The sequence below is a fragment of the Triticum dicoccoides genome, chromosome 4B (genome assembly GCF_002162155.2).
Source record: "Triticum dicoccoides isolate Atlit2015 ecotype Zavitan chromosome 4B, WEW_v2.0, whole genome shotgun sequence".
In the NCBI taxonomy this organism is placed as follows: domain Eukaryota; kingdom Viridiplantae; phylum Streptophyta; class Magnoliopsida; order Poales; family Poaceae; genus Triticum; species Triticum dicoccoides.
Window position 1 is genome coordinate 576,457,949 of NC_041387.1, and position 70,689 is coordinate 576,528,637.

The 70,689-nt window shown below is 44.2% G+C and overlaps 1 protein-coding gene across 1 annotated transcript; it reads right to left on the reverse strand.

The window, feature by feature from the left end:
- Positions 1-10,216: 10,216 nt before the first annotated feature.
- On the reverse strand, positions 10,217-58,134 carry LOC119292829. The gene is made up of 5 exons (XM_037571524.1): positions 57,299-58,134; positions 56,275-56,375; positions 11,202-11,215; positions 10,732-10,825; positions 10,217-10,654 (listed from the first exon to the last, which is right to left on the reverse strand). The coding sequence occupies exons 1-5, from the start codon at positions 58,119-58,121 to the stop codon at positions 10,217-10,219; spliced, it is 1,470 nt and encodes a 489-aa protein (XP_037427421.1). The 5' UTR covers positions 58,122-58,134.
- Positions 58,135-70,689: the final 12,555 nt, after the last annotated feature.

Below are 70,689 nucleotides of genomic sequence, written 5' to 3' on the forward strand. Positions count from 1 at the left end.
TGTGATCACTCCAAAAATTTAACAACCCCCTCTGAGATCACTACGAGACGAAGAGAAGACAGTTACCAGCTGGAGTTGCCACCTGAGTTACCTGATGTGCACAATGCTTCCATGCATCACAACCCCGGAAGTGTTTCCAACTTCCTAACTTGCCCGATCTCTACGAGGGCATTAACCACCGAGCCATCGACCCCTAGCCCAACCTAACCTACCGCGAGCTACCCATTAGCAACCTGGATCAAGAAGAGCTTCATACACGAAGCCACACCATCAAGTACTTCAAGCTCAATGGAGCACTACACGGAAGCAGAAGCAACATGAGGACTTGAAGACTACCCCAGATCCAAGTTTTTGTATTCCTTTCCACGCCTAGTTTGGGAATCTCGGGGACGAGATTCTTGTAAGGGGGGTAGGTTTGTCACACCCTGATTTTCATGGCACTACAGTTAAGCTAACAATCATGATAAAGTTTGGTTTGACAAAAACTTTTGAGTGTGTTGGACCTTGCCTTGATTGGTTTTTGTCTGTTGTTTGCAAGTGCTCTAAAAATAAATTCTCCAACTCTTATACTCCTTCTACTTGATCCAAAAACCTTTCCCAATGATCATGCCATGTGTATAGGACATAAAAATAATTTTTTGCAAAAATAATTTGGCCAAATAGTATTTTCAGAAATTTAGTTTTTCCAAAAACCCCTCAATTGAGGTTTGCACTACAAGTACTTGATTTGGGGTATGAAAAATATTTCAAAGAGTATATTTGAAACCTATTATATATAGGAATCCCAGAAACCACAAAAATATAATTTAAAAGTTATTTTCCTATTTTATTTAAAAGCTTTTTCTTAAGGCCATAAATGGTCTTTAATAGGTTAAAATTATTTTATTGCTTTAAAAATATTTGTGAAAATTTAGGGAAACTCAGTGGGAATATATTTCCCATATATAATAGTTTCATCACATTGACATGTTCAAAATATTGGACAAAACCTCCCAAAACCATTTCTGCCAATTTCAAGGATTTGAAATATTTCTACAGGAAATATTTTCATAAAAATCCAAGAAAATTCCATCATCTCACAAATGCCCTATTTGGTGATCTTGCCAAGCTTCATGTCTTGGAGAACAAGATAACATCATCAAATCCCCTCAAAACCATTTCTGTCCATTTTGAAGTTTGAGCAACTTTGCATTGCCAAACATTCCCAAATGTTCTCAAACCTTGTGGACATGCTCAAATGTTCTAATTATACATCTAGACCAAGTGGCACAAGTTGGAGAACAAGTTAACTTGATCAAAGTGCCCCAAAACCCTTCCTGTCCAGAATCAAATCTGAACAACTTTGTACTACCAACTTTCTCTCCTTGACCCCAACTTTTGTGAGCATGTTTACATGACCAAATTAAGCTACTACACCAAGTGGTGCATCAAGGGGAAGTGATTTTCTCAACTAGATCTACACAAGTTCATTTCTGCTAATTTCTAGGGTTTACAAAAGTTGCATAAGCAACTTTGCCCAAATAAGCTCCAAATTGGTGGAAGGCCCTAATTATATGTGTCATTTCACCCTGTGGAGTCTCATGGCTGTTGGAAATCATCTGCTGGCCCAAACCATTATCAAACACCTTCTGCCACTTTTCAAAAATCACCATTTTAACCACTAACACTATTCTCCTTGAGCTCAACTTTTTACCACATCCCCTCAGAGTCCCCTTGCACCTCCAGTAACTCTTCCCTGGCCTCAACTCAATGATTGAAGGGTGAAACATCCCCATTTACCCTCCTGGACAGCAGCATTCTTCTCCTTTCTCACCTCCGTCCTCACTCCAGTGGATCTCCAGGGCATCCAATGCCCCTCCCTACTTGTTTACTTCTCCCTAGCGCTACCAGACATGAGTGGGCATGCCCCTGCCCCTTAAACAATGCCATGGCAGCCAAAGGCACGCTCTGGAGCATGCTACAGTGCGCTCCCGCACTGTAGCCGCCCCCTACCAAGCACCTCAGGCCACCTCGGGCCTCCCCAGCACGCCCGACGATGCTCCTCGACGTTCGCAACACGCCATAGCCTGGCCCCCCTCCTCCTTCTCGCTCCTGCTGCCTCTGCTCACACGTGCGTCGGCCGCCCGAGAGCTCCAATGGGCAACCTCACACGCGCGACACCTCTGAACCTTCCCCGCTCCCTCTATTCTCTCCCTGGTCATAGACCACGTCCACAAGCACCCCGGACATGACCCAGTGTGCCAATTCGGCCCCTGATGTTGCCTAGGCCGCGACCGTGGTCGCCGTCCACGGTGCTCCGTGGCCTCGCCATATAAGGCCACCCCGAGCCCTCTTTGTTCTCCGTTTGCTCTCTCCCCCTCCCATGCATCCCCTAGACCAACCTACCTCTCCCTCTCGTGCCCTCCGCCCACCTCCATGCCCGGAGACATGTCGTCAGCCTCCTACTAAATTCGTGCTCTATGGCCTCTCCCTTCCCCTTTAGATTCCACCAGAGCATCACAAACCTCCCCAAGGACATCTCCCGAGCTCCATTTCTTCCTCTCCGCGGCTGCAGCGTCGTGTCCCACCCTCACCATCGCCGCCGTCCGCCGCGGGCGATGCGCTATTCGTGTACGACCACCCCAGCGATCGTGGCGCACCTCGACAAATGTGTCACGCTCTCTTGAGCATGCCGGTGTGCTGGGCATCGACGGAGGTGGCCGGTGCCGACGGGGAGAGCGCCGGCGCCGCTCGGCCTCGCCTCCTCTGTTTCCCGTCGCGCCGCGTGGGAGGTTGAAGGCGACCTGCCGCTGGGGCCCGCGCGTCAGCGACCCAGTGGGCGGGCCCGCCCGTTTAAGTGGAGACGACTTCCGCCGTTACTACCTCTCCCGCGTGAAGGTGTATTTCCGGGAAGCCGCCTCTGACGTGGCCCCTGCGTGCGTGCGGACGAGCCGCTGGGCCGGCCCTGTGGCGTCCTGCTACTAAACCTCGCCCTGTGCGCCTCTTAAGGGTAAAGCCCTTGTCTGTTTCTTCCCTTTTTCTTTTTCCAGAAACTTGTAAAATCTCTCAAATATTCATATTACCTCCAAATTTGAAGATTCAAATTTCCAGATACTTCTAAGTCCATAACTTAGTTTATGAACATTTTTCTTAATACTTTCTATGCCACACAATATAATGAGCCATTTCTTCATATTTGTCAACTTTGCAAATTCATAGGAGATTCATTTGAACTCCAAATCCAGTGAAACCAACTCCTAGATGCTTCTAAAATCATGGTTTGTTAAATGGGTGCCTTTCCTCATTTTTCAAAAATATATTTCTGTACACTTCTTGCAAATCCATAAACCCCTTGATTCCGTCATATTGAAATGTTCAGAAATATCCACTAATCCAATTCCAATAAAACCACGTTGGTAATTTTTCATAGGACCAAAGGTATCCTACAAAAGTCCAACTCACAATTTTTGGAGCACTTTTATTTTCTGCCTTGTTGTGTTGCTTATTGTGTTGTTTCCGACGTTAGTTGACAAAGTAAACGAAATACTCGGAGATGGACCAGAAGGATTGAAGACTCTGAGGAGCCAGGCAAGTAGCCCTTTGATCATGTCTATGAAACCCCTTTTTATGCATGTCATATAGCACCATATTGTTATTGCAATGGAATCATGATGAGGTGGTAACCACTTTGATGGTTTGCCACCGTACTTCCTCATTGATACTTGCATTGTGCTTGACCCTACCTTCTTATGAGGATTATGCCGGTGGGAGTAGATAGGATGCTAAAGTAGTGCTACGCAAAAAGGGACGGGAATATGCATGGTGATGGAGACAAAGTATTTTCAAAAGACTTTTCGAGAACCCCATCGGGTGCCACTTATGCCCGGGGGAGATGATGAGTTGGGTAACCACTTGATGACGAAGTGGTGTACCAAGGCAAGAGTGTGTTTGTTTTCAAAATGGATTGGTTTAAGTTGCGACCGTTATTCCAACCTTACATGCGCAACCACTCTACCCTTGTATGGGAAAGGGCATTATTGATTACCTAGGCCGATACTAGCTTGGAGCCCGCATTACTAGTGACGGGGGAGAGTTGGTGCTCTCTCTCGGGACGGGGTCGTGCCAGGTAGGGTGGCCATGACTGTTTTCACAGGGCACCGGATACACCATTGTGTCCCCTCTCGGATGTTACGATCTCAACTGAGTCTCGTATGATGTACATCGTGAGGATATGGAACAACGACTGGACTCCTTGTTAGTGTCGTCTAGGGAAAGATAGTGATCGGGTGCTTACCCCAGGTACTTGAGGTATAGCGGGTCGTGGATGACACAGAAGTTCCCCGGATCTTGTGGGTAAAGTGTGCAACCTCTGTAGAGTGTAAAACTATTCGAATAGCCGTGTCCACGGTCAAGGATAGTTGGGTAACTGCTCTTGGGCTACGTCCATATGTTTCTGAAAAACAACACAGTTTGGTGATATTGATGATGCGACTCGTGAGGAAGTCACGATGAGCTTGAGCATGAGTTGTTTATAACTCTTTCTCGATGTTGATGTCTGTAACCTCCTGATACTTGTTGCAGACACATTCATGTCCTTGATAGATGTTGATCATACTTGCATGAGAAAAACTAGCTTTCCGCAAAAATGCCAATTCAGTAGCAGAGCCTTGCATAATTATTTTGTTCTCACTCTTGGGTTGCTTGCGAGTACATTCAAATGTACTCACTGGCTTGTCCCTGGCTATTTACTTGGCCAGGCTTGAAAGAGCAGGTATATGAAGAAGAGATTTTGGTGACGATCGTGTGAGCTAGGACGCTTCCCAGTCAGAATGCCTGTAGGGTTAAGGCAGATGGCGTGGGTCCAAGTTGTTATTGAAGATTTCCGCTGCGATGATACACTCAAGACTTGACCATAATGGTCCTACTTGTGTAAAACGGTATGTATGGATGTAAGACTCTTGTTATTTAGCTTCTGTGTGTTCAGTGAGCATTGATCTCTGGGATCACTGTACATGTGCATTCGGTGATCTCGACTTATGAGTCGGGGTCCCCGCATAGTTTATTCCTTTTTCCAGCATACTTTCACTTTCCCTGGCTAACTGTATCCATGGGTGCCCTCCATACCAACACTTTCCAAGGAATTTATTATTTGACAACATAAAGTAAATTCATTTTTCATTTTGGGACTGGGCATCCCTAATACCTTTGTCGTACTCTCGTGCAATGACAAGTGAATAAACACTCATCATGAGAATAACACATCTAGCATGGAAAATATCGGCCACCCCTCACTGCCTCGCGAGTGGTACGAGCGCACAAAAGAGAAATTTATTTTGAAAATTAGATATGACACGTGCAAATTTGCTTAGAACGGCATGGAAATACCACATATAGGTAGATATAATGGACTCATATGGCAAAACTGGTTTAAAGGGTTTTGGATGCACAAGTAGTGATCATACTTAGTGCAAAATGAAGGCTAGAAAAAAGATTGAGAAGCATCCAACCAAGAAACAAAAATCCTCATAAGCGAGCATTAACAGAACTAACACCGAATAATGCACCACAAGTAGGATGTAATTTCATTGCATAACTATTGACTTTCATGCTTGCATAGGGAATCAAAAATCTTAACACCAATATTCTTACTAAAGCATAATTACTCATCAACATGACTCACATATCATATCGTCATATCTCAAAACCATTACAAAGAACCAAGTTTATTTTGTCCAATGATCTTCATGAAAGTTTTTATTATATCCTCCTTGGATATCTATCACTTTGGGACTAGTTTCATATGTTGCTTTTAATGAGCTCAAACAAATATAAGTGAAGCAAGAGAGAATTTATTAAAAAAACTACTAACTCTCAAATAAATCTAAGTGAAGCATGAGAGCATTTCTTCAAAAATAACAAAGCACACCGTGCTCAAAAAGATATAAGTGAAGCACTGGAGCAATTCCAAGGCTCTAAAAATTTAAGTGAAGCATAGGAGCAAGCATAGCATAATTTTTGGCTCTCTCAAAAAGGTGTGTCCAGCAAGGACTAAAGACTTAAAATAAAAAGAAAAACAAGCAAAGACTCATATCATACAAGTTGCTCCAAGCAAAACTCATAATACATGACGAATAAAAATATAGCTCCAAGTAAAATACCGATGGTTGTTAGAAGAAAGAGGGGATGCCACTCGGGGGCATCCCCAAGCTTAGTTGCTTGATACTTCTTGAATATTACCTTGGGGTGCCTCGGGCATCCCCAAGCTTAGCCTTTTGCTAATCCTTATTCCTTCATCCATCGTAATATCACCCAAAACTTGAAAACTTCAATCACACAAAACTCAACAAAACCTTCATGAGATCCGTTAGTATAAGAAAGCAAACCACTACTATAATTACTGTTACAAACCCATTAATATTTTATTTTTGCATTATATCTACCGTATTCCAACTTTTATATGGCAAAAACTCTTCAAAGAAAACCATAGAATCATCCAAACAAGCACACAACGCAAAGAAAATAGAATCTGTCAAAAATAGAACAGTCTGTAGCAATCTGGATATTTCTAATACTTCTGTAACTCAAAAAATTCTGAAAAAATTGGGACAATGTGGTAAATTTTTATATTAATATTATGCAAAAAGAATCAACTCAAAACCAATCTTCTGTCAAAAATGGGAATTTTTTCTTGAGCGCAAAAGTTTCTGTTTTTCAGCAAGATCAAATCAACTCTCATCCAAATCATCCCAAAGGCTTTGTTTGGCACAAACACTAATTTAAACCACAAAAACACATCTAATCAGAGGCATAATTGGGTACTTTATTGAAAGCAGCAAGAAAACTAAAAAGCAAAAAGATACAAGTTGGGTTGCCTCCCAACAAGCGCTATCGTTTTACGCCCCTAGCTAGGCATAATGCAAAGGATCTAAGTGTTGTCATCTTTATTCTTGTTTTCCTTGGAAGTGTTTTTGTCAGAGGGTTTTGCAAATGAAACATAAAACACATTATCCATGGAAACCTTAGCACTATCAAGTTTCTTACCATCATAACCCCTTTGATTTCTGGCAGCAATCCAAGAATAGTGTTGATTAACATCATTGAAAACTTGTTGGATCATGTCTAAAATAGGGACTTGATTTTTAAGATTCTCATCAAATATTTGATTATTCCCAAGCAAATGTATCAACACATAGTCACTATTATAAAGAATTTCATCAATCACGGGGTTTTCACGATTCATACCATAAAAATCAAAGATTTTCCTAGCTTCCCGTATTATGTAGTCAAATTCATTCATGAGGACAAGAGTGGCTAACTTCTTAGCTTGCCCCAAAACAAAAATTTTGGCACCCAGATTACCCGTACGCTCCATTTTAGGAGTTAGCCATCATCTATTTCTGCCATACCAAAATCACACATGGTGACAAGTTCAAGTAAATAAGAGATCTGGCGAGAAAACGGCGAACGAGGGCGAATAAAATGGCAAATTTTTGTGAAGTGGGGGAGAGGAAAATGATACGCAAATGGAAAATAATGTAAATTTCAAGGAGATGAGATTTGTGATTAGGAACCTGGTTGATGTTGATGATCTCTCCCCCACGGCGGCGCCAGAAATTACTTTTGATGTTTGCTTTAACTACGTCGATATTTCCCCAAAGAGGAAGGGACGATGTAGCACAGCAACGGTAGGTATTTCCATCAGTGATCAGACCAAGGTTATCGAACCTATAGGAGAACCACGCAATTCCACGTAAACATCTCATGCACACAAATAACAAATACTTGCAGCCCGACGTAAGAAAAGGGTTGTCAATCCCTCACGGGTAAAAAGATAGATAAAATTGTAGTAGATTGGATAAATAGATCTCACGGGAACGCAAGATAAAATAAATTACTAAAAATTGCAACAAGATATTTTTGTATTTTTGTTTTAATAGATCTGAGAATAAAAGCAAATAAAAATTGATCGTGAAGGCAAATATATTAAAGAAGATACCCGGGGGCCGTAGGTTTCACTAGTGGCTTCTCTCGAGAAAAATAGCAAACGGTGGGGAAAACAATTACTGTTGAGAAATTGATAGAACTTCAAATACTCATGACGATATCCAGGCAATGATCATTATATAGGCATCACGTCCAAGATTAGTAGACCGACTCCTACCTGCATCTACTACTATTACTCCACACATCGACCGCTATCCAGCATGCATCTAGTGTATTAAGTTCATGGGAAAACTAAGTAATTCAATAAGGACGATGGCATGATGTAGACAAGATATATTTATGTAGAAATAGACCCCATCTTGTTATCCTTAATTGCAATGATACATACGTGTCGTTTCCCATTCTGACAGTGGGATCAAGCACCGTAAGATCGAACCCATCACAAAGCACATCTTCCCATTGCAAGATCAATAGATCAAGTTGGTCAAACAAAACCCAAATATCAGAGAAGAAATATGAGGCTAGAAGCAATCATGCATGTAATAGATCAGAGAAGACTCAAATAACTTTCATGGATAAAAACATGGATCTGATCACAAACTCAAAGTTCATCGGATCCCAACAAGCACACCACAAAAAGAGTTACATCATATGGATCTCCAAGAGACCATTGTATTGAGAATCAAACGAGAGAGAGGAAGCCATCTAGCTACTAACTATGGACCCGTAGGTCTACAATGAACTAATCACACATCATCGGAGAGGCGCCAATGGACATGATGAACCCCTCCGTGATGGTGTCTAGATTGGATCTGGTGTTTCTAGAACTTGCGGCAGCTGGAATTTATTTTCGTCGACTCTCCTAGGGTTTCTGGAGTATTGGGGTATTTATAGAGCAAAGAGGCGGTGTGGGGGCCCACCAAGGTGGGCATAACCCACCTGGGCGCGCTTGGGCCCCCAGGCGCACCCTGGTGGATTGTGCCCCCCTCGGGGCACCCCTCTGATACTTCTTCGGCCCATCTTCTGTCTTCTGGTCCAGAAAAAATCCACAAAAAGTTTTGCTGCGTTTGGACTCCGTTTGGTATTGATTTCCTGCGATGTAAAAAATAAGCATAAAACAGCAACTGGCACTCAACACTATGTCAATAGGTTAGTACCAAAAATGATATAAAATGATTGTAAAACATCCAAGAATGATAATATAACAGCATGGAACAATAAAAAATTGTAGATACATTGGAGACGTATCACACATGAAATCACCTCCCATTGTCATACCACTTCAGGTGTGTTTCTTTGTATTTCCTCATCTCCGCCAATGCCATATCATTCTCTCTAGAACCTAGCCTCTCCATCCACATCTGGACATACCTAGCATGGTGTTGTCCCCACTCATTCACCTTCTGATGAGTCTGTCGGCTCGGACTGCATAGATCAAAAAAATAACAAAGCATAAGAAATAAATGGAGACCATATAGCATTGGTTAACATAGCTTCGGTTAGGTAACTCATAGGTGAAGCTCCACTCTAGCCGTGCTTGCTCTCTCCAATGGGGTGCATTTCCTCCTATCAAATTGCAACACCAGCCGATGGGGCAGATGTCACTTGACAGCATAAATGCATATAAAGGGGCACCTGATCCGCCAAGGTGTCCCTCGTACACATCTGGTTCGACAGAAAACCCCTTTGTGCCTTGTAAAGCCTCCAGTTAACCTGTAAACGAGATGGTTAGTTGGTCTAATTCATTCCATGGAAAGCTGATAGCAAATAAGGAATCGATATACCTTATGATATGTGAGATTGTCCATCTTGTTGATGAAGCTCTTGTACAAAGTCTTTGACTTACCATTTTAACTTTGTCCCAAGAGAATGCCACGGCGGGGAGTCGAAAAACATCTTGTTCGTCATCAAGGCCTACCCACGGTCTCGGTGAATCATCCTTTTTAGGACGTCCAACCGGCAAACGCCCCCACATCCAAACCGAGAGGTCCCAAATACATCCTCCCATGAATGGTTTCTTGGTGGTTTTCCTACAAGCATCTCTGAGCTACAAACACCAATTCATTCATGCTAAGCTTCGCATAATTTATGATGTACTAACATGATTATGAGTATTGCGGTTACCTCACAGTATAAGTAGGCGAGCCCAGCAAACCCCCAACTATACTTCTCGTCCCTGTCGTCCAGGAAGTCAACATACATCCAAGGAGCACCATCTCGAGAGCAATCTGTAAAAACAACTTTTGACAGGAGGTGCCACATGTACGCTCACGCATACTGCTCCACGATCTCCTCATTGGCATTTTCCGGGCATCAAAGACCTATGTTGCTCAAGCCACGAGAATGGGACGTTGTCTGTCCTGTTGTCAGTCCTTCCATGGAGACTAAGAGAGGCAGAGGAGTCACCAATGAGAGCGGTAACTCTCACATGCCAGTTCTTGTTGTCCACTTTTTCGGTGATAGGCTGGCCATTGATGGGAAGCCATGTGATCATGGCGAAGTCCTCAAGTGTCACCTTCATCTCACCATAAGGGAGATGAAAGTTGTGCTTCTCCGACCGCCAAGAATTAAGCAGTGCTGTGAGAGCTGAATGGCATATCACCGGAGGAACACACTTGAACTGAAGAACAAACGGTAGGAGCCCGACACGCTCGAAGAACGACTCATAGCGAATGTCATATTGCATCCAGCTAGCCGTCGTGTGACCTCTCATTCGCACTACCGTAAGTGTCTGTCAAAATTGAACACATCTATTAGAACCTTATTTTATTAATAAACAATAACATGAAAATGATTATTGCTTCTTACCTCTCCACGCTCGATAGCACGGGCATGATGGTCCTTGTCGAAAGCAAGGTCAAGTCCCATATACACACGCCCATCGTCCTCACCATCGGCCATCCTAACATAATTTAAAATTTTAATCGATTAATAGACAACATCATCTATGCATATGAATAGAAAGAAACAATATCCATACATATATCCATGTGTATTGCAAACATAGGTAAAAAAACTATATCAATACAAATAGAAATATCAATAGAACAATTTTTTTCACATGCATTCACAATTGCAAACATAGGGAATAGGAAAACTTTATTCCTAACACAAATTCTTTTCCATATAGCAATACGTACGCATTCACCATCTAATATCAATCCACGATCTATCAATACATAGGCATTCACCACTCAACATTTATCCAAAAGAAGTTACAATATTTCTCATACAATTTATTCATCCATCCCATAGAAAAAATAATTGTACCACATTACCATACAAACTTTCCCTGCATTAATTCAGAAGATAATAAGATACTAAATAATAGGATACTAAACATTTTAAACATAACCAAAATTCAAATTAGATCAAGGCCTTGCACTAGTCCAAAAAAACATCAAAATAACAAAGTATTTGCAAAAACTAATTGGAGGGATTGGAGGAGCTTACCTTCCTCTTCAATTTGCCCCAAAGATCCACCAAAATGGTTGAGAGATGGAGGAGATCCAAGGTGAGATTTGGGAGGGAGAGAGAGAGAGGCTAAATGCCTTTGTTCATGCGAGAGAGGAAAAAGAAAAGGGGTTGTGTGGTGGGTGGGGCCCGCCCGCGGTAGGGTACAACACCCTACTGCCACATCTAGTGGTGGTAGCTACTTATCTACGTCATCGGTCTCTGACGGTGCCGTTTACGTTACCCGACCCTACCGCCAGGTACCGTGGCGGTAGGTTGTTATACCCTACCACCAGGTTGGGTGACAGTAGAAAAGGGTCAGATCCAATTTTATTTTGCATCTAGAGTCAGATCGTGTTAAAGGTTGACAAAAGGGTCAAAGCAGTGAATTCGGCCACTGGAAACACGACTTTCATGATAGCATGCTCATCAGGTGCGACACACGTGTCCATACCAAACAAAGGCAATCTCCAGCACGATCCCCAAGCGGACAAATTCATTATTTTGACCCTTTTCCTTAACTTAAGCATGATTTGACCCTATGTGCAAAAGTTTTTTGGATCTGGCCCTTTTTCTACAGTCATTTTCTTTGGTGGTAGGGTAGCACATCCTACCGCCAAGGTCTTTGCTGGTAGGACTTACTTACACTATCATGCCCGTTCGGTGTGAAAAACACCCTACCGCCACCGTGTTTGGCGGTAGCGACATGCATGTAATTATAATAAGGGCACGCATGCAATAAAAGATCTTTTTTATTTGCAAAAAGACCCTACCGCCATAGGTTATGGCGGTAAGGTAAAACGTCCTACCGCCATAGACTATGGCGGTAGGGTCTTTTTTGCAAAAGAACGAAGGTGGCGGTGCAAGTAAGTCCTACCGCCAAAGACCTTGGCGGTAGGATGTGTTACCCTACCGTCAAAGACAATGACAATAGAAAAATGGTCAAATCCGAAATTATTTAGCACATAGGGTCAGATCGTGCTAAACTAATGGAAAATGGTCAAAATAGTGAATTTAGCCGCCCCGGGCGTGACCCCTGCGAGTCCAATCTGTGGCAGATCCAGATTTGAAGTTACATGTGGCGGACTTTTAAGAAAGCAAAAAATATTCAGATATACCTTTTTTATAATACAAAAGAAACACAACTTAGCATTGTAATGGAGGAAGAACTTTGATCTGGGCAATTCAACATTAAGATATACTTTTCTTACTAGAACAAATGGAACATGCAACTTGAGAACTCAATATTTTGGCGGAAAATGTGGTAGGAAAATACTACAAGGCAGCTAGTAACAAGGAATGGAACAACTAGTAAAAAATAAGAAACTTGGCACTAAATTAAGCAAATCTAGAAGTAGTGTTTTCTAGAACAACAATCTACAAATACTGTTGAGACAACAACACATGCTCAAAACTTTCTCTTTACATTTCCGGAACATCCAAGTGTGGACCGAGCAAGTGAATTATTCCATCACACTTATACTTCAGGACAGAAACAAGCTGGCCAAACCCAACAGGCAAGTAGAAACATAACGTTCATATTTGGTGCATGGAGCTTGTGGTGCAGCCAATTTCAGTACTCTCATCCAAAAGTTGTCAAAATTTCCGAAAATAAATTAGCACATTAAGGACTGTATAACCGCACCTAAGCCCAGCCCTCTCACACGCTGTGCCTTTCCGACCGTCCGTTCTCATGATCTGGTCATCTCTGGCCGTTGGATCCAAGTAGCTGAAGGAAATATGCCCTAGATGCAATAATAATGTTATTATTTATTTCCTTATTTCATGATAAATGTTTATTATTCATGCTAGAATTGTATTAACCGAAAACTTAGTACATGTGTGAATACATAGACAAAACATAGTGTCCCTGGTATGTCTCTACTTGACTAGCTCGTTAATCAAAGATGGTTATGTTTCCTAACCATAGACATGTGTTGTCATTTGATAAACGGGATCACATCATTAGGAGAATGATGTGATGGACATGACCCATCCATTACCTTAGCATTATGATCGTTACAGTTTCATTGCTACTGCTTTCTTCATGACTTATACATGTTCCTCAGACTATGAGATTATGCAACTCCCGAATACCGGAGGAACACCTTGTGTGCTATCAAACATCACAACATAAATGGGTGATTATAAAGATGGTATGCAGGTGTCTTCAAAGGTGTTTGTTGGGTTGGCATAGATCGAGCTTAGGATTTGTCACTCCGTGTTTCGGAGAGGTCTCTCTGGGCCCTCTCGGTAATGCTCATCACTATAAGCCTTGCAAGCATTGTAACTAATGAGTTAGTTGCAGGATGAAGTATTACGGAACGAGTAAAGAGACTTCCTGGTAACCAAATTGAACTAGGTATGATGATACCGACGATCTAATCTCGGGCAAGTAACATACCGATGACAAAGGGAACAACGTATGTTGTTATGCGGTTTGACCGATGAAGATCTTCGTAGAATATGTAGGAGCCAATTGTTGGGGAACGTAGTAATTTAAAAATTTTCCTACGCACACGCAAGATCATGGTGATGCATAGCAACGAGAGGGGAGAGTGTTGTCCACGTACCCTCGTAGACCGAAAGCGGAAGCGTTATGACAACGTAGTTGATGTAGTCGTACGTCTTCACGATCGACCAATCCTAGTACCGAACGTACGGCACCTCCATGATCTACACATGTTCAGCTTGGTGACGTCCCACGAACTCATGATTTAGTAGAGCTTCGAGGGAGAGTTTCGTCAGCACGATGGCGTGATGACGATGTTGATGAAGCTAGTGACGCAAGGATTCGCCTAAGCACCGCAACAATATGACCGGGGTGGATTATGGTTGAGGGGGGTACCGCACACGACTAAAATATCAATGATCAACTTGTGTGTCTTGGGGTGCCCCCTGCCCCCGTATATAAAGCAGCAAGGGGGGAGGCGGCCAGCCTAGGAGGAGGGCGTGCCAAGGGGGGAGTCCTACTCCCACCGGGAGTAGGACTCCCCTATCCTAGTTGGAGTAGGATAAGGGGAAAGGGAAGGAGAGGATGAGAAGGAAGGAGGGGGCGCCGCCCCTCCCCCCTAGTCCAATTCGAACTAGGCTTGGGGGGTGTGCAGCCCAGCCCTAGCCAGCCCCTCTCTCTCCCCTAAAGCCCATTAAGGCCCATATACTCCCCAGGGGGTTTCGATAATCTCCCGGCACTCCGGTATTTATCCAGTGACCCCCGGAACCCTTCTAGTGCCCGAATATAACCTTCCAATATATCGATATTTAGGTCTCGACCATTTCGAGACTCCTCGTCATGTCTGTGATCTCATTCGGGACTCTGAACAACCTTTGGTACATCAAAACATATAAACTCATAATACCGATCGTCACCGAACGTTTAAGCGTGCGGACCCTACGGGTTCGAGAACTATGTAGACATGACCGAGACTCGTCTCAGATCAATAACCAATAGCGGAACCTGGATGCTCATACTGCTTCCTACATATTCTATGAAGATCTTTATCGGTCAAACCGCATAACAACATACATTGTTCCCTTTGTCATCGGTATGTTTACTTGCCCGAGATTTGATCGTCGGTATCTCAATACCTAGTTCAATCTCGTTACCGGCAAGTCTCATTACTCGTTCCGTAATGCATCATCCTGCAACTAAGTCATTAGTCACATTGCTTGCAAGGCTTATAGTGATGTGCATTACCGAGAGGGCCCAGAGATACCTCTCCGACAATCGGAGTGAAAAATCCTAATCTCGGTCTATGCCAACTCAACAAGTACCATTGGAGACACCTATATAGCACCTTTATAACACCCAGTTACATTGTGATGTTTGGTAGCACACAAAGTGTTCCTTTGGTATTCGGGAGTTGCATAATCTCATAGTCATAGGAACATGTATAAGTCATGAAGAAAGCAATAGCAACACACTAAACGATCAGGTGCTAAGCTAAAGAAATGGGTCAAGTCAATCACATCATTCTCTAATGACGTGATCCTGTTAATCGAATGACAACTCATGTCTATGGCTAGGAAACTTAAGCATCTTTTATTCAACGAGCTAGTCAAATAGAGGAATACTAGTGACACTTTGTTTGTCTATATATTCACACATGTACTAAGTTTCTGGTTAATACAATTCTAGCATGAATAATAAACATTTATCATGAAATAAGGAAATAAATAATAACTTTATTATTGCCTCTAGGGCATATTTCCTTCAGTCTCCCACTTGCACTAGAGTCAATAATCTAGTTCACATTGCTATGTGATTTAACACCAATAGTTCACATCACCATGTGATTAACACTCATAGTTCACATCGCCATGTGACCAACACTAAAAGTGTTTACTAGAGTCAGTAATCTAGTTCACATCGTCATGTGATTAACACCAAAAGAGTACTAAGGTGTGATCATGTTTTGCTTGTGAGAGTAGTTTAGTCAACGGGTCTGCCACATTCAGATCCGTATGTGTATTTTGCAAATTTCTATGTCTACAATGCTCTGCACGGAGCTACTCTAGCTAATAGCTCCCACTTTCAATATGTATCTAGATTGAGACTTAGAGTCATCAAGATCGGTGTCAAAGCTTGCATTGACGTAACTCTTTACGACGAACTCTTTGTCACCTCCATAACCGAGAAATATTTCCTTATTCCACTAAGGATAATTTTGACCGTTGTCCAGTGATCTACTCCTAGATCACTATTGTACCCTCTTGCCAAACTACTGGTGAGGTACACAATAGGTCTGGTACACAGCATACCATACTTTATAGAACCTATGACTGAGGCATAGGGAATGAATTTTCATTCTCTTTCTATTTTCTGCCATGGTCGGGTTTTGAGTCTTACTCAACTTCACACCTTGCAACACAGGCAAGAGCTCCTTCTTTGACTGTTCCATTTTAAAATACTTCAAAATCTTATCAAGGTATGTACTCATTGAAAAATCTTATCAAGCGTCTTGATCTATCTCTACAGATCTTGATGCACAAAGTGTAAGCAGCTTCACCGAGGCCTTTCTTTGAAAAATTCCTTTCAAACACTCCTTTATGCTTTCCAGAAAATTCTACATTATTTATGATCAACAATATGTCATTCACATTTATCTATCAGAAATGCTATAGTGCTCCCACTCACTTTCCTGTAAATATTGGCTTCACCGCAAGTCTGTATAAAACTATATGCTTTGATCAACTCATCAAAGCATATATTCCAACTCCGAGATGCTTGCACCAGTACATAGATGGATCGCTAGAGCTTGCACACCTTATTAGTACCTTTAAGATTGACATGACCTTCTGGTTGCATCATATACAACTTTTCTTTAAGAAATATCCATTTAAGGAATGCAGTTTTGACATCTATTTGCCAGATTTCATAAAATATGGCAACTGCTAACATGATTCGGACGGATTTAAGCATCGCTATAGTTGATAAAATCTCATTGTAGTCAACACCTTGAACTTCTCAAAAACCCTTTTGTGACAAGTCGAGCTTTGTAGATAGTAACACTACTATCAGTGTCCGTCTTCCTCTTGGAGATCCATTTATTTAATATGGCTTGTCGATCATTGGTCAAGTCCACCAAAGTCCACACTTTGTTCTCATACATGGATCCCATCTCAGATTTCATGGCCTCAAGCCATTATGCGGAATCTAGGCTCATCATCGCTTCCTCATAGTTCGTAGGTTCATCATGGTCTAGTAACATGACTTCCAGAATAGGATTACCGTACCACTCTTGTGCGGATCTTACTCTGCAAGACCTACGAGGTTCGGTAGTAACTTGATCTGAAGCTTCATGATCATCATCATTAGCTTCCTCACTAATTGGTGTAGGAATCACAGGAACTGATTTCTGTGATGAACTACTTTCCAATAAGGGAGCAGGTATAGTTACCTCATCAAGTTCTACTTTCCTCCCACTCACTTCTTTCTAGAGAAACTCCTTCTCTAGAAAGCATCTATTCTTAGCAACAAAGATTTTGCCTTCGGGTCTGTGATAGAAGGTGTACCCAACAATTTCCTTTGGGTATCCTATGAAGACGCACTTCTTCGAATTGGGTTTGAGCTTATCAGGTTGAAAACTTTTTCACATAAGCATCGCGGGTCCAAACTTTAAGAAACGACAACTTTGGTTTCTTGCCAAACCATAGTTTATAAGGCGTCGTCTCAATGGATTTTGATGGTGCCCTATTTAAAGTGAATGCAGCTGTCTCTAATGCATAGCCCCAAAACGATGTTTGTAAATTGGTAAGAGACATCATAGATCGCATCATATCCAATAAAGTGTGGTTATGATGTTCGGACACACCATTATGCTGTGGTGTTCCAGGTGGTGTGAGTTGTGAAACTATTCCACATTGTTTAAAATGAAGGCCAAACTCATAACTCAAATATTCTCCTCTACGATCAGATCGTAGAAACTTTATTTTCTTGTTATGATAATTCTCCACTTCACTCTGAAATTCTTTGAACTTTTCAAATGTTTCAGACTTACATTTCATTAAGTAGATATACTCATATCTGCTCAAATAATCTTGTGAAGGTCAGAAAATAACGATACCCACCACGAGCATCTACACTCATTGGACTGCATACATCGGTATGTATTATTTCTAATAACTCACTAGCTCGTTCCATTCTTCCAAAGAACGGAGTTTTAGTCATTTATAAGGCACGGTTCGCAAACATCAAATGATTCATAATCAAGTGATTCCAAAAGTCCATCTTTATGGAGTTTCTTCATGCGCTTTACACCGATATGACCCAAACGGCAGTGCCACATAAGTTGCACTATCATTATCAACTTTGCATCTTTTGGCATCAATATTATGAATATGTGTATTACCACGATTGAGATCCAACAAACTATTTTCATTGGGTGTATTACCTTCGAAGGTTTTATTCATATAAACAGAACAACAATCATTCTCTAACTTAAAATGAATAACCATATTGCAATAAACATGATTAAATCATATTCATGCTAAAACACAAACGCCAAATAACATTTATTTAGGTTCAACACTAATCCCGAAAGTATAGGGAGTGTGCGATGATGATCATATCAATCTTGGAACCACTTCCAACATACATCATCACTTCACTCTCACATAGTCTCTGTTTATTCTGTAACTCTTGTTTCGAGTTACTAATCTTAGCAACCGAACAAGTATCAAATACTCAGGGGCTACTATAAACACTAGTAAGGTACACATCAATAACCTGTATATCAAATATACCCTTGTTCACTTTTCCATCCTTCTTATCCACCAAATATTCAGGGCATTTCCGCTTCCAGTGACCATTTCCTTTGTAGTAGAAGCACTCAGTTTCAGGCTTTGGTTCAGCTTTGGGTTTCTTCACGGGAGCGACAACTTGCTTGCCATTCTACTTGAAGTTCCCTTTCTTTCCCTTTGCCCTTTTCTTAAAACTAGTGGTCTTATCAATCATCAACACTTGATGCTCTTTTCTTGATTTCTACCTTCATCGACTTCAGCATCACGAAGAGCTCGGGAATCATTTACGTCATCCCTTGCATACTATAGTTCATCACGAAGTTCCAGTAACTTTGGTGATGGTGACTAGAGAATTCTGTCAATCACTATCTTATCTAGAAGATTAACTCCCACTTGATTCAAGCGATTGTAGTACCCAGACAATCTGAGCACATGCTCACTGCTTGAGCTATTCTCCTCCATCTTTTAGCTATAGAACTTGTTGGAGACTTCATATCTCTCACCTCGCACTACAAGAAATATGTCAACTTGTGACCTTGACTATTGGTCACTGAAAGGTCATTGTTTTTCATTTGCGACCTTTTTATGAACAAAAACAGAAGGTCAAAAGCTGGCGGTCATAAACTGAAATTAACGACCTTCTCTGTGAGAAGGTCTTAGATGTTTACGACCAAAATAGAAGGTCGTTGAACCCATGACCTTCTGTTTTGGTCACTGGTTGTCTGCCTAGGCCACGTCGGATCCGACGTGGCAATCTGACATGGCAAAACTATGACCAATTGAAAAGGTCGTGGACAAGATTCAGCCCGGTCCGATTCGGTGTTTTACATGGGCCGAGCCCAACAATTCAGCCTTTTATATATTTTTCCCTATTAATTTTGATCAGCTACATGGGCCAGGCCCAACATTATAGCTTTTTATTTTCTGGATGTTTTCATTTCGGCGTTTTTATTTTCTAGGCCTTTTGCGGACCATTTCTTATTTGGGTCTCTTGTATTTTTCTTTTGGGCCTAGGCCTTTTACATTCTATTTCCTTAATTTTTAGCCTTTTTCCAGTGAATATTATTTGGGCCACATCATTTTGAGATGCCAAATACTATTACGTCACACTTGTCTGGTACATCCTAGGTTTCAATTTTCATATTTTGAAGCAATATTTCATTGAGAACAATTAACAGATGGAAATTATCAATACACATGCCAATTTTGGCTAGCACAATCTTTACATAGTACATTTCACCCAGATACTATCACAACATATAACTAGCTCTACAAGTATAGTTCTGCTTTCTTCACGTTCAGGTTGGAGCTCTTTTTTGTAGAGGCTGAACAAAGGCATCTAACAATAAACAAAAGGAGTTAGAAACAGGATAAAAACAAACATACAAAGCAGCTAGGGACTGAATCATGAAGCATATGTACATGTAACAGTAACAACCACAAGGACCACTCAACACAAGAGAATACCAACACGGACAGAATGGTTCTAGATGTTGAACACAAAAAATGATTCAATCTCAGATGGTTGATTGAGCATGCACAAATGAACAGGACATATGTTCTACACTAATTTTACACAAATCATTATCAATTACAACAGACTCAAAACAAAATACCATAGCTTCTATATCACATAGGGAATCGACACAATAATACTCCCTGCGTCCCAAAATAGGCATCTCAAAACCAAGTAACAGAAAAAAAATGGGATAGACCGAAGACTTATCTAACTGGAGAAGATATCGTTGTTGCGGTTGTAGCACAGTGACCTCATGACTAAGAATGTGGTACCATGGCCAGCGTTGATACACTCCAGTGAGGTAAGCATCAGGGCTTCATCAGGTCTGCGAGAACAAACTATGTAAAAAATCAAGGGCATAACAGATTCATGTCAAGTTATACATGAGCGATCAAACAGATTCATGCCTAGAGTTCACAGAAACGATCCAAATCCAAAACTTAGGGGTGGATGGGATAACAGAGAGGGGATGCACCGCTCTAGCAGAGGGTGGCGCCGAGGACAGAGTCGCCGTCAATGCTTCTGGTGTGCTCCAGTCGCCTACATGCCAGGAGTTTTGTGACTCGTGAAGATACATCTATGCACCAAAGCAGCAGTTCATTTACCAAAAGAAAATAACAGTTCAAGCATCATGGTACCAACACCAATTTATCGACAGCTCAACACCAAAAATGGAAGTTAAATTGACAAAGCCATACTCTGACCATTTCATCCTCAATACACGCAATGTGTTGTGTGCTTCACATACACATGGCAAATGCACTGCACGTAACAAGCAGGCTAGTAGAAATTACTACAAGAAGGAGAATAGCACACCTCATGTACAGAATTCACACTTGACAATTACAATAGGTGCAGCACATACATGGAGAAGTGTTTCAAAATAAAACTCAGGATTTAGGCACGCATCTTCAGATTTGTCAATCAGTTTGCCAACAAATTCAGTTGATTTCATGTCTGAATACTTCAAACCACTGATTTTGTACCAAATTCAAAGAACACACACATTTTGTAAGCCAAAAAAGCTACATCCACGAGCTTAATGCTACATCCACAGCAGTCTGACTTCTCAAATGGAAGATTCACCTTCTGAATCATGTAGGAGAAAAACATCGAAACCATGGAATCAACAGGTAATCGTACCTTGAGCAGCAAAGCAGGCGCCTCAGATGATCACGAGAGCACGATCCCGCCACGTTGCCTTGCTGCTGGCCTCATCGGGCGCTTCACCATTGGCCAGAGGAGGAGCAGCCAGAGAGTCCAAGACTGTAAATGCCAAAGAGAGCAGTGAGTAAAATGAACTGAATTTTTTTGCCACTAAATGAATGCTATATATCTATGCTGCTGCTAAATGGTGCTTGTGCATAACTGAATTTTGCTGCTGGTACTGACCGTTGACAGACAACTATTGCGCTAAACTTTGCTGCTACTAGTATGTGATTTTCAAATGAGATTATGTAAAAACAAAAGAAAGGTTAGTAAGAGTTGGTCTCTGTAGGTGATTCTCAACAATTATAACAAAGAAAGGTTAGTAAGAGTTGGTCTCCATCTCCAATATATCCGTTGGATTTAATTCTAATATTTTCCTAGGTTCTATAAGCTTAAATTTCATAGACCTGATTGACACTGTAGGTTCTATAAGCTTAAATTTTAGAGACCAGATTCAATTCAGAAAAGGAGTGGGAGCTTATTTAAGAGGCAAGTGAGTGAGTGAACATGTTATTAGGCTTAATTACCAGGATTTGGAAGAAAACACTGGTGGAGAAGATGCACGCAAGGCCACCAAGCCAGTTGTAATAGTAGCAGGAGCAACAGTTAATTGGAGGAAACAAACCAAATGGGATAGCTAATGAACGCGGCAAACAGCCGAACAATGGATGTACTTACTGAAAGATCGAGGATGTCACCTAGAGGGGGGTGAATAGGTGCTTTAAAATAACTACGGTTTAGGCTTGAACAAATGCGGAATAAACCTAGCGGTTAATTGTCAAGCACAAAACCTAAAACAACTAGGCTCACCTATGTGCACCAACAACTTATGCTAAGCAAGATAAGCAACTATGTGATAGCAAGATATATGACAAAGAACAATATGGCTATCACAAAGTAAAGGGCATAAGTAAAGGGCTCGGGTAAGAGATAACCGAGGGACGCGGAGACGATGATGTATCCCGAAGTTCACACCCTTGCGGATGCTAATCTCCGTTTGGAGCGGTGTGGAGGCACAATGCTCCCAAAGAAGCCACTAGGGCCACCGTAATCTCCTCACGCCCTCGCACAATGCAAGATGTCGTGATTCCACTAAGGGGCCCTTGAGGACGGTCACCGAACCCGTACAAATGGCGACCCTTGGGGCGGTCACCAAACCTGTACACTTTGGAAACCCTTGGGGACGGTCACCGGTACCCGTCAAATTGCTTAGGGCAATCTCCACAACCTAATTGGAGACCCCGACGCTTGCCCAGAGCTTTACACCATAATGATTGAGCTCCGAACAACACCAACCGTCTAGGGCGCCAAGGCACCCAAGAGGAACAAGCTCTAGGGTGTCCAAACACCCAAGAGTAACAAGCTCAAGGGTACCAAGCACCCAAGAGCAATAAGCTTCTCAACTTGTAACTTCCACGTATCACGTGGAGAACTCAAACCGATGCACCAAATGCAATGGCAAGGGCACACGGAGTGCCCAAATCCTTCTCTCTCAAATCCCACTGAAGCAACTAATGCTAGGGAGGAAGATGAGAGGAAGAACAAGAAGGAGAACACCAAGAACTCCAAGATCTAGATCCAATGGGTTCCCCTCACATAGAGGAGAAAGTGATTGGTGGAAATGTGGATCTAGATCTCCAGTCTGTTTTCCCTCAAAAACTAGAAAGAATCCATGGAGGGATTGAGAGTTAGCAAGCTCGAAGAAGGTCAACAATGGGGGAAGAACACGAGCTCAAAGGATAATGTTCAATGGGGAAGAAGACCCCCTTTTATAGGTGGGGAAAAATCCAACCGTTATGCTCACACCCGCACAGAGCGGTACTACCGCTCCAAGGAGCGATACTACCGCTAGGGCGGTACTACCCCTTTGAAAAACAACAGCGAGGAGGCAAAAGGACAGTAGAACCACCGGAGCGGTACTACCGCTCGACCACACGGCACTACCGCTAGGGATAGCGGTACTACCGCAAGTGGTAGCGGTACTACTACTTGTGAGCGGTACAAAAAAAATACTTCCGTGCCTACATCCGCTGAGCAAAACACGAGATTTTGGTCCAGAGTGGTACTACCGCTCAGGAGCCGCGGTAGTACAGCTCTGGAGCGGTACTACCGCTCAGGAGCCCCGGTAGCACCGCTCTGGAGCGGTAGTAAAAAATTACATCATCTCTAGCCGCAGTAGTACCGCTGCAGCCTTTACCAAAACAGCCACAACTTCTGCAAACAGACTCTGAATTCAATGAAACCAAGTTTGTTGGAAAGATAACGACATGGGCTAACACAATCTTGATAGAAATAACAATAAGAAGCAAGGGAGAAAAGGCCCATAAGAAAATGGTGAGAACCCTTCCTCGGATAAGACTGGTAAAACCTCCAACACCGAAAACTTCATAGAAGACGCACGCGAACTCCGTTTTCGATGAACTCAAGCTTGTCATCAAGATGACCATAAGCTCTAAGACTCACAAAGAGAACCAAACAAGAACCTAGAAACATGATGCAAGGATGCAATGCTTTGAGCTCTCTACTAACAATACGATCAAGCTACCAACTTGAGAGCCCCCTTGATAGTACGACAAACGATCCTATAAACCGGTCTCCCAACTACCACCATGAGACCGGTAAAATAGAAAACCTATCAAGGGAAAACCTTTGCCTTGCACATGGTCCACTTGAGCTAGATGATGACGATCTTGACTCCCTCAAGTTGGACCACCTTTCTTCATTGTGTTGGCTTGATGAAGACTAGATGATTGCTCCCCCATAGTCCACTATGGGTGAGCCACTCTTCGGCTCATCTTCACAAGTCCATTGTCACCACAATGGACGGAAAGCTTCAAGCACTTGATCTCTTCGTGATGCATCACTTGAACTTGCACACCGCATCCTAACCCCACAAAGAACTCTCACGAAGACCATGGGTTAGTACACAAAGCGTAATTGACAATGCTTACCATACAATGGGATCACTTGATCCCTCTCGGTACATCTTCTACGCTTTGTGTGTTGATCAACTTGATTCACTCTTTTACTTAGTCTTGATCAACCTCTCACAAGACTAATCTTTTCGGTAATTCCTTGAATAGCACCTTGGTCGACACAAACTCTCCTTGAAAACAACACATGTACTCCAAGAAAATCCTATGGACAAAACCTTCAAATAAAACTCAAGGCAACCATTAGTCCATAGAGATTTTCATCAATTCCCAAAACCAAACATGGGGGCACCGCATGTTCTTTCACTTACACTCTCAAGGCAAAAATCGATCAAGAGTAAATTGACGGCAGCAGCATCATCATCCAGGCAGCCAAACGTGCTCCCAAACCAGGCAGTTTACTTAATATCGACCATTCAATGCCACTGTAAAGACCTAAAATACATATAATGATTTAACACAATATTTTTGTGCAGAGCAAAGTAACATATGGGCATTAGAAATATGTTACTTTAGAATGCAGAGCAAAGTAAACCTCTCAACTCCACTAGTTATTTTATTATGAGTACAGTGACCCCCTTTGATACCATCATACACGAATTAGAATCTCTAAAGTATGTCAATCAGGGATGATAACATGAAGCAGGCACAACAACAGAATGAAGTGAAATCTTTATGCAAGCCCATGTATTTTGGTATAAAGAAGCATTGAACCAATTAAAAGCAAGCTTCTAGATCTATGTTTGGACGACAAAAAATTGTACAAGCTGAGTTATTTGATGAAATAATCCAAGCCTTTAGCCTCCTACTAGATATGCTCTTAATGTAGATAGTGCGTAGAACCACTATGGACAGTTGGACACAATCACAGTAAGATCTTATCTAATGTAGATGTATTGTCTTTGTCAGGATCACACGCTATATGGATCATGATGGACTATTACTAATAGCTGAATGGCAATCTAAGAAGTCAGACACTACCAGTTCTAGGCTGTCAACTCAACAAGCAACATCACAATCCTCTCAACACCACTAGTTATTATTATGCATTGGCATCAAAGGGGGTCAAAGATTTAATCACTAATCACAGATCACGACAGAACCACCAAACAAAGGAAGATCTCTACTCGTCTAGTAGCAAGTAGGCAAGCAACCAAACACCTGCAGGGCCCATGTCAGTTCCATGGACGAACGCGTACCGAATATGAAATGCTGCTCGAGCCTGAGCCCGACGAGCACGAGGCTGAGCATGTTCGCAAGTAGGTGGACGATGCCGGCGTGGAGCCAGATGAAGGTCATGAGTCTCCACCCCTGGTGCTCGTGCACCACCTAGTCCCACATGAGCGCGCCCAGCTTCTGCAATCTGGAGACAACAATATGTGCCCCGAAGCATAAGAGATGATGAATATATTGTTGAATCGAAAGAATCGAAGCATTGGATCACTCACATGGCGGAGGAGGGCTCGCATCAGCGGCGTGGGCGCCAGGTCGGCCTTGAGGGGCGTCGTGGCCTCCAGGGACGACGAGGCCCCCGTCGTCGCCGCGGATCTGGTGTCGTCAGGTTCGGATGAATGGGCGGCGCGATAGGAGGAGAGGAGAGGAGAGGAGGGACGATGGGCGGCACGCGCTCAGAAGGAGTGGTGGTGGTGGCGGCGTGAGGGAGGGGAAGGGAGAGAGGAGGGCATGGGGGAGGCCATGGACGGCGGGGAGCTCCTCCAGAGGGAGGTGGCAGCCGCGATCTAGAAGGGATGGAGGTGGTGGCGGAGGAGGGGGGAGTCTTGATTTGGGCATGGCGTTGTGGCTAGGTGGGGTGGGGAATCGCCGCGGTCCGATCTCCGCCCGCTCCGACGAGATCGAGGGGAGGATCGGTGGAGCTGGCGGGGAGGAAGGGGACGGGATCGAGAGGAGCTAGGGTTTGCGCGGGTGAGGAAGGGAGGGGATCGAGGAGTGAGGGAAAGAAAGGAGGCAGGGGGTGGATGGAAATTGACCCGGAGGACATAGCTAGGGTTTCAGGGTTGGTGTGGATGGGTTGAGGACAGCCGTTGGATCCCCGAGCATCCGACGGTGTTGGATGCACGATCTGCGTGATATGTCCACAGACCAATCAGAATGCAGTATGATTTTATGACCATCTAAATTGGTAGTAATTGACTTAAAATAACGTGTTAAAATCATTTAATCTACTTTATGATCTAAGAAATTCTAAAACAAATGGAAAACCTTCTCATTGTGTCACCAAAATTTGAACAAGTTTTCAGAAAAAATAACAACATTTAATAAGATAAATATCTTTAAAAAGGTGTCGTTGGAAATGAGTTTTTTGTAAAAAAAACATTATCCCTTTTTCGAGTGCCCAAAATGAGTTTTTTTTGTGAAGGACCTACAATATATTTATTGCAAAATTGGATGAAATCAATTTTATAAACTATTAGGCCATATTTAATGCACAAACGACCAAATAGTTGGGTGTCAAAAGATTTTATCCACCTTTGGTAAAAAAGACAAATTTCCGTTGATCCAGCTGGAAGCGGGTCAAATTTTAACTATAGCTGCCTCATAGTTTGCTATTTATTTTTTCCAAATATCATTTCTAGGTACATAAGTATCTATTTAATAAGAGAAAGATCAAATGTTTTCCAAGATTCAACCAGTAGCTAGGAACGGTCAAGCCCACCGTTTTGACCGCATTTTGAAACGGGCATAAAAATTGAATAAAAATCAAAAAATTGTAAAACCTTCGCATTGTGTCATTAAATGTAACCAAGTTTCTAGGAAAAATATAACTTGTAATACGACAATTATTTTAAAAATGTGTTCTCACAAACGAGCTATCATGCGTGAAGATTCATGGCTTTCAAGCCGAATGATGAATCTTATGGCCACATTCATGGCATAGTTTGCTCAAATGATCTCATATTGTGCACAAGGGTGCATCTTGGAATTCCAAACAATGTTTCCTAAGGAAGTTTTCATTTTCTTTGCACGAAAAATTCATTTTCCATTTTTCGAGTGCCCGATATGAGATTTTTTTTGTGAAGGACCTACAATATATTTATTGCAAAATTGGACCAAATAAATTTTATAAAATACTAGGCCATATTTAATGCACAAATGACCAAATGGTTGGGTGTCAAAAGATTTGGTCCATCTCTGGTGAAAAAGACAATTTTTTGCCGATTTAGTAGGAAGCGGGTCAAATTTGAACTGTAGCTGCCTCATAGTTTGCAATTTATTTTTTCCAAAAATCATTTCTAGGTACATAAGTATTTATTTAATAATAGAAACATCAAATATTTTCCAAGATTCAAACACTAGCTAGGAACGGTCAAGCCCGCCGTTTTGACCGCATTTTGAAACAAGCATAAAAAATTCAAAAAAAAACAAAAAATGGAAAACCTTCGCATTGTGTCATTATATGTAGCCAAGTTTCCAGAAAAATAATAAACTTGTAGTATGGAAATTATTTTAAAAAGTGTTCTCAGAAACGAGCATGCGTGAAGATTCATGGCTTTCAAGCCAAATGATCAATCTTATGGCCACATTCATGGCATAGTTCGTTCAAATGATGACATATTGTGCACAAGGGTGCATCTTGGAATTCCAAACAATGTTGCCTATGGGAGTTTTCATTTTCTTTGCACGAAAAATTCATTTTCCATTTTTCGAGTGCTCGATATGAGGTTTTTTTGTGAAGGACCTACAATATATTTATTGCAAAATTGGACCAAATCAATTTTATAAAATACTAGGCCATATTTAATGCACAAATGACCAAATGGTTGGGTGTCAAAAGATTTGGTCCATCTCTGGTGAAAAAGACAATTTTTTGCCGATCCAGTTGGAAGCGGGTCAAATTTGAACTGTAGCTACCTCATAGTTTGCTATTTATTTTTTCCAAAAATCATTTCTAGGTACATAAGTATCTATTTAATAAGAGAAAAGTCAAATGTTTTCCAAGATTCAACCACTAGCTAGGAACGGTCAAGCCCGCCGTTTTGACCGCATTTTGAAACAGGCATAAAAAATTCAAAAAAAAAACAAAAAATTGGAAAGCCTTCGCATTGTGTCATTATATGTGGCCAAGTTTCCAGAAAAATAATAAACTTGTAATATGGAAATTATTTTAAAAAAGTGTTCTCAGAAACGAGCTATCATGCGTGAAGATTCATGGCTTTCAAGCCAAATGATCAATCTTCTGGCCACATTCATGGCATAGTTTGTTCAAATGATATCATATTATGCACAAGGGTGCATCTTGGAATTCCAAATACTGTTGCCTAAGGGAGTTTTCATTTTCTTTGCACAAAAAATTCATTTTCCATTTTTAGAGTGCCCGATATGAGGTTTTTTTGTGAAGGACCTACAATATATTTATCGCAAATTTGGACCAAATCAATTTTATAAAATACTAGGCCATACTTAATGCACAAATGAACAAATGGTTGGGTGTCAAAAGATTTGGTCCATCTCTGGTGAAAAAGACAAATTTTTGCCGATTCAGTAGGAAGCGGGTCAAATTTGAACTGTAGCTGCCTCATAGTTTGCTATTTATTTTTTCCAAAAATAATTTCTAGGTACATAAGTATCTATTTAATAAGAGAAACATCAAATGTTTTCCAAGATTCAACCACTAGCTAGGAACGGTCAAGCCCGCCATTTTCACCGCATTTTTAAACAGGCATAAAGAATTCAAAAACAACAAAACATTGGAAAACCTTCGCATTGTGTCATTATATGTGGCCAAGTTTCCAGAAAAATAATAAACTTGTAATACGGAAATTATTTTAAAAAACTGTTCTCAGAAACGAGCTATCATGCATGAAGATTCATGGCTTTCAAGCCAAATGATCAATCTTATGGCCACATTCACGGCATAGTTTGTTCAAATGATCTCATATTGTGCACAAGGGTGCATCTTGGAATTACAAACAATGTTGCCTAAGGGAGTTTTCATTTTCTTTGCACGAAAAAAATCATTTTCCATTTTTCGAGTGCCCGATATGAGGTTTTTTTGTGAAGGACCTACAATATATTTATTGCAAAATTGGACCAAATCAATTTTATAAAATACTAGGCCATATTTAATGCACAAATGACCAAATGGTTGGGTGTCAAAAGATTTGGTCCATCTCTGGTGAAAACGACAATTTTTTGCCGATTCAGTAGGAAGCGGGTCAAATTTGAACTGTAGCTGCCTCATAGTTTGCTATTTATTTTTTCCAAAAATCATTTCTAGGTACATAAGTATTTATTTAATAAGAGAAACATCAAATGTTTTCCAAGATTCAGCCACTAGCTAGGAACAGTCAAGACCGCCGTCTTGACCGCATTTTGAAACAGGCATAAAAAATTCAAAAAAAATCATAAAATTGGAAAACCTTTGCATTGTGTCATTATATGTGGCCAAGTTTCCAGAAAAATAATAAACTTGTAATAAGGAAATTATTTCAAAAAAGTGTTCTTAGAAACGAGCTATCATGCGTGAAGATTCATGGCTTTCAAGCCAAATGATCAATCTTATGGCCACATTCATGGCATAGTTTGTTCAAATGATATCATATTGTGCACAAGGGTGCATCTTGGAATTCTAAATACTGTTGCCTAAGGGACTTTTCATTTTCTTTGCACGAAAAAATCATTTTCCATTTTTCGAGTGCCCGATATGAGGTTTTTTTGTGAAGGGCCTACAATATATTTATTGCAAATTTGGACCAAATCAATTTTATAAAACACTAGGCCATATTTAATGCACAAATGACCAAATGGTTGGGTGTCAAAAGATTTGGTCCATCTTTGGTGAAAAGACAATTTTTTGCCGATTCAGTAGGAAGCGGGTCAAATTTGAACTGTAGCTGCCTCATAGTTTGCTATTTATTTTTTCCAAAAATCATTTCTAGGTACATAAGTATCTATTTAATAAGAGAAAAATCAAATGTTTTCCAAGATTCAGCCACTAGCTAGGAACGGTCAAGACCGCCGTTTTGACTGCATTTTGAAATAGGCATAAAAAATTCAAAAAAAATCAAAAAATTGGAAAAACCTTCGCATTGTGTCATTATATGTGGCCAAGTTTCCAAAAAAATAATAAACTTGTAATACGGAAATTATTTTAAAAAAGTGTTCTCAGAAACGAGCTATCATGCGTGAAGATTCATGGCTTTCAAGCCGAATGATCAATCTTATGGCCACATTCATGGCATAGTTTGTTCAAATGATCTCATATTGTGCACAAGGGTGCATCTTGGAATTCCAAACAATGTTGCCTAAGGGAGTTTTCATTTTCTTTGCATGAAAAGTTCATTTTCCATTTTTCGAGTGCCTGATATGAGGTTTTTTTTGTGAAGGACCTACAATATATTTATTGCAAAATTGGACCAAATCAATTTTGTAAAATACTAGGCCATATTTAATGCACAAATGAACAAATGGTTGGGTGTCAAAAGATTTGGTCCATCTCTGGTGAAAAGGACAGTTTTTTACCGATTCAGTAGGAAGCGGGTCAAATTTGAACTGTAGCTGCCTCATAGTTTGCTACTTATTTTTTCCAAAAATAATTTCTAGGTACATAAGTATCGATTTAATAAGAGAAACATCAAATGTTTTCCAATATTCAACCACTAGCTAGGAATGGTCAAGCCCGCCATTTTGACCGCATTTTGAAAGAGGCATAAAAAATTCAAAAAAATCAAAAAATTGGAAAACCTTCGCGTTGTGTCATTATATGTGGCCAAGTTTCCAAAAAAAATAATAAACTTGTAATATGGAAATTATTTTAAAAAGTGTTCTCAGAAACGAGCTATCATGCATGAAGATTCGAGGCTTTCAAGCCAAATGATCAATCTTATGGCCACATTCATGGCATAGTTTGTTCAAATGATCTCATATTGTGCACAAGGGTGCATCTTGGAATTCCAAACAATGTTGCCTAAGGGAGTTTTCATTTTCTTTGCACGAAAAATTCATTTTCCATTTTCCGAGTGCCCGATATGAGGTTTTTTTGTGAAGGACCAACAATATATTTATTGCAAAATTGGACCAAATCAATTTTATAAATACTAGGACATATTTAATGCATAGTTGACAAAATGTTTCGGTGTCAAAAGATTTGGTCCATCTCTGGTGAAAAAGACAAATTTTTGCCGATTCAGTAGGAAGCGGGTCAAATTTGAACTGTAGCTGCCTCATAGTTTGCTATTTATTTTTTCCAAAAATCATTTCTAGGTACATAAGTATCTATTTAATAAGAGAAACATCAAATGTTTTCCAAGATTCAACCACTAGCTAGGAACGGTCAAGCCCGCCGTTTTGACCGCATTTTGAAACAGGCATAAAAAATTCAAAAAAAATCAAAAAATTGGAAAACCTTCGCATTGTGTCATTATATGTGGCCAAGTTTCGAGAAAAACAATAAACTTGTAATACGGAAATTATTTTAAGAAATTGTTCTCAGAAACGAGCTATGATGCGTGAAGATTCTTGGCTTTCAAGCTAAATGATCAATCTTATGGCCACATTCATGGCATAGTTTGTTCAAATGATCTCATATTGTGCACAAGGGTGCATCCTGGAATTCCAAACAATGTTCCCTAAGGGATTTTTTATTTTCTTTGCACGAAAAATTCATTTTCCATTTTTGGAGTGCCCGATATGAGGTTTTTTGGTGAAGGACCTACAATATATTTATTGCAAAATTGGACCAAATCAATTTTATAAAATACTAGGCCATATTTAATGCACAAATTATCAAATGGTTGGGTGTCAAAAGATTTGGTCCATCTCTGGTGAAAAAGACAATTTTTTGCCGATTCAGTAGGAAGCAGGTCAAATTTGAACTGTAGCTGCCTCATAGTTTGCTATTTATTTTTTCCAAAAATCATTTCTAAGTACATAAGTATCTATTTAATAAGAGAAACATCAAATGTTTTCCAAGAGTCAACCACTAGCTAGGAACGGTCAAGCCCGCCTTTTTGACCGCATTTTGAAACAGGCATAAAAAATTCAAAAAAAATCAAAAAATTGGAAAACCTTTGCATTTTGTCATTATATGTGGCCAAGTTTCCAGAAAAATAATAAACTTGTAATACAGAAATTATTTTTAAAAAGTGTTCTCAGAAACGAGCTATCATGCGTGAAGATTCATGGCTTTCAAGCCAAATGATCAATCTTATGGACATATTCATGGCATAGTTTGTTCAAATGATCTCATATTGTGCACAAGGGTGCATCTTGGAATTCCAAACAATGTTGCCTAAGGGAGTTTTCATTTTCTTTGCACGGAAAATTCATTTTCCATTTTCCGAGTGCCCGCAATGAGTTTTTTTGTGAAGGATCTACCATATATTTGTTGCAAAATTGGACCAAATCAATTTTATAAAATACTAGGACATATTTAATGCACAGTTAACAAGATGTTTGGGTGTCAAAAGTTTTGATCCACCTTTGGTGAAAAAGACAAATTCCCGCCGATTCAGTAGGAAGCGGGTGAAATTTGAACTGCAGCTGCCTCATAGTTTGCTATTTATTTTTTCCAAAAATCATTTCTAGTTACATAAGTACCTATTTAATCAGAAATACATGGTTTGGTGGTGATACGTTGAGGTTTCGACGGTGGCCGAGGGCCCCAACTCTAGAGCGCGTAAACTCGCATGCCCGCCGCGAGGTCACTGCGTGACCATGGCGTTGCCATGTGTTCTAGGCGGCCTAGGCATGTCTAGTCGGTTGGGCACTCCCCAGGTAGGTGCTAGGAAGAAAATCACAACATAAGATTCTCACGAGGAGATCGATCGATGCTCAAACATGAATAAGCACCCAAGTGTTTGATTAGCGGTACGGGAAATGCACATGGCTAATGGGCATGAGTTTTGGCTGAGGATGATCAGTTACTAAGAAGACCGTCTTCACAAATTTTCAGCTCAAAAGGAGGAGCCTAGGTGGTACTTGCTTTGCAAAGTACCACACTGGACATAAATACGAATGTTGAAGCTGGGCTCAAAATAATGAATGGATTGAGCTGGCATTTGGTGTAGGATGGTTATTTGGGCATAAGAAAGCACTGTAGAAAATGGATACTATTTGGACATGCCAAAGTGGTACTTCCTTCACAAAGTGTTTTTCTGAACAGAATAGGAAAATGAATATTTTTGAATTATTTTTGAATTAGGCAAGGAAGGTTTTTTACATATTGACGAAGATATGACCCAAAGAATTTATGAGATTTTTTTGGGAATTTTGGGAATGACATAAATATAGGTTGCTTCACAACCTAGGGCAAAAACTGCCACATGGACATGACACATAGGCAAAACTGATGAGGTGGCACCTAGTCATAGCGACCCACCACAATTTACAAGGTTATGACCATCTATATTGGTCATGATCAGATAGAAATAAGGCAGCGGACCAGTGCTATCTACTTTATGACCATTTCATGTAAGGAAATTATGACCTTTCTGACCAAAATGGTCGTTATAGTTTAGGATTTGGAGCCAACCAAACAGCTTTTGACCAATTGGTCTGAAATGGTCATAGATCTATGACCAATTCTTCCAGGGCCACTGACAGAAGGTCACTAGTTGACATATTTCTTGTAGTGTCGGGTATTTGCTTGAAATATTAACTTCAACTCCTGGAACATCTTATATGGTCCATGACATTCAAAACGTCTTTGAAGTCCCGATTCTAAGACGTTTAAGCATGGTGCACTAAACTATCAAGTAGTCATCATATTGAGCTAGCCAAATGTTCATAACGTCTGCATCTGCTCCTGCAATAGGTCTGTCACCTAGCGGTGCATCAAGAACATAATTCTTCTGTGTAGCAATGAGGATAAACCTCAGATCACGGACCCAGTCCGCATCATTGCTACTATCATCTTTCAACTTAGTTTTCTCTAGGAACACATATAAAAACATAGGGAAGCAACAACGCGAGCTATTGATCTACAAGATTATTTGCAAAATACTATCAAGTACTAAGTTCATGATAAATCATTACTTAAGAACTCCCACTTAGATAGACATCCCTCTAATCATCTAAGTGATCACGTGACCCAAATCAACTAAACCATGTCCGATCATCACGTGAGATGGAGTAGTTTTCAATGGTGAACATCACTATGTTGATCATATCCACTATATGATTTACGCTCGACCTTTCGGTCTCTAGTGTTCCGAGGCCATATCTGCATATGCTAGGCTCGTCAAGTTTAACCCGAGTATATTGCGTGTGCAAAACTGGCTTGCACTCGTTGTATGTGAACGTAGAGCTTATCACACCCAATCATCACGTGGTGTCTCAGCACGAAGAACTTTCACAACGGTGCATACTCAGGGAGAACACTTGTACCTCGAAATTTACTAAGAGATCATCTTATAATACTACCAACGAACTAAGAAAAATAAGATGCATAAAAGATAAACATCACATGAAATCAATATCAGTGATATGATATGGCCATCATCATCTTGTGCCTTTGATCTCTATCTCCAAAGCACCGTCATGATCACCATCGTCACCGGCGCGACACCTTGATCTCCATCGTAGCATCATTGTTGTCTCGCCAACTATTGTTTCTACGACTATTGCTACCGCTTAGTGATAAAGTAAAAACAATTACAGGGCGATTATATTGCATACAATAAAGCGACAACCATATGGCTCCTGCCAGTTGCCGATAACTCTGTTACAAAACATGGTCATCTCATACAATAAATTTAGCATCATGTCTTGACCATATCACATCACAACATGCCCTCCAAAAACAAGTTAGACATCCTCTACTTTGTTGTTGCAAGTTTTACGTGGCTGCTACGGGCTAAGCAAGAACCGTTCTTACCTACACATCAGAACCACAACGATATTTCGTCAAGTATGTGTTGTTTTAACCTTCAACAAGGACCGGGCGTAGCCACACTCGACTCAACTAAAGTTGGAGAAACTGACACCCGCCAGCCACCTATGTGTGAAGCACGTCGATAGAACCAGTCTCGCGTAAGCGTACGTGTAATGTCGGTCCGGGCCGCTTTCATCCAACAATACCACGGAATCAAAGTATGACATGCTGGTAAGCAGTATGACTAGTATCGCCCACAACTCACTTGTGTTCTACTCATGCATATAACATCTGCGCATAAACCTGGCTCGGATGCCACTATTGGGGAACGTAGTAATTTCAAAATTTTCCTACGCGCACGCAAGATCATGGTGATGCATAGCAACGAGAGGGGAGAGTGTTGTCCATGTACCCTCGTAGACCGAAAGCGGAAGCGTTATGACAAGGCGGTTGATGTAGTCATCCGTCTTCACGATCGACCGATCCTAGTAACGAACGTACGACACCTCCGCGACCTGCACACGTTCAGCTCGGTGACATCCCACGAACTCACAATCCAGTAGAGCTTCGAGGGAGAGTTTCATCAGCACGATGATGTGATGATAATGTTGATGAAGCTACCGACATAGGGCTTTGCCTAAGCACCGCAATGATATGACCGAGGTGGATTATGCTGGAGGGGGGCACCGCACACGGCTAAAAGATCAATGATCAACTTGTGTGTCTTGGGGTGCTCCCCTACCCCCGTATATAAAGCAGCAAGGGGGGAGGCGGCCAGCCCTAGCCAACCCCTCTCTCTCTCTCTCCCCTAAATCCCATTAAGGCACATATACTCCCCGGGGGGTTCTGGTAACCTCTCGGTACTCCGGTATTTATCCGGTGACCCCCGGAACCCTTCCGGTGCCCGAATATAACCTTCCAATATATCAATCTTTATGTCTCGACCATTTTGAGACTCCTCATCATGTCTGTGATCTTATCTGGGACTCCGAACAACCTTCGGTACATCAAAACATATAAACTCATAATACCGATCGTCACCGAACGTTTAAGCGTGCGGACCCTACGGGTTCGAGAACTATGTAGACATGACTGAGACTCGTCTCCGGTCAATAACCAATAGCGGAACCCGAATTCTCATATTGGTTCCTACATATTCTACAAAGATCTTTCTCAGTCAAACCGCATAACAACATATGTTGTTCCCTTTGTCATCGGTATGTTTACTTGCCCGAGATTCGATCGTCGGTATCTCAATACCTAGTTCAATCTCGTTACTGGCAAGTCTCTTTACTCGTTTCGTAATGCATCATCCCGCAACTAACTCATTAGTCACATTGCTTGCAAGGCTTATAGTGATGTGCATTACCGAGAGGGCCCAGAGATACCTCTCTGACAATCAAAGTGACAAATCCTAATCTCGATCTATGCCAACTCAACAAGTACCATCGGAGACACTTGTAGAGCACCTTTATAATCACCCAGTTATGCTGTGACATTTGGTAGCACACAAAGTGTTCCTCCGGTATTCGGGAGTTGCATAATCTCATAGTTATAGGAACACATATAAGTCATGAAGAAAGCAATAGCAACAAATTAAATGATCAAATGCTAAGCTAACGGAATGGGTCAAGTCAATCACATCATTCTCTAATGATGTGATCCCTTTAATCAAAAGACAATCATGTCTATGGCTACGAAACTTAACCATGTTTGATTCAACGAGCTAGTCAAATAGAGGCATACTAGTGACACTTTGTTTGTCTATATATTCACACATGTACTAAGTTTCCGCTTAATACAATTCTAGCATGAATAATAAACATTTATCATGAAATAAGGAAATAAATAATAACTTTATTATTGCCTCTAGGGCATATTTCCTTCACCAATATAAGCATCCAGGTTCCACTATTGGTTATTGACCAGAGATATGTCTCTGTCATGTCTACATAGTTCTCGAACCCGAAGGGTCCGCACGCTTAACGTTCGATGACGGTATGTATTATGACTTATGTGTTTTTGATGACTGAAGTTTGTTCAGAGTCTTGGATGAGATCACGGACATGACGAGGAGTCTCAAAATGGATGAGACATAAAGATTGATATATTGGACCATGTTATTCGGACACCAGAAGAGTTCCGAGAAGTTTCGGGTAAAACCGGAGTGCCGGAGGGGTTATTGGAACCCCCAGGGGAACTAATAGGCCACCATGGGCCTTACTGAAGAGAGAGGAGGGCAGCCAGGGCAGGCCGCCTCCCCATTGGAGTCTAAATAGGACAAGGGAAGGGGGGGCGGCGGCGCCCCCCTTTCCAACTCCCTCTCCCTCTCCTTCCTCCCCCTCTCTCCCTTGAAATGGAATCCTACTAGGACTAGGAAGTCCTAGTAGGACTCCTCTTGGGCGCGCCCTCTAGGGGTCACCCGGCCTCCTCCTTGCTCCTTTATATATGGGGGCAGGGGGCACCCTAGGACACACAAGTTTCTCTTAACCGTGTGCGGTGCCCCGCTCCATAGTTACACACCTTGATCATACCACCGTAGAGCTTAGGCGAAGACCTGCGCTGGTAACATCATCATCACCGTCGCCACACCATCGTGCTGACAGAACTCACCCTCATCCTCAACTGGATCAAGAGCATGAGGGATGTCATCGAGCTGAGCGTGTGCCGAATGCGGAGCTGCCGTACGTTCGGTACTTGATCGGTTGGATCGCGAAGAAGTTCGACTACATCAACTGCGTTATTGAAACACTTCCGCTTTCGGTCTACGAGGGTGCGTGGACACACTCTCCCCTCTCATTGCTATGCATCACCTAGATGGATCTTGCGTGATCGTATGAATTTTTTTGAAATTACCGCGTTCCCCAACAGTGATATCAGAGCCAGGTCTATGCATAGATGTTATATGCATGAGTAGAACACAAAGAGTTGTGGGCGATAATTGTCATACTGCTTACCACCAACATCTTACTTTGATTCAGCAGTATTGTTGGATGAAGCGACCCGGACCGACATTACATGACTGCGTTCATGAGACTGGTTCTACCGACGTGCTTTTTGCACATAGGTGGTTGGCGGGTGTCTGTTTCTCCAACTTTAGTTGAATCGAGTTTGACTACGGCCGATCCTTGTTGAAGTTTAAAACAACACACTTGACGAAAAATTGTTGTGGTTTTGATGCGTAGGTAAGAATGGTTCTTGCTAGAAGCCCGTAGCAGCCATGTAAAACTTGCAACAACAAAGTAGAGGACGTCTAACTTTTTTGCAGGGCTTCTGTGATGTGATATGGTCAAGGCATGATGTGATATAAATTGTTGTATGAGATGATCATGTTTTGTAACAAAGTTATCGGCAACTGGCAGGAGCCATATGGTTGTCGCTTTATTGTATGCAATGCAATCGCCATGTAATTATTTTACTTTATCACTAAGCGATAGCAATAGTCATAGTAACAATAGTTGGCGAGACGACAATGATGCTACGATGGAGATCAAGGTGTCGTGCCGGTGACGATGGAGATCATGACGATGCTTCGGTGATGGAGATCATGAGCACAAGATGATGATGGCCATATCATGTCACATATTTTGATTGCTTGTGATGTTTATCTTTTATGCATCTTATTTTGCTTAGTACGACGGTAGCATTATAAGATGACCCCTTACCAAATTTACAGGTATAAGTGTTCTCCCTGAGTATGCACCGTTGCTACAGTTCGTCGTACCGAGACACCACATGATGATCGGGTGTGACAACGGGTGCAAGCCAGTTTTGCACACGCAGAATACTCTGTCGGCGTTCTGGGAACGGGGGTCCCCAGACTTGCCTGCCTGCGGCCTGCGGCGTGGCTCAAAGGGGGCCCAGCATGGCCCATCTTCATCAACACAAGCTCAAGACCCTCGCGAGGGGCCAAGCCTCGCGGGGAGGACGACAAGGAGCTTCCTCAGGCACGGCCTCATCAGGCTGGCTCACGAGGAGGCAGAGAGTTCAAGGTGGGGTACCTCGCGAGGTGCCCATGACGCAAGCATTGACGACTAAGGGCGCCAGTCGGGCGCCAGCCCGCGCAGTGTCCTCCTTTCCTCTTTGGTGCAAGGGGAGCAAGCGAAGGCGAGAGCATCAAGCAAAGGCATCCATTTCGGTGCAACAAGACCAAGACCAGTCCAACGGCAGGATGGAGGTCACCGTGGAGCCCAAGCCGGCGTCACCACCAGAGCCTTTGACAAGCGAGGACCAACTTTAGTCAGGATAAGCGTACCCGTTGTTCCCCTTCAAAATGGCCAATTGTTGGTGCCCTTCCTGCTCAATATTTGGGAAGAGGCCCAGGGCCTTTGCCTATAAATAGGACTAGCCACCCCCAGGGTAGAGATAATCATCTGGTAGCTGGCATACATCTAGGATGGGAAGAGAGAGATAGGGCAACTGAGCTCCTCCTAGCAGTTCATCGCACCAGCCAAGAACAGACCCTCGCGAGGCTGTTCTTCCTTGTATTGTTCATCATCAGCCCAAGAGGCAATCCACCACACCACACACTGGAGTAGGGTATTACACCACAATGGTGGCCCGAACCAGTATAAACCCTATGTCTTTTGTGTTGAGCTTTTCGTAGTTAGGTCCTAGCGATTCGGTGAGGAGCAGGTAGACAGAGGGCGTAATCTCCGTGTGCACCCCAGTGTTCGAACCTCAAGGGTCTGCCGGAACCCGAAATCCGACATTTGGCGCGCCAGGTAGGTGTGCGCCAGAATTCGCCTCCCGTCGCCCTGTTCTTCTCCGACCATCGTGTCCATGTCAGACACTCGACGGGCCCGCGCCGAGTGCGAGCCGCCCTCGCTTCCCGCGTCGCCCAGACGGCCCCTGTCGGCGGGCGCCCCCATCGTTCCCCGTCACCCGCCGTTAACGCCGCCACTGGCCCGGCGGGGAATGAGCAGCAAGCATCGTCCCAGCACCCATCCATGAGGCGAGACGGCCGCACTGCTACACCCTTGCTCACCCCTGCTGGTTCTTCGTCTTGCGTGCCCCGCGCGGCCATGGAGGCTTGAGCTGCGCTCATCGCGGCAAACGATCTCCTACGCTACCGCCCAATTGACGACGTCTACGAGGAGTGGCTCGACCGAGTCGTCGAGCTCGTCCGCGCCGCTGGGGTCTCCCCCGCGCCGTCCTTCTTGCTGCACCATGCCCTGCCCTGCGTGGGCAATGAAGCTCCCGGGGCGCCTCAGCCGCCTCCCCCTCGAGAAGGCGCCCTGGCTCCGAGGCGCGCGGCCCCTGAGCGGAGCCCCCCCTGTCAGGCGCCAGCGTGGCAGGAGCAGAGTTGCCAAGAAGTCCCACGCCCTCGAGAAGCTGCTCGAGCGCTCCCTGCTCCGGCACGTCAAGACCCCACGCTGCTCCCAGCTGCAGCACATGGGGACCCGCAGGACCAAGCTTTTCGTCGCCCAAGGCCTCATGTGGCCACAGCGGGCTGCCGCGCCTTCACCCCCGAGCTACGCAGCATCGCGTGGCTCGGCAAGTTCAAGTCGGACCTGCCTCCCCGCTACGACGGCACGGCTGACCCTGCAGAGTTCCTCCAGCTCTACGAGCTGGGCATCGAGGCCGCCAGCGGAGACGAGAAGGTCATGGCGAATTGGTTTCCCATGGAGCTCAAGGACGGGGCCCGCACCTGGCTCCTGAATCTGGCACCAGGCACGATCTCCTCCTGGGACGAGATGCGCACCCGCTTCATCGCCAACTTCCAGGGTACTTGCGACCGGCCACCCGCCGTGAGCGACATGCACCGTATCAAGCAGTAGCCAGGGGAAACCCTGCAGAAGTACATCCAGCGCTTCAACAACGCGCGCCTCAAGATCCCCAAGGTGACCGAGGAGGCCATCATCTCAGCCTTCTCTGACGGCGTGCGCGACGTCAAGATGAAGGAGGAGCTGGCGATGCATGAAGACCTGTGCACCTCCTTGGAGCTGTTCAACTTGGCGACCAAGTGTGCCAGGGCTGAGGAGGGGCGCCTCTCTCTCCTCAAGCTGCCTGCCGCAGACCCAGAAGAGAAGAAGCCCAAAGCCAAGGACGTGAAGCATAAGGGGGCTGCCGTGCTCGCAGCAGAGCCAGACACCAAGCGGGGCAGAGATCAGCCCGAACCCTCCAAGGGCAGTCGGTACTGCGTGTACCACGACCTCCACACCCATAACACCAATGAATGCCAAGAGCTCTGGGCCGTGCGTGAAGGAAGGGTCGGCCGACGTCCCGACCGCAACGACCGGGGTTACGGCCGGGGAGGAGGAAGGAACACAGGACGCTGGGAAGACCGCGGCCCACGCTAAGGGTGGCGCGACCAACCTCGCGAGGATCGCTGGCAGGACCCGCCTCGCGAGGGAGGCTGGAGGGATCAGCCTCGCGAGGATCGCCCGCAAGGGAACGCAGGCCTCCCTCCGCTGTCACCGCAGCCAAGAAGAAACGAGGACCGTCATCAGGACGAGGGGGCTGGGGGCTTCCAGGAGCCACGCGCGATCGCCTGCATCCTGGGCAGAGCTCAAGCCCCATCCTCTTAGCGCATCTTCAAGCAGTTCGCCCGTGAAGTAAATGCAGCCCTTCCCAAGCTCGAGGCCACACGCCCTCTCAGGTGGTCGGCATGCGCCATCACGTTCATCTCCGCGGATCAGCTCAAGTGCGTGGCTACAGCCGGAGTCCTCCCGATGCTTTGTTCCCCAATCATCAGCAACGTGCTAGTCACCAAGACCCTCATCGATGGCGGGGCAGGACTCAACGTCCTGTATGTGGAAACGTTCAACAATCTCCAAGTGCCCTACAATCAGCTTCAGCCAACCAAGCCTTTCTCCGGAGTCACCGACGGCTCCACGGTCCTGATCGGGCAGGTTCGCCTCCCTGTCACCTTCGGGGCACGCGATAACTACCGCACCGAGCTCATTGACTTCGATGTCGCCCACATTCGCCTGCCGTACAACGCCATCCTCGGGTACCCAGCGCTGGCCAAGTTCATGGCCGTGACCCACCACGGCTACAATGTCCTCAAGATGCCAGGAAGTGGCGGAGTCATCCCGGTGCCCTGCGAAGAGAGAGACGCAGTGTGCTCCCTGGAGCGAGCCTTTCAGGCCGCGTCACTGGAAGACCCGGACCGCGGAAGCAGGAGGCTTCCCGAGGCCGCGCCCAAGAATGAGAAGACATCGCCCGGCCCGGCCCCTTAGGAGGCAGGCCCCTCAAGGCCCGCGCCTGCTCAAGGGGAACCTCCTTCTATCGCATAGGGAGGCACGCCCGGCGCCCCCCTCAGGCAGGGCTCGGGGGCTCTCCCCTGGAGGGCCGTCGACCTCGCCAAGGTCACAAGGGTGGCGCTTGGGCACCACGTGGAGGCGTGTTTCGAGGAACGTTTCCCTCAAGAAGGAGCAAGGCAAGGAGGGCCAAACCCTCAGGAGTTCGCCAGCAAGGCCATTCAGGAGCTACAGGAGTCGAGAGTCATGAGAGGCGGCCGCCGCCTACCCGCTGTGGCCCCCCATCCAAGCGAGGATGGTGGGCTGCGCGTCTGCATCGACATACCAGGGCTCAACCGAGCCGCGTCTCAGGAGCGCCTCTGGCCTTTGCAAGTGGGACGCTGCGAGGGTCCGCCCAACAGCTACATTCGCATGCCTTATGGCTTGCCGAACGCGGCAGCCGCGTACCAGCGCCTCATGAGGGTCGTCCTGGGGGCTCAAGAGGTCAGGCGCACCGCAGCCCTGGTGGAGATGGAGATGGTCTGCGAGGAGCCACCAGCGCCTTCGGAGCCTCCCGAGGCCCCAGGGCCTGGGGGCTCGTGAGGATCGGCTCCCGCAGCCCACCGAGTCTGCTACATCAACACCCCTCCATCTCCAGCATCATCAGGTGACATCTTTCAAGTTTCATCTCTAGCTAGGAGCGCCCTCAGGGCCGCATTATTCCCAGGCCGCGTGGGTCCGTCCCTGCGGCGTGTATCCCTTTTATTTCATGTTCTTAGCTTACTCTGCTGGGGGCGCCCCTCGGGCTGCATTATCCCCAAGCTGCTTGGGTCAGACCCAGTGGCATGTACCCCTTTTGCATTTATCTTAGGGCCATGCTTTCGACCCATCATGCTTGTTATTTGGTGCCTGTTCACGGTACCTTTTCTTCTTGGATGTCGAAAGCTTGTGCGTTAAAGGGGGGGTGCCTGAGCATCGCGACTCAGGGCTCCTACCAGCTCTCCGGCCCTCACCCTCTGGTCTTGTCCACGGCATCACGACCTGGCATACCAGTGACGGCTGAGACCAGCCCGAGAGCCGGGACCCGAGGACGTAGAGCACCGGCATCTAGCCAAATTTGCAGGAACACACTCCAAGACAGGGCCTAGTGCCGGGCGCAACCCGCCTTGGGGTCGGGCCCCATGAGTCCCGCGTCGGTTCACGGGTGCCCCAACACACCTCACCAGGCCTTTAGTGCCTCGTCGCCTCTCCAGAGCAACTAACGACTGACCGATGCTTGTCATGGCGGACTTTGCTCTTTTTGTGGTGGGTCTGCAGGATCCCCCCCCCCCAAGGAGAAGCACCAGCCGAGGCCCTCAAGGCGTCCACTTCACTCTCGTTCGCGCGAACCGCTTGCGCGTTAAAAGGGGGGTGCGTGAGCATCGTGACTCAGGGCTCCTACAGGCTCTCCAGCCCTCACCCTCTGGCTTTGCCCACGGCATCGCGCCCCAGCAAACCAGCGACGGCTGAGACTCGCTCGAGGGTCGGGACCTGAGGACGCAGAGCAGAAAGGGGAGCAGAGGCGAGAGGAGAGAGGCACGCGGAGACCTCGCCAGGCAACCTCTCGCCGGCCAAGGCACGAACCTAGCGCCGCACCAGGAAGCGTCTCCCGACCCTTGAGATAAGTCACTCTCCGGAAGCGCTAGCTATCGCAGCACCGTCACCGCATCCAATGCAATCCCGTGTTAGCAACGTCACATTCCTTTCTCACCAAATGATAGCTGCTTGAGCGCCAAACGGGACCTCCTGAGCATCGCGACTCAGGGGCTCTTACTGGACCCCGGGCCGCTCACCTCCTGGCCTTGACCATGGCATCACGACCTGGCATACCAGCGACGGCTGAAGCCGCCTTGGGACCGGGACCTGTCAGTGCAGAGCACCAAGCCTTCGTGAGGTCTGAAAGGAAGAAACTAAGCTAGGACGGAATAAGCATCTCGCACCGCTTCACGATAAGGATCATATTGACAAATGGAGCTACAGACACCTTACAAGCCCCCACGGGGTGTATTCTTGGCTCCTCGCAGGGACAAAAGACGCATATCCTAAGGAGTCCTAACTACAGGAACCGTCACGGCAGACACCATCATCAACAGTGGGCCGCCGCGCACCGGCGCCAACCTCATCCGAAACAGAGACGGCGGCGGCCTAACGAGCCCGCCCTGCTCCGAGAGCGGCGCAGGCTCAAGGGCTCGTAGCTGTCGCCGCTCGTCTCTGGAGTTGCGAAGAGCTCGGCGGAGTCGCTGGATCCTCCAGCACCCTCGCCGCTTGAGGAGCTGCTGGAAGAACGTGCGACGGCAGGCCTGGTCCTTGCCGCTCCGGGGCTTTTGCCGTTGTCTCTGGGACAGCACTCCAGCCGACGCCCATCTTCTTCGAAGACCTTGAAGAGCATCATGGAAGCACCGTCGAACTCCAGGTGGATCACGAGGGTGCTGCTCGTCCTGCAAACCCGGGCGATCTCGCCCCAGCCCCGGGTCATGAAGACCTTACCTGGAGCGACGACCTCAACATCCGCATCGGTCGCAGGAGTCTGGCAATCGGCGTGCTGCAGCCAGAGCCTGACAGGCCCCCTAGGCGGAATCTCGAAGGCGAAGGAAGGAGGAAGGCGAATCCAAGACCGAGGGGGCATGGCGGCGTGGAGCACAAACTCTCGGGAGGAGCCCTCAGCGTGAGCTCCCGGAGGGACAACACGCACCGCCATGACCCGCCGGCACTGACAGCGGCGTCGTCCATGGGCTCAGCACCAGCTCCCGCAGGGCCCTCAAGGCGGGCGTACAAGGGCAGCGGAAACCCTGGCGGCGGCCGCTCGCACCAAGGCCTCGACACCTCCTGTCGCGCGCCCTCATCTCGGCGGCAGAGTACCAACCTCTTCTTTGACGGAAGCGGGTCGGGGCCCTCTCGGGGGGCCTTCCCCTTTTCTTCCACGAAGAACCGGTGTATCGGAGCCATGGCGGCAAGGCGGAGCAGCGGCAAAGATGAAGAAGAGGAGAAGTAGCAGAGGAAGATGAACTGGAACGGCTCGCGCCATTCCATACTTACAGCCAGAGGAGGCCAACCGTCGGCTTCCACGATCGCAGGTAATCATGACCAGTTTTTGCATGCAGGGACTTGTCAGCTCACGCAGTTGCCGGGGCATCGTGGGGGAACGGTGCCGCCACGTCCAATCAACCGCCATGCAGCGCCCAAGACCGCAGGCTGTTAGGGCCCGCGATGCTTCGCACTTGCCCTTTCAACTCTTTGCTCGGCCAAGTCCGGGCATGCCGTGGGCCCGGGGGCTACTGTTGGCATTCTGGGAACGGGGGTCCCCAGACTTGCCTGCCTGCGGCCTGCGGTGTGGCTCAAAGGGGGCCCAGCACAGCCCATCTTCATCAACACAAGCTCAAGACCCTCGCGAGGGGCCAAGCCTCGCGGGGCGGATGACAAGGAGCTTCCTTACGCACGGCCTCATCAGGCTGGCTCACGAGGAGGCGGAGAGTTCAAGGCGGGGTACCTCGCGAGGTGCCCATGACGCAAGCCATGACGACCAAGGGCGCCAGTCGGGTGCCAGCCCGCGCAGTGTCCTCCTTTCCTCTTTGGTGCAAGGGGAGCAAGCGCAGGAGAGAGCATCAAGCAAAGTCATCCATTTCGGTGCAACAAGACCAAGACTAGTCCAACGGCAGGATGGAGGTCACCGTGGAGCCCAAGCCGGCGTCACCACCAGAGCCTTTGACAAGCGAGGACCAACTTTAGTCAGGATAAGCGTACCCGATGTTCCCCTTCAAAATGGCCAATTGTTGGCGCCCTTCCCGCTCAATATTTGGGAAGAGGCCCAGGGCCTTTGCCTATAAATAGGACTAGCCACCCCCAGGGTAGAGATAATCATCTGGTAGCTGGCATACATCTAGGATGGGAAGAGAGAGATAGGGCGACTGAGCTCCTCCTAGCAGTTCATCGCACCAGCCAAGAACAGACCCTCGCGAGGCTGTTCTTCCTTGTATTGTTCATCATCAGCCCAAGAGGCAATCCACCACACCACACACTGGAGTAGGGTATTACACCACAATGGTGGCCCGAACTAGTATAAACCCTGTGTTTTTTGTGTTGATCTTTTCGTAGTTAGGTCCTAGCGATTCAGTGAGGAGCAGGTAGACAGAGGGCGTAATCTCCGCGCGCACCCTAGTGTTCGAGCCTCAAGGGTCTGCAGGAACCCGAAATCCGACATACTCGGGTTAAACTTAATGAGCCTAGCATAGGCAGATATGGCCTCAGAACACTAAGACCGAAAGGTCGAACGTGAATCATATAGTAGATATGATCAACATAGTGATGTTCACCATTGAAAGCTACTCCATCTCATGTGATGATCGGACATGGTTTAGTTGATTTGGATCACGTGATCATTTAGATGACTAGAGGGATGTCTATCTAACTGGGAGTTCTTAAGTAATATTATTAATTGAACTTTAATCTATCATGAACTTAGTCCTGATAGTTATTTTGCATGTCTATGTTATTATAGATCAATGGCCTGTGCTACCATTACTTTGAATTTTAATGCATTCCTAGAGAAAGCTAAGTTGAAAGATGATGGCAGCAACTACACGGACTGGGTCCGTAACTTGAGGATTATCCTCATTGCTGCATAGAAGAATTAAGTCCTGGAAGCACCGTTAGGTGTACCACCCGCGCCAGCAACTGCAGACATTGTGAATGCCTGGCAGAAGCGTGTTGATGACTACTAGATAGTTCAGTGTGCCATGCTCTACGACTTAGAATTGGGACTTCAAAGACGCTTTGAACGTCATGGAGCATATGAGATGTTCCAAGAGTTGAAGTTAATATTTCAAGAAAATGCCCGAGTAGAGAGATATGAAGTCTTTAACAAGTTCTATAGCTGCAAAATGGAGGAGAATAGTTCTATCAGTGAACACGTAATCAAAATGTCTGGGTACCATAACCACTTGACTCAGCTGGGAGTTAATCTTCCTGATGATAGTGTCATTGACAAAGTTCTTCAATCACTGCCACCAAGCTATAAAGGCTTCATGATGAACTATAACATGCAAGGGATGAACAAGACTATTCCCGGGCTCTTCGCGATGCTAAAAGCTGCGAAGGTAGAAATCAAGAAGGAGCATCAAGTGTTGATGGTCAACAAGACCACTAGTTTCAAGAAAAAGGGCAAAGGGAAGAAGGGGAACTTCAAGAAGAATGACAAGAAAGTTGCTACTCAAGATAAGAAACCCAAGTCTGGACCTAAGCCTGAAACTGAGTGCTTCTACTGCAAAGGGACTGGTCACTAGAAGCGGAACTGCCCCAAGTATTTGGCGGATAAGAAGGATGGCAAAGTGAAAGGTATATTTGATATACACGTTATTGATGTGTACCTTAGTAATGCTCATAGTAGCGCCTGGGTATTTGATACTGGTTATGTTGCTCATATTTGCAACTAAAAACAGGGGCTACGGATTAAACGAAGATTGGCTAAGGATGAGGTGACGATGCGCGAGGGAAATGGTTCCAAGGTCGATGTGATCACCGTCGGCACGCTACCTCTACATCTACCTTCGGGATTAGTTTTAGACCTGAATAATTGTTATTTGGTGCCAGCGTTGAGCATGAACATTATATCTGGATCTTGTCTAATGCAAGATAGTTATTCATTTAAATCAGAGAATAATGGTTGTTCTATTTATATGAGTAATATCTTTTATGGTCATGCACCCTTGCTGAGTGGTCTATTTTTGTTGAATCTCGATCGTGATGATAGACATGTTCATAATATTGAAGCCAAAAGATGCAAAGTTGACAATGATAGTGCAACTTATTTGTGGCACTGCCGTTTAGGTCATATCGGTGTAAAGCTCATGAAGAAACTCCATGTTGATGGACTTTTGGAATCACTTGGTGCTTGCGAACCATGCCTCATGGGCAAGATGACTAAAACTCCATTCTCCGAAACAACGAAACAAGCTACTGACTTACTGGAAATAATACATACCGATGTATGCGGTCCAATGAGTGTTTAGGCTCGTGGCGGGTATCGTTATTTTCTTACCTTCACAGATGATTTGAGCAGATATGGTTATATCTACTTAATGAAGCATAAGTCTGAAACATTTGAAAAGTTCAAAGAATTTCAGAGTGAAGTGGAAAATCATCGTAACAAGAAAATAAAGTTTCTACGATCTGATCGTGGAGGTGAATATTTGAGTTACGAGTTTGGTCTTCATTTGAGACAATGTGGAATAGTTTCACAACTTACGCCACCTAGAACACCACAGCGAAATGGTGTGTCCGAACGTCGTAACCGTACTTTATTGGATATGGTGCGATCTATGATGCCTCTTACTGATTTACCGCTATCGTTTTGGGGTTATGCTTTAGAGACGGCTGCATTCACTTTAAATAGGGCACCATCAAAATCCGTTGAGACGACGCCTTATGAACTGTGGTTTGGCAAGAAACCAAAGTTGTTGTTTCTTAAAGTTTGGGGCTGCGATGCTTATGTGAAAAAGCTTCAACCTGATAAGCTCGAACCCAAAAGGAGAAGTGTGTCTTCACAGGATACCCAAAGGAAACTGTTGGGTACACCTTCTATCACATATCCGAAGGCAAGATATTTGTTGCTAAGACTGGATCCTTTCTAGAGAAGGTGTTTCTCTTGAAAGAAGTGAGTGGGAGGAATGTAGAACTTGATGAGGAAATTATACCTTCTCCCTTATTGGAAAGTAGTTCATCACAGAAATCAGTTCCAGTGATTCCTACACCAATTAGTAAGGAAGCTAATGATGATGATCATGAAACTTCAGATCAAGTTACTACTGAACCTCGTAGGTCTTCCAGAGTAAGATCCGCACTAGAGTGGTACGGTAATCCTGTTCTAGAAGTCATGTTACTAGACCATGGTGAACCTACAAACTATGAGGAAGCGATGATGAGCCCAGATTTCGTGAAATGGCTTGAGGCCATGAAATCTGAGATGGGATCCATGTATGAGAACAAAGTGTGGACTTTGGTGGATTTGCCCGATGATCGACAAGCCATGGAAAATAAATGGATCTTCAAGAAGAAGACTAAAGTTGATGGTAATGTTACTGTCTACAAAGCTCAACTTGCTGTGAAAGGTTTTCGACAAGTTCAAGGAGTTGACTACGATGAGACTTTCTCACTCGCAGCGATGCTTAAGTCTTTCCGAATCATGTTAGAAATTGTCGCATTTTACGATTATGAAATTTGGCAGATGGATGTCAAAACTGCATGCCTGAATGGATTTCTGGAAGAAGAGTTGTATATGATGCAACCAGAAGGTTTTGTCGATCCAAAGGGTGCTAACAAAGTGTGCAAGCTCCAGCGATCCATTTATGGACTGGTGCAAGCCTCTCGGAGTTGGAATAAACACTTTGATAGTGTGATCAAAGCATATGGTTTTATACAGACTCTTGGAGAAGCCTGTATTTACAAAAAAAGTGAGTGGGAGCTCTGTAGCATTTCTAATATTATATGTGGATGACATATTGTTGATTGGAAATGATATAGAATTTCTGGATAGCATAAATGGATACTTGAATAAAAGTTTTTTGATGAAAGACCTCGGTGAAGCTGCTTACATATTGGGCATCAAGATCTATAGAGATAGATCAAGACGCTTAATTGGACTTTCACAAAGCACATACCTTGATAAAGTTTTGAAGAAGATCAAAATGGATCAGTTAAAGAAAGGGTTCTTGCCAGTGTTACAAGGTGAAGTTGAGTCAGACTCAATGCCCGACCACTGCAGAAGATAGAGAGAAAATGAAAGTCATTCCCTATGCTTCAGCCATAGGTTCTATCATGTATGAAATGTTGTGTACCAGACCTGATGTGTGCTTGCTATAAGCATAGCAGGGAGGTACCAAAGTAATCCCAGAGTGGAGCACTGGACAACGGTCAAGAACATCCTAAAATACCTGAAAAGGACTAAGGATATGTTTTTCGTTTATGGAGGTGACAAAGAGCTCATCGTAAATGGTTACGTCGATGCACAAACTTTGACATTGATCCGGATGACTCTAAGTCGCAAACTGGATACGTATTTTTATTGAATGGAGGAGCTATCAGTTGGTGCAGTTCCAAGCAGAGCGTCATGGCGGGATCTACGTGTGAAGCGGAGTACATTGCTGCTTCGGAAGAAACAAATGAAGGAGTCTGGATGAAGGAGTTCATATCCGATCTAGGTGTCATACCTAGTGCACCGGGTCCAATGAAAATCTTTTGTGACAATACTGGTGCAATTGCCTTGGCAAAGGAATCCAGATTTCACAAAAGAACCAAGCACATCAAGAGACGCTTCAATTCCATCCGTTATCAAGTGTCGGAGTGGGACATAGAGATTTGCAAGATACATACGGATCTGAATGTTGCAGACCCGTACTAAGCCTCTTCCACGAGCAAAACATGATCAGCACCAAAACTCCATGGGTGTTAGAATCATTACTTTGTAATCTAGATTATTGACTCAAGTTCAAGTGGGAGACTGAAGGAAATATGCCCTAGAGGCAATAATAAAGTTATTATTTATTTCCTTATTTCATGATAAATATTTATTATTCATGCTAGAATTGTATTAACCAGAAACTTAGTACATGTGTGAATACATAGACAAAACATAGTGTCCCTAGTATGCCTCTACTTGAGTAGCTCATTAATCAAAGATGGTTATTTTTCCTAACCATAGACATGTGTTGTCATTTGATAAACGGTATCACATCATTAGGAGAATGATGTGATGGACATGACCCATCCGTTAGCTTAGCATTACGATCCTTACAATTTCATTGCTACTGCTTTCTTCATGACTTATACATGTTCCTCATACTATGAGATTATGCAACTCCATACCGGAGGAACACCTTTTATGCTATCAAACGTCACAACATAAATGGGTGATTATAAAGATGCTCTACAGGTGTCTCCGGAGGTGTTTGTTGGGTTGGCATAGATCAAGATTAGGATTTCACTCCGTGTTTTGGAGAGGTATCTCTGGGCCCTCTCGGTAATGCTCATCACTATAAGCCTTGCAAGCATTGTAACTAATGAGTTAGTTGCAGGACGAAGTATTACAGAATGAGTTAAGAGACTTTCCTGTAACGAAATTGAACTAAGTATGATGATACCGACGATCGAATCTCGGGCAAGTAACATACCGATGACAAAGGGAACAACGTATGTTGTTATGCGGTTTGACCGATAAAGATCTTCGTAGAATATGTAGGAGCCAATATGAGCATCCAAGTTCCGCTATTGGTTATTGACCGGAGATGTGTCTCGGTCATGTCTACATAGTTCTCGAACCCGTAAGGTCCGCATGCTTAATGTTCGATGACGATATGTATTATGAGTTATGTGTTTTTGATGACCGAAGTTTATTCCGAGTCCCGGATGAGATCACGGACATGATGAGGAGTCTCGAAATAGTCGATACATAAAGATTGATATATTGGACCATGTTATTCGGACACCGGAAGAGTTCCGGGAAGTTTCGGGTAAAACCGGAGTGCCGGAGGGGTTACCGGAACACCTCCCCCCCCCCCCCGGGGGGGGAACTAATGGGCCACCATGGGCCTTAGTGAAGAGAGAGGAGGGCAGCCAGGGTATGCCGCGCCCCCTCCTTGGAGTCCGAATAGGACAAGGGAAGGGAGGCGCCCCCCTTTCCTACTCCCTCTCCCTCTCCTTCCTTCCTCCTCTCTCCCTTGAAGTGGAATCCTACTAGGACTAGGAAGTCCTAGTAGGACTCTTCCTCTTGGGCGTGCCCTCTAGGGGTCGGCCGGCCTCCCCCTTGCTCCTTTATATACGGGGGCAGGGGGCACCCTAGGACACACAAGTTTCTCTTAACCGTGTGCGGTGCCCCCCTCCATAGTTACACACCTCGATCATACCATCCGCGAGATTAGGCCAAGCCCTACGCCGGTAACATCATCATCATCGTCGCCACACCATTGTGCTAACGGAGCTCACCCTTGTCCTCAACAGGATCAAGAGCATGAAGGACGTCATCGAGTTGAACGTGTGCTGAACGCGGAGGTGTCGTACGTTCGGTACTTGATCAGTTGGATCGCGAAGAAGTTCGACTACATCAAGAGCGTTATTGAAACGCTTCCGCTTTCGCTCTACGAGGGTACATGGACACACTCTCCCCTCTCGTTGTTATGCATCACCTAGATAGATCTTGCGTGATCGTAGGAAATTTTTTGAAATTACCGCGTTCCCTAACAGTAGCATCACAGGCGTACCCGTAAAACTGGCGAGCTGTCCTATACGGCCGCTACTCCCGTGGCCGAATTGAAAGCCTCTGGTTCATTAGGCTGTTCTGCGGCTAATTGGGCCTTTTACACACACACAAACCCATCTATCGGGAAAACAAAGAAACATCAAGCAAGATGGACCGATCGAGAAATGGTGATCCGGCTGTTCAGTGCGAGCGGCGCCTGGTGGCGCCCGCCACGACGTAGCTCCCTAGTGGCAGCGCTGGTAGAATCAGCGTCCCTAGGTGCACCGCCGTCCAAGACGGCCATCACGCTTCTAGTTTCCCTCCATGTCGGCCATGCGTTCCCCTACGGGTACAACTTGCCCCTCTTTTATTCAAGATGCTTATAGTTTTGAGAGAGGTCTCGCATCCTGATTCCAGTTTGAGAACCCAGTTGTCCATGCATTTGAGTGCCAGGTCTAGCATCCTGATTCCTGTTCGATGGCCCGACCATCGATGTATTTGACAGCCGCCCACAGGGAGAAGGACAAAGGGTTAGGTAATCGTGAAACTCCATCCACCAGATTTTAGTTCATGACCTAGGATGCTTTGATCCTGAATCCAACAGCGGTCAATCGTTTGGATTATCCATCCGGTTCTATCAATTTTTGCAATTGTTGTGTGTGCCCTGGGTTCCGCTTCACAGCGTAGTTTGTTGCCCTGCAACCGGCAAGCGTCCCTGTTTCCCTTCCCCTTTCATTTTAGATCTATGTGTTTTCGATACAAGGTACTGTGGTTGAGTTCTTACTTCACAATACTCAGCAAAACTGATACTTCCACCGTAAAGAAATATAAGAGCATTTAGATCACTACTTTAGTGATTTAAACACTCTTATATTAGTTTACAGAGGGGGTACTACTTTTCAGGTCAGTTAAGTAATTATTTTTCGTATACTGTACATATTCAATTTCACGTATGGGGATTCCTATGTGGATATTTGATTTTCAGTTCATGTACCTAGATTCCTGGTTGTAGGATATTTGATTCAATTCATGTAATTAGATTCCTGGTTGTATTACATCCAATTTCAAAGCAGAAGAGGCACACAGTCCAAGCTAAGGAATGAAGCTTAGTGTTCTTCTTGTGTGCATTCTCCTTTAGCAATGGACGAAAGTGGACATGGTAATTCGTTCCCTTCTTCTTTATTTGGTATCACTTAGTCATGTATGATAACTAAAATTTGGGTACCATTTATGACATTAGTGTTGATTTGATGGCCACCACAGGAGGCAACCTCATGGGCACGGTTCCAAGCAGAGGCCAGAGCTGGGCTGACTCTTTCAACATGCAACCCATAGATGTAAGGGAGACTACTCATTGAACCTTATGCAAGTATTAGGTTTTGTCGATCTTCTCTATACTAAAGTTAAATTTTTCTTCTATTCTTTTTAATTTCTTAGAACCATGAATGAATGAACTACAATGGGCAAGAAATATACCTTATCACTCTTCCGTATAGCATGTCCAATCAAATATAATGACCACTAAAGGATTTTGGATCTATTTTGTTTTAAAAATAATGCAAATTTAAATAGTCATGCTCCTCTTGTTTGAATTGGTCATAGGGGACTCACAAACTAAACTGATGTTTTATGCTTGATTCTAAATAACTTCCTTAGTTGCTCAAAGGAACACATTCTTAGACTGCAATAGTGCAATTTAGAAATGAAAATCATATTCTATTTAGATTGCATTAGTTTATCATTTTTCTGAATCAAGCTGAAGATGACCCAATAGGCTCTATGCATAGTTTTGGTTTACATCGAACTATGTTGTTCAAATACTTTTTTCCGAAACTTCAGGAAAATGCCAGAAAGGCTTTCTCAACCGTTACTAGAAACAAGGATATGATTATGGACCATCCACCAGCTGAGATTTGGACCCCTTGATTTTTGATTTCAGTTCCTTTCTTATGGTTTGAGAATGTATACGTCCTAAATTTTATGCCACAGGAGTGGGGTGGTGAGATTCATCATATGTTTTGCACTTTTGGCACAAAGTTGGTCTGTCATCATATGCTCAGGTATATTGTACTATTTTCTTCCCAAACTTCTGAAAATGCCGGAAATGTTTTCTCAGCAGCTATCAGGAACAAGTTTATAACTATGAACCATCCACCGGCTGAAATTTGGAATCCTGTTTTGCGATTTCAGTTCCTTTCTTATAGTTTGGAAATTGGTAGGTTCTAAACTTGATGCCTGAGGAATATGATGTTGACATTGATCGAATGCTTGCATTTTTGACACAATTGGTTTGTCTTCATATGCTGAGGTAGGTTCTACAATATGTGTTTTCCGACAATCCAATTCATCTTGAGAGATGATTGTTTGAAGGATGCATCTGCAATACTCCTCCGTTTCTATCGTGCATCATTTAGGTTCTCTTCCTAATTTCTGCTCTTGCTTGTTTACAACTGTGTAGGTACTGTATAAGGTAATCAGTGCTCTCTAATATAGTTGTGAACTTTTGAACTAACATAAACATACCATTTTACAGGAATCTCCGTGACATGGGACGTACAACTTAAATGCACCTCTTATTTCAAACCATCTCGCAGTCATGGAAGCACAGCCCTATAAAGTGTTCGGCTATAACAGACACATTAAGTTTTGAGTTGATGTCACTCTATGGACATATTAAAAGTTCCTTCACTCTATATTTATATCAGCTTATATCCTCAAAATAAATCAGCTTACGGCCAGCATTAGTAATTTCTCATTTCAAGACATCCTAAGATATGACAATACCAGCATAGTGAAAACCTTTTTGATTTCTTTCCAATATAGGGGTCAGTTTAGTCTTTGTAATGACCGCTGAACACTTGAACCAGTTGCATATCATCGCTTATGATATTTTTATCTCCCATTTCATGTGTCCAAATTTTTACGAAAAAATCTATCAAATTATTGAGAAAATGGACGGGCGCGGCAAAACGCGCCATCAATGAACTAGTAGACACATACACACCATATATCTACCAAAGTCAAAATTCAAAACAAAAAACCCGAGAAACAGAAGGACAAATATATCTTCCTAGTAATAGCTAATCTAAATCGGGCCATGATCTCAGCCCCATTAGCATTGTTAACACTGAATTTGTTGTTTCTGTTTCTTGAGTATTGTTTTATTGATTTTGGTATTTTGTGGAGTGTTGCATATATGTTTTTGTTTACTTAAATTCTTCAGAACTTTCTGAAGTTCATAAATATTTAAACCGAGGTTGGGTACATCGGGCACACCACAGGTCCTGATGCACCAAATACTTTGTCAGGCAAGTTAGTAGCAACATACAAAATAGAATGCGCAAATTCACATTTCGAGCAAACTTACTTTCACATGGAAGAAACAAAACCCATGAAACCTGAGAGACAATTGGAAACTACTCCTTCTGTCCCAAAATAAGTGTCTCAACTTTGTACTAACTTTATAGTACAAAGTCGAGACACTTATTTTGAGATGGAGGGAGTATAAAATTGGGCAAGTTGGTAGCAGTATTGAATAAGCAAGTTCACAGTCCTAACATACATACTTCCACACATAAACAACCATATGAAATTGACAAGCAACTAGAAACTATTAACTTTAGGCAATTCAGTAGGAGCAGTTGGCAACAGAGCAACATTTAGGCTTGTAGTTCCATCAACACTCCTACATTCGCAGAGAAACAACCATATTGAACCTGACAGATCAATATTTTAGATGAATTTATATAGCAAGAAAAATGGCACATCTGATAGCAAGCAATGGTACAGCAACTAGCTCGTTGGCAATTCCAAATCTCTGCATTCGCAAAGAAACGACCATATCAAACCTGATAGATCAATATTTTAGACGAATTTATATATCAAGAAAAAAACAATGCTACACAAACCTAATGTTAGTCAATTTAGGCAAATCCATAGATAACAAAACACCCTCCCAAGAGCAAGAAACTGTAACCTTCATCCCAAAATGTCCTCTAGAAACATATGAAGATAAATGCACGAGTATTGAACAGAAAAAAAAATCATATGGCGGTGTTGTCAGGCAATTTTACAGATGCTAGTCAACTATGGCTACATCACTTGAATAAAAGCAACTCGAAAGTGAGACTCAGAATGGTGGCACAGTAGCCAACTAGCCATCAGGTTGGGTTTGGACGTCATCATCCCAGAACATCATCGAGACCAGTGATGATGTGGTCTCCGTTGCACAACTCAATGCACAAAACCCAGCGTCGCCTCTTGCAATCCCTTAAAGTACAATTTCAGGCAAAAGAGAAACAATCTAATGAATACAACAAAACAAAATCTAATGGTCATTGTCGGGGTCAATAACACATCATATGACTCTTTAGAAAAGGTGCTGCTGGTTGGTTGTATTCTGATACAGTGGCATGATTGACATGAATGTTATTCCTAAGCCCTACGCAGTAACCATGAACAAGTATATAGAGAACATCCCACATGGATAGCACATTAGATTGGGATGAAAGCAAAATTAAATTGTGGGTAATCGGACATGCAGATAAAGTAGGCACTAGTTACTTAAATTTCTCAGTGCATTGTTCACAAACTCAGTAAGAACTGGAGAACTAGTTACCAACTAGAAGTAGCACAAACGATTAGCGAAGGAAAGGGATGCCATTTTGTCTAGTCCCTAGGCAACTTCAGGTTCACATGAAACGAACTGAAGGAAGATTCAAGAGGGCCGCAGTTTCACACCAGACTGACATGACGAGCAGGGGGGCTCATCTTCCTCTGACTGTGGTTGTGAGGAGGAGGCAGCGACGGCAGCATGGCGCGGCAGCTGCTGTTGCTCCACCAGCCTCATCGCAGCGACCTGCACCTCGATCTTCTTGCGGCGCTCCTCAGCGGTGTTTGTAGCCTTCTTGATCCCTTTGGCCTGGCGAGGGACTGGCGCTGCAGGTAGGGGCCGGAGCTCCAAGGGCTCATTAGCCAGGCGTAAAAACCCAAGCTTGTCACCATATTCATCGCCGCCGAGTTTCTTGACCCACAGGGATACGGAGGCCAGATTGGCTTTCTGGACGAGATTGCGGAGCTCGGTTCGGACCTTGTCGGGTTCAGGGGCAGGCAGCCTGAGCGAGTGGGGTGCCGGGTCGGAGGGCTCCTGGATTCTGAGCCCGCGCTCGCACTCGGCGATGACCTCCTCGTAGGTGCAGTTGTCGTTGGCAGCCTCGTAGAGGAGCAGGGCGCGGAAGTGGGCGAGCTCGAGCGAGTCGGGCGCGAGCTCGACGGCGCGGCGGGCGGCCTGGAGCGCGTCCCGACGGTGGCGCGCGCGGGCGGCGGGGTCGTTGAGGGATGCGGCGGCGCGGGAGTGCACGGTGCCCTGCGCGCGGTGGAGGAGCGGCGACCCCTCGCCGTGGCGCGCGACGGCGTCCCTCAGCAGTCGCAGCGCCTTGGACGGGTTTCCGCGCTGGAGGTACGCGAGGGCCTTGTCACAGTCGGCGCGCACGGCGGCAATGCCGCCGGCGGCCCGGGGAGGAGGGGTAGGGTTTGGCGCGGGGTTGCGGTTCTTTCGGCCCATCGGAGGAGTGGGATTTGGGCGGAGCAGTGGTGCGGGTGGAGGCTGCAGAGGCAGGGGAGGGGTAGTCACGGGTGGTGGTGGTACGGGAACCTGCGGAAGCGGCTTCCCTGACGTGCGGCTCCTGCCGTTGTGGCGCTGCCATGTGGGCCTGTTTCCCGATGGGTCCATCAGTCAGTGGTCGAACGGCACCCTGCCGAACGGCAGAGGATCCTCGTCCGGCCTTCCTCGGTTCCCCCTCGCTGCTCCAACCTTCCGGTTTCTTTCTTTTCTTTTCTTCTTTCTTCTCGAATAAGTTCAGTGGTATATACTCCCTCCGTATCGAAGTATAAGACATTTTCTGAGTGTCAAAAAAGTCTTATATTTTGATATAGAGATAGTATTTAAGTAGCACATACTCTTAAAAGACATCCTTAACAAGTTTTAAAATACATTAAAAATGGGGGTACATGGTCTTCTTTCTCCAACATCCACCGACGACATACCGTGAGGAAATCTCGTTACCTTCTCTAGGCCGCCGTCTCAGCGGAGTAAACTTGTTTAAACTCAGTAACTTGTAGAAGCAGCAGCTAGGAAGTTGTCGATATAGAGCAGAAGACGCTAGTGATAGTAGTCTGCATAACAAATTGTCGTCTTGAAAAAGAAAACGTCGAAGAGAGCCTGTAGAAAACCCCAGTTCCGCATAGACAGAGTTGTGGGAATACAAATCTAGCACGCTCTCCGACAAGGCCGAGGTTGGCCGACCTTGGTCGGTAAGAACTGGACTCGGAGAATTAAGACACACAATCATGTTCTTTGCTCCATGAGACAGCGTGGCCGAGACAAACCTGCTGGAAAAAAATCAACCCCAAAGAATCAGATATACAAACACATCACCTTCCACATAATAGAAATAGTGAGGATGAACTATTTAGGTATATAGGATGACGATAAATAAGTCATCATCTTAACCTTAGCCATGTTCAAGACCATTGCTTTTGCTTGTGGGTAATGATACTTTCTACTCCACACGTCCCAAATTATGTGTCTTTGATTTGTCTATATAGACACATTTTAGTGTTAGATACATATGTATCTAATATAACACAAGTAATTTGAGACGGGGTAATACATGTCAATATGTAGTGGGTTATTGTCATGTAAGGGCATCTCCAACGCTGAACTGCAAATTTGCTTCGATATCTGTAAGGGAACAAGGAGTGATCAGTCCATGGACACGGATGCAGGAGCCGGCCATCCAACGCTACCCGCATACATCGAACCCCAATTTTTTTAATTCTGCATGTTTAAATAGCCACATACAAAGTCTAAAATAATTCAAATGTTCAAATGCAGCAGTAGTTCTAATTTAAAAAGTTCAAATATTACACTCCAACATTGTTGTCCCCCTTAACCGCGCACAGATGCTCAACCATATCTTCCTTTAGTTGCTCGTGAGTTGCTCCTAAGATCATGTGATGCAACTGTTGTTGGAAATATGCCCTAGAGGCAATAATAAATTGGTTATTATCATATTTCTCTGTTCATGATAAACGTCTATTATCTATGCTAGAATTGTATTGATCGAAAACTCAGATACATGTGTGGATACATAGACAACACCGTGTCCCTAGTGAGCCTCTACAAGACTAGCTCGTTGATCAAAAGATGGTTAAGGTTTCCTAACCATAGACATGTGTTGTCACTTGATAATGGGATCACATCATTAGGAGAATGATGTGATGGACAAGACCCAACCATTAGTATAACATATGATAGTTCAGTTTATTGCTACTGCTTTCTCAATGTCAAATACATGTTTCTTCGACCATGAGATCATGCAACTCCCGGACTCCGGAGGAATGCCTTGTGTGCCATCAAACGTCACAACGTAACTGAGTGATCCTAAAGGTGCTCTACAGGTATCTCCGAAGGTATTTGTTGAGTTGGCATGGATTGAGACTAGGATTTGTCACTCCGTATGACGGAGAGGTATATCTGGGCCCTCTCGATAATACATCATCACAAGAAACATGCAAGCAAAGCGACTAAGGAGTTAGTTACGGGATGATGTATTACGAAACGAGTAAAGAGACTTGCTGGTGACGAGATTGAACTAGGTATGGAGATACCAACGATCGAATCTCGGGCAAGTAACATACCGACAGACAAAGGGAATAATGTATGTTGACATTACGGTTCAACCAATATAGATCTTCGTAGAATATGTGGAAAACAATATGAGCCCACGAGGCTTTTGGAATGTGCAAAAGGAAGCTTTGCGGAGGCCAGGGGGCAAGACGCCAGGGACCCTGGCATCTAGTCCTAGAGTCCAAGAAGGACTCTTACCTTGCGGGCTAAACTGACTTTGGGGAGGCTCTTTCTCCAAGTTACGACCCCAGGGCTCAACATATAAATAGAGGGGCAGGGCTAGCACCCGGAACACACCAAGAATCACCAAGCCGTGTGCCGGCAACCCCGTCGCCTCTAGTTTATCCTCTGTCTAGTTTTTGTTGTGCTTGGCGAAGCCTTGCAGAGATTGTCCTTCACCACCACCATCACCACTCCATCGTGCTACCGGAACTCATCTACTACTTTGCCCCTCTTGCTGGATCCACAAGGTGAGGACGTCATCGAGCTGAACGTGTGCTGAACGCGGAGGTGCCATACGTTCGGTACTTGACCGGGATGGATCGTGAAGGTGTACGACTACATCACCCGCATTGATAAACGCTTCCGCTTAGCGATCTTCAAGGGTATGAAGATGCTCTCCCCCTCTCGTAGCTATGCGTCTCCATGGATAGATCTTGCGTGTGCGTAGAATTTTTTTCATGCAACATTCCTCAACAGTGGCATCATGGGCCAGGTCTATGAATAGATGATATGCACGAGTAGAACACAAAAGAGTTGTGGGCGGTGATGTTCATACTGCTTACCACCAACATCTTATTTTGATTCAGCGGCATTGTGGGATGAAGCGGCCCGGACCAACCTTACATGTCCACGTACATGAGATCGGTTCCACCGACTAACATGCAGCTTGTTTTGCATAAAGGTGGCTGGCGGGTGTCTGTTTCTCCTACTTTAGTTAAATCGAATTTGACTACGGCTGGTCCTTGAAGAAGGTTAAAACAGCAAACTTGATAAATCACTGTTGTGGTTTTGCGTAGGAAAGAATCGTTCTTGCTAGTTGCCGCAGTAGCCACGTAAAACTTGCAACAACAAAGTAGAGGACGTCTAACTTGTTTTTGCAGGGTATATTGTGATGTGATATGGTCAAGACATGATGTGATATACATTGTTATATGAGATGATCATGTTTTGTAATATCGACAACCGGCGAAGTCTTAGGGTTGTCTATTAATTATTGTATGAAACGCAAGCACCATGTAATTGAGAGGAGCGATTTGGTGCCCGAGCCCAACTGCTCCCAAAATCATCAGCGTCAATTCCAGGCTCGGGATCCAAACAATTCATGTTGACACCTCTGACTCGAAATATAGAAAAAGATACATACGGTACGAGATAGTCGCTCTGACATGGGCCCAAATCATCATATGGGTAGGACGACGTTTGCGGGCGGGCGCTCTGGTCCGTGGACCAGAACGTCGGCATTTCAACCGAGTCATGGATCAAATAAGGCGTTCATTCTGGAAACCCTTGCCGCCCCTCTCTTCCTCCCCAAACATCATTATCCCCTTTCATCTAGTGGCGTTCGTTCTGCATCGGCGGCAACGGGAAAATGGGGGGGGGGGTGCTGTTTGAGTTCCTGCTCGATGTAGTTGACAGGTTAGTTCATGCAGATCTACAAGGTTTTGAGATTTGTTTTGCTAGCTGACGTATGTGTAGAAGAAAGCTAACAAACTGGCCTTGGTGTCGACCATTCTCGTCTTTTTCAGGTTCCTGCTGTGTGGGGAGTTCACTGATAGTTTCGAGCACTCAGATGCAGTACCTCTAGTCTTGTTCCGGAACAGCGAAGCCGACCATGCCGTTCCTGCGGACTCCAATCATGGGTCTGGTTGCGGTCAACAGGTCGACGGCAATGGCCAGATGAGATGGTTTTCATCGGTGTCCGGATGCATCTCTGACTAGGTCGATGCAATCGACTGCCAGAGTCAACCGAGAAGCCCCTTGGTTGGACAAAAAGGTGTGAACCCAAGCCCCCCCCCCCCCACTTTTGAACTGTAATTGTTCCCTATGACTCTGCTTTTGTCTCCTCTGCACAGTTTTGGACAAAAAATAGTTTAATTTGGAAATCGTTATCAAAATAACCATATCAAAATAGATAGCTGAACCTTTGTAGCCAGACCTTAGTTACCTTGTTTCATTGAAGTAAACCTACTATACTGAATATGTACGTTTTGAAAATACAGGTTACGTCCCTGCAGTGCACCACCAGACCGAATGTTGTGTCCCTCTCGAATGAGTGCATTGGACCAGTTGATTCGCAAGTACGCAGAGGAACCTACGAAGAGTGTAATACGACCTGCACTTGGGCTGAGTTTCGATTCACTGGGTGAGGCGTACGACTTCTACTATTTGTATTCTGGGGAGATCGGCTTCGGCAAGAGAAGACTAAATGCCGAGAGGACAAAATGCACGCAGAGAGCGTATGTGGTTGCTCTGTTAGTATTGAGTTTTGTTTACATGCTTACATTTCTAGGAAGGTGTACAACATAATCAGTAGCTTCTTCGGATTGGTTGACAAGGTGCCCTTCACGAAGAGGACTCTCAAGAACATATGTGGAAAGATAAAACGTGAGCAAGCATAGGATGATCTCAGGAAGGCTTTGGAGGTGTTTGTTGGCATTGTTGTAGGTGATCCTAGCTTCACATATAGGGTTTTGGCTGACAATACAAGCAAGGTGAAGAACCTAATGTGGACTAATGGAAGCAGTCGATTGCACTATTGCAGTACCCGGGCTCAGAAAACGAATATTCCGAAGTTTGTGTGTACTTTCTCTCGAAAGAACTTTGAAACCTTCATATGTTCCAACTTTCTTGGTCACTGCGACACCAAAATGGGCTGATTAGGAGCTTATGATTAGTGTCTATAGCAAGGCTAGAGTGAAACGGTTAGTCCGTTTTGGAGATTCTGCTTTGGAAGGCAATATCTGAAAGTCTTCCTAGATATTGATTCGAATGTATAGGTATTTGACATCAACAGGATATGTATTCGCAGAGGCATTGATTATCTTTATTTATGATTATTATTCTTCCTTTGTTGACAAAAACTATGTTCTTGCTAAGAGAATGAATTATTATTTTGGTTTGTTCCAGGTCATAGTGATGAATTATTATTATTTTTGCATTGAATACAACTGTATTATCGAGATGCGGGTACTTTCTGTGTGCTCCTCTATAATTGCTAATTCAGAACCTCATGTATTGGAAAATCACAAAATATATGCAATACCATTAATCGATTGTAAATCTGGAAAACTCACATTTAACTCTTCAAAACTTTATTTGCTTATGTTTTTATAGAAATACAGGTCATTTAGTTGTTTCTCAAGTTTGTTTTCTAAATATACTGGAGTATTATTTTGGAAAGCTAACTGTACTTAGGTTAGTTGTTTTTAAGTGTAGCAATACATCAATTTTAAAATAAAAATAGCTCCAATAGCTACTTTTGTTGTTATATCAGACATAGATAAGATCAAAATGACTTGCCTAGTTATTTATATTTATGATACGGGAGCCAATTATAATGAAGCTCTTAGTTAGCATGTCATGCTGTAGATTTGGAGATATGATATGATTGTATACAATGTCAGACAGTCGAACTACTGAAAATTAGGCTAGGACAGTTTTCTCGTTTTTAGCCGAAGTGGGTATACCAAAGTTCTTTCTAATTGCCTTTATAACTCAGATACTAACTTGAGTGCTTCCGACAATACATGATGGTTCTTCTCGAAGGTTTAGTGCCCATGGCATTGGGAGGTACCCAGGAGCCTGCAGCCTACGGTGAGCTGGCGGAGGGCTGAACCCTGATGTGAACAAGAAGCTAAGCGCCAACATTGCTTCCATCATGTACCCAGGAGTACATGATGGTTCTTCTCGAAGGTTTAGTGCCCATGGCATTGGGAGGTACCCAGGAGCCTGCAGCCTACGATGAGCCATCGGAGGGTTGAACCCTGATGTGAACAAGAAGCTGAGCGCCAACATTGCTTCCATCCTGGAGTCAAAGTTGTCCATCCCCAAGTTCCCGCTTCTACCTCAACTTCTGGGATTCAAAGGCAAGCAGACATTATTTATTGTCTACTGCTTATTCATGGGTCTTCATCAGGCATCATCATGTTCTAGTTGCAATTTTGTTGTTTGTTAGGCCCATCCTACACAACAACATGCTCAATGTTTGCATGCTTTTGCATTAAGAGTAGATCATGTAAATGTCCATCTGTCATTTGAATCATAGTTGTCGTGTTAGCTTCCATAGTGGCTTCATTTCTATGCTAGATGCTTATATGAACTCTAATTTACCTTTTTTCTTTACCATGCAGCAATCGGACTTTGAATGGAACTGATTGGCCTTTTAGACCCGTCATATGGCGTGAAGTCTTGTAAGAACTTCAGAGTTCGTATTATTCTGTCCATTGCCTATTTAAGGAGAAACTGTTGCAGTAAGATGTAATGTCAGCTTAATGGCTAGTGTTTATGAGTGTCGGAGTCCTCATGTGATCTAGTGGGTTTGGTTTCAGACTTGCCATTGCAAGGGAATGTCACAACTGTTTGGTTTGATTCATAATCATGAAGAATCTTTGGTGTCTCTGTGTTTGTGCTGGCTGTTGAGTTCCAGTTATTTGTTGCACGAACTAAAATTCAGGATTTGCATTTAAGTGCTATTTAGGCTTTTGATATGCAATTTTTTTGATTGGATGTTTGTTTTCCATGAAAGTGGTTAACACTCCAAAACATTCCCCTATATTCCTAGCTTGCATCAATACATACAACCTCCAGACATAAAACATTCCCCTCTCTGCCCCTGTTGAGAGTCATACTTGGGTGTGTGGGCGAGGATGGAAGACGCATTTATGAAGGGCCAGACTGGTGGTTGTTTGTTAGTACGTTAGCCGGGACGGCTCAGTAGAATGGCCGAGCCGTGCTTCGCCCAGCTGTTCCATGTGTACAGTGCAAAATGTTGTCACATTCAATGCATGGCAGAGTTGGCCTATTTTGGGTGATATACGATCCTGAAATACACTGAGGAGCACAGATCCAGATGTGAGCGTGCGGTGCTGATTTCGAAATGAATATCCCCATGTAATTGCTTTACTTTACCACTATGCGTTAGCAATAGTTGGCGAGACGACCCCGACACTATGATGGAGATCAAGATGTCGAGCCGGTGACGATGGAGATCATGCCGATGTTTTGGAGATGGAGATCATGCCGATGTTTTGGAGATGGAGATCAAAAGCACAAGATGATGATGGCCATATCATGTCACATATTTTGATTGCATGTGATGTTTATTCTTTATGTATCTTATTTTGCTTAGAACGGCGGTAGCATTATAAGATGATCCCTTCACTTAATTTCAATATAAAAGTGTTCTCGCCGGGTATGCACCATTGCTAAAGTTCATCGTTTCGAAGCACCTCGTGATGATCGGGTGTGATAGACTCTACGTTCACCTACAGCGGGTGTAAGCCAGTTTTTGCACAAGCAGAATACTTGGGTTAAACTTGATGAGCCTAGCATGTACAGACTTGGTCTCGGAACACTGGAGACCAAAAGGTCGAGCATGAGTCATATAGTAGATATGATCAACATGGAGATGTTCACCATTGATGACTACCCCATCTCACGTGATGATCGGACATGGGTTAGTTGATTTGGATCATGTATCACTTAGATAACTTGAGGGATGTTAATTTAAGTGGGAGTTCATTAGTAATTTCATTAATTGAACTTAATTTATCATGAACTTAGTCCTGATAGTCTTTGCAAATTATGTTGTAGATCAATAGCTCGCGATGTAGCTCCCCTATTTTTGATACGTTCCTAGAGAAAACTAAGTTGAAAGATGATGGTAGCAATAATGCGGACTGGGTCCGTGATCTGAGGATTATCTTCATTGTTGCACAGACGAATTATGTCCTTTATGCACCACTAGGTGGCAGACCTGCTGCAGATGTTATGAACATTTGACTAGCTCGATCTGATGACTCTTGATAGTTTAGTGCGCCATGCTTTATGGCTTAGAACCGGGGCTCCAAAAGCCGTTGAGCATCACAGAGCATATGAGATGTTCCAAGAGCTGAAATTGGTATATCAGGCTCATGCCCGTGTTGAGAGGTATGAGACCTCTCACACGTAATTTGCCTATAAGATGGAGGAGAATAGCTCAGCTAGTGAGCATGTGCTCAGAATATCTGGGTACTACAATCGCTTGAACCAAGTGTGAGTTAATCTTCCAGATAAGATAGCGATTGAAAGATTTCCCCAGTCACTATCACCAAGCTACTAGAGCTTCATGATGAACTATAAATATGCAAGGGGTGACGAAAACGATTCCCAAGCTCTTCGCGATGCTAAAATTGGCGGAGGTAAAAATAAAAAAGGAGCATCAAGTGTTGATGGTTAACAAGACCACCAGTTTTAAAAAAAGGGTAAGGGAAAGAAAGGGAACTTCAATAAGAGCAACAAGCAAGTTGCCGCTCATGTGAAGAAGCCCAAAGCTGGACCCAAGCCTGAAACTGAGTATTTCTACTGTAAAGGAAATGGTCACTGGAAGCGGAACTGCCCCAAATACTTGGTTGATAAGAAGGATAACAAAGTAAACAAAGGTATATTTGATATACATGTTATTGATGTGTACCTCATAGTTGAAGGAAATATGCCCTAGAGGCAATAATAAAGTTGTTATTTATATTTCCTTATATCATGATAAATGTTTATTCATGCTAGAATTGTATTAACCGGAAACTTAGTACATGTGTGAATACATAGACAAAACATAGTGTCCCTAGTATGCCTCTACTTGACTAGCTTGTTAATCAAAGATGGTTATGTTTCCTAACCATAGACATGTGTTTTCATTTGATAAACGGGATCACATCATTAGGAAAATGATGTCATGGACAAGACCCATCCGTTAGCTTAGCATTAGGATTGTTACAGTTTCATTGCTAATGCTTTCTTCATGACTTATACATGTTCCTCATACTATGAGATTATGCAACTACCGAATACCGGAGGAACACCTTGTGTGCTATCAAACGTCACAACGTAACTGGTATAGATTGAGATTAGGATTTGTCACTCAGTGTATCGGAGAAGTATCTCTGGGCCCTCTTGGTAATGCTCATCACTATAAGCCTTCCAAGAAATGTGATTAATGAGTTAGTTGCGGGATGGAGCACTATGGAGCGAGTAAAGAGACTTGTCGGTAACGAGATTGAGCTAGGTATGATGATACCAACGGTCGAATCTTGGGCAAGTAACATACCGATGACAAAGGGAACAATGTATGTTGTTATGCGGTTTGACCGATAAAGATCTTCGTAGAATATGTAGGAGCCAATATGAGCATCCAAGTTCCGCTATTGCTTATTGATCGGAGATGTGTCTCGATCATGTCTACATAGTTCTCGAACCAGTAGGGTCCGTATGCTTAACGTTCGATGACGATTTGTATTATGAGTTATGTGTTTTGATGACCAAAGTTTGTTCGGAGTCCTGGATGAGATCACAGACATGACGAGGAGTCTCTAAATGGCCGAGACATAAGGATTGATATATTGGAAGGCTATATTCGGACATCAGAATGGTTCTGGAGAAGTTCGGGTATTTTTCGGAGTACCAGGAGGTTACCGGAACCCCCCGGGGAGTTGATGGGCCTTAGTGGGCCTTAGTGGGAAGGAGAGGCAGCGGCCAGGAGGTGGCGCCCCCCAAGCCCAGTATGAATTGTACAAGGGGTTGGGGCGCGGCCCCCTCTCCCTTCATGTCTCCTTCTCCTTTAGGTGGAAACCTACTAGGACTAGGAGTCCTAGTAGGATTCCCCTTCTCCCGGCACGCCTAGCTTGGCCGGCCGGCCTCCCCCTCCCTCCTTTATATACGGGGGCAAGGGGGCACCCTAGGACACACCAAGTTTTGCCTTAGCCGTGTGCGGTGCCCCCCTCCACAGTTACACACCTTGATCATATCGTCGTAGTGCTTAGGCGAAGCCCTATGCCGGTAACATCATCATCACCGTCGCCACGTCATCATGCTGACGCAACGCACCCTCGTCCTCAACTGGATCAAGAGCATGAGGGTCGTCATCGAGCTGAACGTGTGCTGAACGCGGAGGTGCCGTACATTCAGTACTTGGATCGGTTGGATCGCGAAGATGTTCAACTACATCAACTGCGTTATTAAACGCTTCCACTTTCGGTCTATGAGGGTATGTGGACACACTCTCCCATCTCGTTGCTATGCATCTCCTAGATAGATCTTGCGTGATCGTAGGATTTTTTTTAAAGTACTACGTTCCCCAACAGTGACATTTAAGCCAGGTCTATGCGTAGATGTTTTATGCACAAGTAGAACACAAAGAGTTGTGGGAGATTATAGTCATACTGCTGTAGCGACCAGACCTCAAACAGTGTGATCTCTGTGCTTCAGTGTCATCCCTGGATCAGTAATGCTGACACGCACAGTACTTAAAGGATTTATAACAGAGTAGCAATCACACACTTATTACATCGAATGTCTCCAAAGGAGAACTTATTACAATAAATATGGCTTAAGGCCATCTAATAACGATAATAGCGGAAGGCTTGGAAGATAAGTGAGTCCATCAACTCCAACGGCATCATTGAGTATAGAACCACGACCTAAAGGCACCTTACTCGTCGTCTGAAAAGTATGCAACATGAATGTTCCAGCCCGAAAACGGGTCAGCACATGGAATATGCTGGCAATGTAACACATAGAGAGTAATGAATAGAAACATGATATACTACATGCATATATGGCTGGTGAAAAGCTCTATGGTTACAGTTTTGCATAAAGCCAATTTTTCCCTACTGCAAAGGAATAAATTTTATTTAACTATCATGGTGGTTGTTAAACATTGAGAGTATAGACACCCTCTCAATCCCAATAAAGCATCATCATTAAACCCAACAAATTAAATTAAAGTAACATGATGAGATTCACATGATAATCCAAGTACTAGTAACTCAAAACGTCCATAACCGGGGACACGGCTAACCATGATTAGTTTATACACTCTGCAGAGGTTTGCGCACTTTTCCCCACAAGACTCGATCTCCTCCGTTGAATTTCTCGCCCTTCATGATGTTTGAGAAACGGATGATCGAGACACAGTCTTTCAGAAGCATTAACTCTCTACTCCGGGTAGACAGTACCAACCTACAACCCACTACATCTGCTAGTCTACCTCTTCAAGAGCTCACGCAACTTAATCAACTATGCTAGAGCCCATAGTAGCTTGTGGCTGCACACAGAAGTTTCTAGCATGAAATAATCTCATGATCCCTTTGAGCCTGGGTGGCGGTCCATAAAGAAAAACAGGCAAACACTGGAATACCTAGGTGCCTCAATCCACCCAGATGTGTATTAAAGTTGCCACCTTAAATAAACCATTATATAACAATGTCACATCTGTCATGGATACACTCACCCAATCCACGTCTACTAGCATAGCATGGCAATAAGCAAACGGAGAAGTAACTCCCAAGGGTTGATAATAGTACAAGTAATAGGTACTACCTCATCTACTTCCGAACCCACATATTAATCAAATCCTAATCATGCATTGTTTGAGGATTGATCTAATGCAATAAAACTGGGTAGTAAAGAGGTATGATCAAAGTGTTACTTGCCTTGCTGATGATCCGTGAAACCTAGAGATTCGAAGTGGCAAGCGGCGCACTCCGGATACTCTATCGCAAACAAACAAGAAAAACAAGCATACAATAAGTACTCATCTAATGCACAGGTAAAACTCAAATAAAATATCTAACCAGAAAGTTCAACTTAAGAACTCCGGTTCGCAAAAAGAAACAAATCAAACGAAGCAACGAAAGGCAAACGGCGAAAGAAAAGAGCTTCGTTTTACTAATCTGGACCTAAGGCAAATTTTACAGTAGCAAAAACTTGTTTGAGTTGGTTAAACGAAAAGAGGGTTTCGAGACGAAACTCTAGGCGCTTGAATCGCCTGATTCCGATAAACGAGCGAAAAGATAAACTAAAACGAAAATTGGATCAGAAATCGCTATCTGGAATAATCACGGAAAATCCGAGAAAAAGAAAAACTGATGAACAGTTTAACGAACGGACGTTCGTTAACTGAAACTAAACGGTGAACTCTTTCGTTAAAACAAACGAACGAGCGAACGCTCGCTAAATAAATAAATCGAAAAAAAAACCGATTTATAAAAAAACAAAACTAGGGTTTCTAAAAAAACCGGATCGTTTTTTAAAACACCGGACCACGACGGCGGCGGCGTATACCTCCAGCGAGGTGCTCCGGCAAGGTGGGGCGGCTCCGGCGGGGCGTCGGGGAGGTTCCGGCGGCATCGGTGGACGTCGGCGGCGGCGACTCTGGGCGTCGGCGGCGGCTTTGGGCGGCGGCGGC

Excerpts from the sequence above, each read along its gene's own strand:
- LOC119292829 (XM_037571524.1), bottom strand. The coding sequence starts at position 58,121 with ATGGGCCGAAAGAACCGCAACCCCGCGCCAAACCCTACCCCTCCTCCC. Across the intron at positions 56,376-57,298 it reads CTGCTCGTCATGTCAGTCTG|AGATTTGGAATTGCCAACGA; the intron begins GTGTGAAACTGC and ends TTGCGAATGCAG. Across the intron at positions 10,655-10,731 it reads GTGCTATCGAGCGTGGAGAG|ACACTTACGGTAGTGCGAAT; the intron begins GTAAGAAGCAAT and ends CAATTTTGACAG.